General features: G+C 41.4%; 1 pseudogene; it reads right to left on the bottom strand.

The window, feature by feature from the left end:
* Positions 1-39,451: 39,451 nt before the first annotated feature.
* LOC111568095 (uncharacterized) lies at positions 39,452-43,442 on the bottom strand (annotated as a pseudogene).
* Positions 43,443-72,089: the final 28,647 nt, after the last annotated feature.

Raw genomic sequence — 72,089 nt, 5'->3', positions numbered from 1 at the left:
ATTAAAACATTCTAACAATGAGCTTGTATGTACAAAAAAAAAAAAAATCTGTCTTACAGTCAAATAAGATCCAAACTAGCACTTTTGCTCCCCAAAAAAATATTTTTAGGAATGATATTTTATTGTTTTTATTCATTTAGTTTCATTGTCTTTATTCCCTAGATCATCAGAGCCACAGCAACTCATCCAGCCAAAAAAAAGCCCTGATCCATCTGGGTCGAGACACAGGACCTCTGCTGTGTCCTGTGGTGTCTTCCAGTAGGACAATGGTAGAAGATATTTTGGGTCCTGTGGAGGTGGGGCCTCCATGAATCAACCATGTTTCAGCACATCCTGTGGACGTTTAATCATCAGGGATCTGGGTATTTTGGGGCTTGGGTCATTGCTTTGGGCTCTTTGTTGTGTTCTTCAAATTGTTCCTGAGCAATGAGGGGGCAGCAGAAACAAACCCAGGAGTTAGAATACTTTCTGACTCTTGTGCCAACTGGGCAGGTGACATTTATTCTATTTCTCCTTAAGACATCCAAATATTGTTACAGAGCAACAAAATCCAGAGAGGGAGGAGGTTGAGGTGGATGGATGGGTAAACAAAAATACACTACCGTTAAAAAGTTTGGGGTCACCCAGACAATTTCATGTTTTCCATGAAAACTCACACTTTTGTTCATGTGATAACATAATTGCACAAGGGTTTTCTAATCATCACTTAGCCTTTTAACACAATTAGCCAACACAATATAGCATTAGAACACAGGAGTGATGGTTGCTGGAAATGTTCCTCTGTACCCCTATGTAGATATTCCATTAAAAATCAACTGTTTCCAACTACAATAGCCATTTACCACATTGACAATGTCTAGACTGTATTTCTGATTAATTTAATGTAATCTTCATTGAAAAAACTTTTCTTGCAAAAATAAGGATTTTTGTAAATGACATTTAAATGTACACATTTAAACATAACACGGAGGACCGCTGTTTTTTTTCCTGTGTAAATCCACTTAAAACCTTCCCTAAACCAAAACAAGTTGTTTTTGGGCCTTAACATTGTCACATCATGAGAGGCTACTTATTTATTTTTCTGGATGACTCCAGTTCTTGCATACTGACAAATAATCTGATTATGGTTGGTCTTTCAGGTTGGAAGACTTATTGCTATTGCATTCTCATGTATGGACTGCACATATATAATTAGTTCTGAAATAAGAGACAAGAAAATTATCTTTATTATCAAAAATGCATACATTCTGTAGATTTGGTGAAATAAGCTTCAGGTTCTTTATTGCACAATTCCTCTCTGCAATGCAGTAGAGCAGTGGTAAAGTAAAATAAAGTGGGAATACGATACTGTATAAAGCAGAGGTGCCATGAGATTTCCCTAAATGCATACTCATGTAAATATTCTTTCCAACAGTGCAAACTTAAAAAGATAAAAATAAATAGATGAATGCATACATCATAGATAATCATGGTGCATTAAAATGTAGTTATACCAGCGGGGACAAGCTAAATGGGTTTGTCACAACAGGACCTGAACAAACACAAAATGTCAGAGAATCTCAGAATCCATAATCCAGCTCTGTAATGTCTGCTGAAATGGTATGTACATTATGTTTGAATTACCTGCCACTGCAAATATACAGTAACTGTTGCTTAAGGCAAAGCAGCGTCTTTTACAAGCTGTTGGCAGCTGGAGATACAGTATATTCAGCAGCATTAATGGACTGTTAATATGTTGATCTGTTCATATCCACAAGGGATTTCCCTGCCAGAACAAATAGACATCAAATTCTGAGACTGATAGAACCCTCGAATGACAAACGCTCTGACTAAATTTTTAGCTGTAACCATTTATTCTTAAAGCAAAGTAAATGAGAGGGTTTTCATGCTGAAACCCCAAAATGGGATAAAACCAGCATTATGCACAATGCAGTCAAAACCATTTCTCTCCTCCTGTCTGTACCTTGCTCCCTGCTTCATCCGAGCTATCGGGGAATAAAACATTTCACAGTGTCAATGAAGCTTGTCATGAAAATGTAAATTGGATTTGGGAATTTCATTTCCATTTCACAAATTATCTGATGCTTCTAAATAATACTGAATGCCATTGAGAATTAAAGTCAGAAGAATAATAAACTTGGAAACACTGAAGCATGTATCATACAATATGTAGGGTATACAGTGCACATCCGGTTTTGATAGAGTTTCCAACCTATGTAGCTCTTATAATTTAGCCTGTTTCAACACGAGTTGCTGTGGCTCTGACAATCTAGGGAGCAAAGACAATGAAAATTCATCTTAATCTGGAGAATTCCTGCTGGCAGCCTCCCGACTCCCAGCCCCGTGGGGGGGACAATAATTAATCAAGCTAGCATTAAGTAGGTGAGGTGCAGGGGTAATAGATCAATTGACAAGCTGATGATAAGAATTGATGGATGAGATAACCTTGGCTTAGGTGCAGGAAAGAAGGGAGGAGAATATGGGGGGAAAGCAGACAGGGAGTGAAGGGAGGCCAGGATGTGATGATCTGGCCCATGCATATGATTGTCAAGAACAAAATGTGTTAGCTTCACACTTTCTCAAAGATAAAACCACTGCCCCAAAGCAGATATGCTGACCTCACACACACACACACACACACACACACACACACGCACACATGCACACATGCACACACGCACGCTTACTTACTTACTTACTTAAACTCAAATGTGATTCCTTGCTCAGAATTAAATTGCAGAACTGTGGTTTTTGCTTTATTATCAACAGATTGCAGTCATGGGTACAACCCAGACTGCTACAAATTACATTCCTACCCAATGAAATTACATTTACATGCAATGAAATCGCCGGATTATGTTTTGTATGATTGGCTTTTTTTTTTTTTTAATGAATGAAGCTGTCACTGCCAGTAGATTTATTGCTGCAAAATCAGATATTTTAAGGGAAAATAGGTACACAATGAACCTATAAAACAATAGAATTTTAAGTACTTGCAATTCGACAAACACATAAATTGGCATAACTGGGTTCCTTTGAATAAAAATATGCAGTGGCAGTCTACTTGTTTAGAAGCATGCTTTTCCCAGTGACACAACTACTAGGTCAAACAGTAGCATAACATCATGGTTAGCCTTGGATAGCAATGAACCAATGGTGTACACTCCTGCATGTCATTTGGAATCGGACATGTTTGCTCAAAAATTATGGGACTACCTCTTAGAGCTCTGTCTGCAGTATATGAACAGTTAACATGTTGTGGCAAACCAGATCGTCCAAGACCCCTCACATGCTTTCTTCTCAGCATTTTAATGGCTCTCTTCTAGTCGCCGGCTTTGCTGCCCTGCATGCAGGACACAGAGCAGAAGGGCTACCTTTGTAGCCAGGGCGATCCAGCTCCTCAACTCATAAACCATAACACCTCCACCCCAGCACATACGCACACACACACACGCACGCACATACGCACGCACGCACATGCACGTGCACGCACACGGACTTTAATGTGGACCTTCTGTGAACTCTGCCATTTTGCACTCAGCAGTTTATATCTACCTCTATATATGCAATTTGAATCTAACTCATTGCCATATTGCACCTACATTTGTATTTGCGCTAGTATATCTTAGTTGCACGAGTATGTTAGTAAGTTGTGTTTTTTCTTTTTCTTTTTCATTTTAGTTTTACTCTATTTTATTACTTTTTTCTACATTTGTATATATCTATGTATTCCTGTTTGTTTTATTTATGTTACTTTTCTCTAATTTCTTGTTTTTTACTCAATTTCTTACATCCTTGTTGCACTGTCTGCTCTATGTGCCTTTTTAATTGCCCCCTGGGAACAAATAAAGTTTTCTGAATCTGAATGTCGCAGTATAAAAATACAGATCTGTTTGTCCATTTTTGAATAATGTTGATAACAGACATACAAATAAACAGACAAACATACGGCGATTGTCACATAACTCTGTCATGATCCCTGCTCCAGCTCCTGTTTCTCTCCTTCATTCTCCCTCCTGGTCTCTCCTTCTTCCTCCTGTTCTCTCTGTATCTGTCTGTCTCTTTTGATCTGTCTCTCTTCGGCTCCCTCTGTCTGTCTGTCATCTCTCCCTCCTGTCTCTCTCTCCCTGTCACTCGTCCTCTTGCTCTCCCTGCTTCACCTGCTGCACTCAGCTGATTACTGCAGGTGACACGCATTGCAGTAATCAGCTCACCTGCCCACAATATCACCTGCTCACTATTTAAGCCTTGTTCATTCACATACTCTCCGCCGGATCATAAAGACTCACATCCCCACTGAGATTCTGCATCCCCACTTTTGGACTTCGTTTTTCTCCCTGGATTACCCCACATGGAGTCTGATCTTCTCCCTGATTCTCGCCTGCTTTACTTCCGTCTCATCTCCGTCTGCCCCTGGATTCCCTCAGCCTGTTTTCCCCCTCTGTGTTCAGTTTCCTCCATCTTGTGAGTACCCCTCCTGAGCTCGGTTTTGTGGTTCAGTTTAGTTTTGTAGACTTCTGTTTTTTGTATTTGTAGTGTTAGTTTGTGGAGTTTAGAGTAGTTTGGTTTTGTTCTGTCCCCCTAGATCAGTTCTCCATTTATGTATTGCTTTAGTTATCTGGTTAAATAAAACTCTTTCATTTATTCACTTGTCTGCCAGTTTTCTCTGTGTCTGCATTTGGGTTCTCCAGCTCCCCCATAACAAACTCAGCCGAGGCTTTCTTTTCTCTCTATTTTTTTTTTCTTGGAACAATTGGAGTACAGGTTCACTAAATGACAATGGAGCAGTGTTTGAAACAACAGTTTGGCATTTTGGGAAATATACCTGTTTGTTTACTTTCTTCTAATCTACAAGTGTGTGAGTGGAGAGAAGATGTGGCACAGGAACATTTCTAGGCCATGGATTGTCCTGTAAGGGCATCAAGCTGCCACTCAAAGTAACAAAATATGCATAGCTTGAAAACTATTTAAATAGCCGAGTTACATAAAATTAACTCCGTCCAGAACTAAAACAAAACTGCTGTTTTACTGAGAGTATGTTTGGCTCCAACAGTGATTTTTGGTGGTTTTTGCTGGCTGTATGGCCACCCCATAATTATGACAAGGCTCTTGATTTAACAGATAATATTTTATTCAGTGAGTTGAGGGGTTGGTATATTGGCTTTGTTAGTTGCAGAAAGGGCCAGGCTACCGGTTTCCCCTGCTTCCAACCTTTAACCATTTCCTGGCTAGAGCTCCAAATTTAAAGAACATGAGAGTGGTACAGTATTAATGTCATTGCATTTCCCTAAATAATATATTTTTCTCTTTGCTGTTGAAAGACATAATTTCCTCATCATTGCAGGCAAACTGGAAGTGTATTATTTAATGTTGTCAGTAATAAAACGGAGTAGATCATCCATCGACCCATCCATCCATTTTCTATACATTCCTAAATCGTCATTAGGGTTGCTGGGGGGCTGGAGTCTATCCCAGCTGACTTATGGTGAAGGCAGGACACACCCTGGACAAGTCACCAGTATATTGCAGGGACGGAGTAAACCTTTTACTGTAAATCAGTATGACACTTCATTGTGCTGCAATAGCTGAGCTTTGCATCAAGTCATTCTTCTAAAATAAAAAATGTAAGAAGCTGCCATATTCTTGTAGTATTTTTCACAATGTTTATCATCATCTAACTTTGTTTTTCTGACTACATAGCCTGTAAATCCCCTGCTGTCTGCCAACTTTTTTTCTTTTGACTGATTCCAAACCTGCTCACATATACTTGAGTTTGTCTTACTCAGCTCACTCCTGATAGCGACTGAGGGTGGAACTGCAGACAGGTGGGAGTTGGAAGCTGACCTCTACAAAAATAACTTCTGTGATAATGATGTCGAACCCTACCGATCTTCTACTCCTACTGCTGCTGATGTACATCTAATGATCTTCCATCGACAACTATGAAACACGAAGTGCATGGTTAAAATATAAAAAAAACATACTCTGCGTTCAAAGAGTGCTGCTTACCTTGCAGAGCATCAGCGCAGAATGAGGTCAAATGAGGTCTTTGTCTTTTGCTTGTAATTTTCCTGTTCAAAGACAAAGAAAAAAAAAACTTTACAAGCAGTCCATACCTGCTTTTTCATCAGGATTCATTGTTCGCACATTGTGAGAGCCAAATGAAAAGAGAACAATATTAAGATGCAATCCAGTTGGACACTGAAAAATGAAATGTTTAAAGAGAAATACAAGTGAAATGGATATAGACCCAGAGGACAAGGTCTTTTTTTTTTTTTTTTTTTTTTTTTTTTTACATTATTAGGGCCCTGCTGTCTTGCCTGATTTTCAACTGCTGAATTAGAGGTTCTGACCATCCTTGCTAACAGTAAACTGCATATCCTTGGGCAAACTGCATCTTCATCAAATAATTACACTTGTTTTTGGTCTGCACCGACACCAACATTTAAAGTTTGGGGTCACCCAGACAATCTTGTGTTTGCCATGAAAACTCACACTTTTATTTATGTGCTAACATACTTGCATAAGGGTTTTCTAATCATCAATTAGCCTTTCAACACTACTAGCTAATGTTCCATTAAAAATCAGCCATTTCCAGCTAGAATAGTCATTTACCACATTAACAATTTCTAGACTGTATTTCTAATTTAATTCTATCTTTGTGGAAAAAACTGCTTTTCTTTCAAAAATAAGGACATTTCTAAGTGACCTCAAACTTTTGAACAGTAGTGTACATTATTTGTTACAAAAATTGTCTAATATTGTTTTTTTGTGACTGTTGTGCTTTCAACTCCTGATGCCTGTCCTTCACCATCCCACTTTATGCTGTTTGTCAAGTACCATGGAGCTCTAACAGTTAAATCAACATTGCAGCACCAGCAGCAATATAAAAATACCCATTGGTTTATGTACTTGGCTTTTCTAGGTCATTTTGTGCCCGTATTTAGGTATTTCTGCAGATGTCTGAACATCAAAAATGTATCCTTTTAGAAAAACACAAAAGCATTAACGTTAAGGACTTTGGGGCCACTGTAATGTTCCATTACCACGCATCAAGACTTTGAATAATTTCTTTAGAATCAAATGAACAAGAGGAATTTTGTAAAGGAATAGTTGCTTTCATACAGAGGGATACAGCCAGTCTGTTTACAACCAAAATCAAAAAGTTCAGTAGTCAGCACATCATTCACTGGCGAGAAGCAGTGACTTCCTTGTTCTTGCAGTGACTTTGCTAACTCCAACAATCAGACACACATGGCCTGTCCGGTTTTCACCTTTGAACAGAACTAAGCTTGCTGCAGCATTCTGCTGGGAAACCTTGGGTACTGACATTCATGTAGATTATACTTTGACATGTGCCACCCAGCACTGTACTATTGTTCTGACAGAACTCTCAGATAACAGCATCCTCAGCCAGCTGTGCTCCAAAAATGTACTTTGCCACAATGCAGAAACTGCTCAGAAATGACTTGGGGACATGGAAAAGAGTCAAAGGTTCTGAGTCGGTCTCATGCCTATGTCCCAACAGGTCAGAGCTGTTTTGGTGGCATGGGGAGTCCTACACAATATTAGTCAGGTGGTTTTACTGTTGTGGCTTATCGACATATAAAACAATTATTGTCATTGTTGCTCTCTACACCTCTTCACATGCAATCAAGATGTCTTGATGACTAATATAACAGCTGGTGACGGACTGCAGAAAATAAAGGATCAACGTTTCCAACAGAAAAGCAGAATAAACCATAACAATAAGAATACATAAGCACATTAGCCTATTATATATATCATTGCAAAATCAGCATTTGTTGGTTTGCATGGTTTACACATACAATATGAAAAGACGCCTTAGAGGAAGAAAAGTGGGAAATGCTCTTTGATCTGCACAAGGAGGACACTGATGGGTTTTATAAGCTGCATGACAGACTGGATCAATTTTGTGATGACTCCCCCAACTCCTGCAAACATGGCTTTTAAAGTACTATTAAATCAACATAAACACGCCTTCAGGGATGGAATATAGGCATATGGGAATGTGCAGAAGGAGCCAACAAAGAAAGTGTTGCAGGGTGAAAACAGTTCCAACAATGTAATGTACAATAGAATGACATGGTGGAAGAGAATGATGATTGAGGCAGATACATTGGACCTACTCTTTGTTAGATTATACATCTGAACCCAGTGCCCTATCCCAACTTGACTCCAACACACCAGATGTATCTAAGCAGCTGCCCTCCCCTACATCCTGTTCTCTGTTTGCCTATCACGGTTCGCATTGCCTATTTCCACCTGGATGGAACTGATGAGAATCATGTGTTTGACTCCACAGGTGGCTTTAAAATCATCCAGCCCCTCTGGTGTGGGTATCAGATTTTGAACTGTGTAACCTATTCATATTAATCCTGTACACATTTTGATATGCACAGTGCAAGTACGCAATATTGCAATATGAGATATAGTCACAGCACAGTAGAAACCCATAATAACTGCATGTTCTTCAAATGCTCATGACTGAAACTAATGAGCTAATTTAACATCTACTCTAATATCAGAAAACATTAATACCTTACATGTAGTTTATGTCATCTACATATTTTATATTGGACCAACAAATCTTTTCAATACTGGTGATTGAGTCACGATTAAAGTAAAATTTAAAAAAACAAAAAACAAAACATTTTCTGTTCAAGGGGAATATTAAAAGGTCATTTTAAGTGGCAGCAAAGTACATAGTCTTTCCCTGATGTGACCTGATGCTAATTTAATCAAGTGGTATAACCTCATAACGTTATTTATGATTATTTATGAATGATCTTAATTTGATTTCTGTTTGCTGTAGTGTAATGTCAAAACCCATCCTCTCAGCACACTGATAATCGACAATTTACATCTGAAGTGTACTTTTAACTTCCACAGAGACAAACAGACCCCCCTACTATATCTCTATTACAGTGGTATTTTTTGTCAGCCATAGCAAGAATATTTGTCACGTAGATTAGTAGAGAAAATGTTTCCTTGGCCAGCAGTCACTTCATTATAGTAGATCACACTCTGAAAAGTATTTAGACTTTGGAAGTGCTTTGATTTATACAGGCTTTGCACTGACAATACCTAAATCTAGTAGGTAATTCTAAATTCTCCAGAAAACCCGCGCTTTGTTCATCCACTGCGCTCAACACATATTCACTGAGACAGTGCTGCAGCCTAATCTCTAAATTGCTCTATCCTGTAAAAAAAAAAAAGTGGGAAGTCACCACCAGCTTTCCAGAAACATCCACATTCTCATGTGTTTTCCATATTGGCCATGTAGTAACCACACATTGGCCTTAACAAATGACAGCTGTAATGGTTTGACAGTTGAGTGACTCAGTTCCCTTGTTAATGTTGTGTGCTTCATTATTTTGACAATTACTAATGGCATTTAATGAGATAGGTGTCCATGTTTTATGTCAGTCATTTAGTTGTTTTACTCTAAAGCACCTGGAGGCTCACACAAAGCAGCCTAAAAGCAAAGATCCACCCACAAAACAGCAGGTTTCGATTGCCAGGGGGAAACGGAGAGGATTCGTGGCACTGCATGAGCAATATTGCTTGACTTACAGCATCCCAAAATTGGAATTAAATGGAAACACAAAAGCATTAACATCACTAAAATGAGGCAGATGTTCTTCAAACTGAGCCATCCCAAAGACGCACCTGGCTTAGATTCCTCAAGGCAAAAATAATCCTCCATGACCCAAGATGACCTGATGCAGATGTAACCCTTATTATTGTGTAATAACAGGGCACAGGTAAGTAAAGATCTATAATAGCATCAGCGCACTAGTTTTCAGTCCTACCACATGGTCCATGAAGGCAAGAATCAGGGAATCCTGCACACTTTCACAACAAATGGTTCAATCTGGCTCGCCAGGGAATCTCTCAGTTGTGGAATTTGAACCTCATTCAGATCAGCAGGAAGTGCTCCAGCTTCTAGTGGGATATGGCTCCAGTCCTCGTTGACGGTGTCATCAATGAAAAAGGGTAACAAAAAAAAAAAAACGACCTATAAATAAGCCAGATGAGATCCAAATGGCATGTTACATTCATATACTGTTTATATAAATCATGTTCATTTCCTAATTCTCATGAATGAATACCAATTAATAACACTCTATTCTGTATTAATCAGTTCAAATCATGTACTCAAAAGAGGTTTAGTTGTACAACAAAAATATATATCAAGTTCAAGTGTTCAATCTCAGTAGTGAAACTGGAAATACATTCAAAGTGCTGCTTATAAGCAATGTTCAAGTAGTCTGTGGTGTATAGTTATACTAATAACTATTTATCACAATTATATAAATCACTAACAGTAGATCATTTTTAAAAAAATAAAATAAAACATCTTGAAATATCCCTTCAACATAATCAAAATTGCATTAAATGCAGTAAACATGAACAGTAACTTAGAGGCATTAAGGCTCAGCATGCTTAATTATCTTCCTCTGCACCGATAACAGTGAAAGAATGCACTAAAAATTACCTCTTACATTACATAAAACATTTGTATAGCACCTTTAAAACAGTTTTCAGCAGCTAACATATTTTAACATAAATATTGCCCACTTCACAGTCAACCTAATAGGTTTAATAGCATCTCACTCACCGCTGAGTCAACGCGTGAATGGCTCCGCTTCAGTATTTCACCTTGTCTGATTAGCTTCAGTCATTCGGCTGCTCTACAGAGTTTAATTTAACAGCATGGCGGTCAGAAACTGTCTGATAACGCTAAGAATCAATATAACTTTGTTCAGAACATTATTTCCATTTCTTACCAAGAAGATGATAACAGACAAAATTCTCGCAATGCACCGAGACAACACGAGGCAGCATACGCGGCTTTTTATTTTATTTATTTTAATGTTTATTTTTCAGGGACGATACATACAACATTGCCACAGAAAAGGGAAAATGCGATGCATATAAGACGTCTAGCTTCAGCTAATTTTCAGTCTTTTCGTCATCCTGAAGGGATTACAGGAAGAGGACACAGAGTTTGCCGATAGGCTCGCAGAGTTTGAGGATTGTGGGTCATGGGATCTAGCCCTTCACAATAAGACACACAAGGCTTATTTTTTTCTCTTCTTGGCCAAGTGTTTTTCTTTCTATTTCCTTTATCAAAATAGCTTCTACCTTTTAAAGTTTTTTTAATCAAATATATATTTTTACAGGGCTGTACAGTGGCGTAGTGGTTAGCGCTTTCGCCTTGCAGCGAGAAGGTCCCTGGTTCGCGTCCCGGCTTTCCCGGGATCTTTCTGCATGGAGTTTGCATGTTCTCCCTGTGCATGCGTGGGTTTTCTCCGGGTACTCCGGCTTCCTCCCACAGTCCAAAAACATGCTGAGGTTAATTGATTACTCTAAATTGCCCGTAGGTGTGAATGCGAGAGTGATTGTGTGTCCTTGTATGTAGCCCTGCGACAGACTGGCGACCTGTCTAGGGTGTCCCCTGCCTTCGCCCGAGTCAGCTGGGATAGGCTCCAGCCCCCCCCCCCCGCGACCCTAGTGAGGATTAAGCGGTGTATAGATAATGGATGGATGGATGGATATATTTTTACATGTGTCACGAGGGCCCGGCAGATGAGAACCCAGAGGGTAGGCACAGACCAGACAGTCAGGTTAACTTAACCAATAAAAGTTCTTTAATAAAGCAAATGTATCAACATAAAGTGAAACCCAACCAAACTCAATTCACACAAGCCAAGATTAAACTACAAACTAATAATCCGAGTAATAAAACCAATGAATCGGGCCAAAGTAGAACTAAGGGTGATCAGCAATAAAGGGAACAAAACGGCTGACTTACGAACACCTAAATCAAACGTCGGGGTGGGCAGGCACCGGTTCCGGCGGTCTATGAGACACACGCCGGTACTGCCAATCGGGCAGCGTCCAAATCACCCGGCAGGTCGGCCAGGTGAAACAGCGTCGCGGGGGGGAGTCTCTCCCAGGGACGGAGGAGGCGACCGAGTTCCTACTGACGGCTGGGTCGGCAGGACAGAGGCTGTCAGGCAGCACAGCCAACAGAGACTGCAAGCCGAGTAGACAAGGCTCAAACACGACTCACTCAGAGAGCGTACAAAGAAGTGTACCAAAAGAGCAGAGCAACCTGTCCCCGTAGCAGACGCTAGAATCTGGCAGGGAGGTGAAGGGCGAGCCCGGCTTTATCCCTGGCTGATGGCAGATCTTGATCCAGCTGTGCTCTCTCTGCAGCTGGAGCCCATGAGCCCTGATGACTGATGCAGTCAGAGGCACAGCACAGAAGGGGGCGGGGCCAAGAGTGAGAGCAGGAGACAGGAGAGAGAAAGCAAGAGAGAGATGTCAGGAGGGAAGAGAGGAGAAAAGATGAGGAGGTGAGAAGTGAGGAGAAAAGGAGGAGGAGAGAGAGGAGAAGAAAGACAGGGAACCAGGGCGAGACTGTGACATGACTAAATTCAATGTCATTTGCTCCAATTGTTACCTTTTAAATAACATTTAAATTGTTTTTAACACATGTAAATCTACTTAGATGAACTGTTTATTTATTTGAAAATAAGATTCACTGTTTTAGGGATTTTAACAACCTTTCTAACTGATTGTTTTAGGGGATAAATATTACATTAAAGCATAATTTTAGAACCTGGGCTACACAGAGCTGTGAACATGATAGCCAAGATGGATTTAACAAGTGGTGAACGTAACATGCTGCGGTTACAAAGGTAAGAGGTATCTTTAGCATTAGATAGCAGCTGACAGTCCAGTTTAGGGTAACAGTGTCATGATCCATGCTCCAGCCCCTGTTCTTCTCCTTCCTTCTCCCTCCTTGCCTCTCCTTCTTCCACCTTTTCCCTCTGCATCTGTCTGTGTCTGTCTTGATCGATCTATTTCTCTGGCTTCCTCTCTCTGCCTGTCTTCTTCTCTGTCTCTCCTCTCTCTCTCTTTAGCCCTCACTCACCCTCTCTCTCCCATTCCTGTCTGATCTGCTCCACCTGCTGATTGCTGCATTGGAGGCAGCTGCAGTGATCAGCTCACCTGGCCACAATCACACCTCAGGCAATTTAAGCTTGGCTCAGTCATTCACTCTCTGCCAGACCATAGACTGCAGTTCCTCTCATGACTCTGTTCACCTGCCAATCCCTGCTTCGTCTCCAGACTGCAACAGCCACATGGACCCAGCTCTTCCCCCGTATTCCCGCCAGATCCTCACAGTATGTTGTGAAGTGCGGACAGGAGCTCAGCAGCAGCAGCAGGTCTGAAAGGAAACTGAGTGAGCTTTACTCTGGTACCAGCAGGGCAAAGCATTCAGACTTTTCCTGACATAATACACTGCTAAACTGCAAAAACGAGCCGAACAAACGTCTTCGTCCCTCCGAGGTGAAGAACCCGCCAAGGATTCATCGTTTTACACCAGACGGCATTAAGAGGCTCGTCTGCGGGCGTAAAAGTGCTGCTGCCGTGACTAGCGAGAAGTGCTAACTAGCAGCAAGGTGCCTCCCTTTTCCATGAATGATTACTACAAACTTCTCCAAAAGATAACAATACTGGAGATGAAATTGCACCGTTTGGAAGTGAATGTGGAGGTAAATGGACATTATGGGAATGAGACCACTCTACCGATGACTCAAAGCAGTGGACAAGAGAAGGCTAACAGACAGCTGATTAGCACCACCATCAAGGACGAGGAGGCCTGTGGAAACAGCCGTAAATCAACCGGCAGTCCTCCCTGGAACTTGCTCGGAGCAAAGCCAAAGCATACATCAGGTATGAATACAGCTGATATGGAAAGACAGGCTACAGGCAGAATCCAACACGCAGAGATTACTGATGAAACTGGTTGGCCTGCTCTGCCATCCCACAGCAATATCTCGTCAACCCCAATACAGAGAAGAAGAGAGTCCTGGACAGTGGCTACAACCAGGAATAAGAGCAAACAAACCCAAGAAACAGAGGTTCAACTGGAGAACAGGTTTGCTGTACTGCAACAAGACCCTGACACCCCAAAAGAAAGTTCATCCCCTGAAAGAAGACAAAGGTATGACACAGAACGTTGCACTAAAAGGCTGCAGAATGAGCTAACTGCTGAGCCAAAAAGGCTGAGGAAAGAGCTAACTACTGGGCCTCAAACTCTGATAGTGGGTGACAGAGCTGTGAATGATTTAAAGCACTTTTCCAGCAAAAAAACACCAAAGTGTTGTGTTTTAACAATGATATGGTGTCTGACATTTCTAAGAAAATTATGAAGATCGCTGCTGAGCATCCCACAGCTAAATCTCTTGTCATACATACAGGAGCCCTCGATGTTGAGAAGCAGCAGTCAGAAGTGCTCAAACAGGACTTTATGGATCTGCTGAACAGAGTCGGAGGTCTGAAACCTGTTGTTTATGTGAGCGGACCACTACCTACAGTCCGGAGAGGAGATGAGAGATTTAGCAGGCTGATGCTGCTAAACAGATGGCTCAAAGCTACATGTGCTACTCAATCAATAAACTTTATTGACAATTTCAACATTTTTTGGGAATGCAGGCACCTCTTTAAGGCAAATGGAATCTTCCTTAACAGATCAGGATTGCTGCTACTGTGCTCAAACATTTTTTACTCCGTGCGTCAGTCACCAGCCACAGTCGGAGATAAAAGCCTAGAACATCCAGAACAACAACAGATTGCATAGCATGCTGGGGAAGAACTGTTACTGCTGGAGATAAGGACTGACCAAGGACAACAAGGAACCCAGGAAGAGGCTCCAACTACATCATCGCCTCCTGCCCCTCATCCAACAAACCTCTGCCCATCTTCACCCCCACAACAAGAGGACTGGCCTCCACTCCCAACAGGAGGATATTCTCAACCTCAACCAGCAGAAACCCCCCCTAACTCTCCGCCCTCCCCAGCCAGTCTCTCTCCCTCCCCCACTCATCTGGATTTCACAGATGAGATGAAAAGGCGTGTCAATGCTGGAACAAAACTGACACCGCGCCGAAATCCCATATGTTTGCCAACTAGTCTTGTCTGTGCTGAAAATTCAGCTGTCTCTGATGTCTGATATGTACCGGGTCCAGGCTTCAAAGCTAATACTAATGTTTTCAACCAGGAAAAGCCAGGGCCTGATGGAAACCAGGTAGCCAGTATCTCTGTCCTAATAGACAACAGAAAGAGAAAGGTGGCTATGTCAAGACACAGAAAGAAAAAGCTTTCAAATATAGTACATATTGTTTGTGAGCCACAAACAACTCCTGCTCACAAGGCAGGCAAAACTCCCCAAACATTAAAGATGGCTCTATTAAATATTAGATCTTTAGCAGGGAAGACATTTTTAATCAATGATTTTATTATTGAGCACAATCTTGATTTTATGTTTTTAACTGAAACTTGGTTAGACCAAAATAACAGTGCAGCTGTTCTCATCGAGTCGACCCCTCCCAACTTCAGTTTTATCAGTGAGGCCAGGGTGCAAAAGAGAGGGGGCGGTGTTGCAATTTTATTCAATGAATCGTTTCAATATCAGCAATTATCCTCTGACCATTTCTCCTCGTTTGAGTACGTAGCTCTTCAGCTGAAGTCCTTATCTCGAGTTGTGCTACTTAATATTTACAGGCCTCCTAAATACTGTGCAAACTTTTTTGACGATTTTAGTGAACTGCTGTCTATGATCTGCATTGATTTTGACTGTGTAACTATTGCTGGCGACTTTAACATTCATGTTGACAGTCCTCAGGACAAAGAGACTAAAGACCTGTATAACACTCTTGACAACTTTGGGCTGGTTCAGCATGTAACAGAGGCCACACATGACAGAGGGCATACGTTAGACCTACTTATCTCCAAGGGTCTGAGCATTTCCAATGTCACAGTGTCTGATGTTGGCCTTTCTGATCATTCCTGTGTTTTCTTTGAGAGCACCGTCTCAGTGCAATCGACAGTTTTTACAGAGGTAACCAAAAAACGGTGTATTACTGAAAGCACCTCTGAGATATTTAACCAGGCTTTCTCTTCAACATCAGCTCTGTCTTGGGGTTTAGTCGATGAGCTGATAGGTAGCTTTAATGCTAAAATTGTAAATATTATGGATGCCATTGCTCCAACTAAGGTGAAAGTGATTTCTGGTAAGAATAAATCTCCATGAAGAAATTCCACACTGGTCAGAAATAACAAAAGAGAGTGTCGGAAAGCTGAACGCAGATGGCGAAAGTAAAACTTCAGGTTCATTATTACATTTATAAAGAGAAACTGTACACTTACAATTTACAACTGAGGAATGCAAGAGTATCTTATTTCGCAGATATAATCACCAAAAACAGTCACAATACACGAGCCTTATTTGCTACTGTGGACAGGCTAACAAACCCTCGTGTGTCAGTAGCCCCTGAGTTACATTCTACCAGGGCCTGCAACGACTTTGCATCATTCTTTATAGAGAAAATCCAAAACATTAGACAAGCAGTTAGTGCCTCCACAGCAGGTTCAGGACATGTCCTGTGTCAGCGTAAAACCAATTTAAACACCATGACACAATTTAATCCTATCAATCGCAAAAACCTGGAGGACATTATACATCAGCTAAGCTCCTCCTCCTGCTGCCTGGATATTCTGCCTACAAGGTTTCTCAAAAAAGTTTCCCAGGTACTGCTGACAGATCTTTTATGGATTGTGAACTTGTCTGTTACATCAGGCGTCTTTCCTCAGGCTTTAAAAACTGCTGTAATTAAACAACTTCTAAAAAAGAGCAACCTCGACAAGTCACAAATGAACAGCAACAGACCAATCTCTAATCTCCCATTTTAAGTAAGATCATTGAAAAAGCATTTTTTCAACAGCTAAACAATTACCTAACAAAAAGTAACAGTTTCAATGTTTTTCAGTCAGGTTTTCGGCAGCATCACAGCACTGAGACGGCCCTTATTAAGGTGATTAATGACATCCGCTTAAGGACAGACAGCGGCAGGATGACAGTCTTAGTGCTGCTGGATCTAAGTGCTGCGTTTGACACAGTCGACCACAATATACTACTCAACCGACTGGAGAACTGGGTGGGACTGTCCGGCACAGTACTCAACTGGTTCAAATCTTACCTAAAAGACAGGAATTACTTCATGTCTATAGGTAACTTTACGTCTGAGCAGGCAGCAATTACATGTGGAGTTCCCCAAGGTTCCATCCTGGGGCCTCTTCTGTTTAACATCTACATGCTCCCACTGGCCCAGACTATTGAAAACAATAACGTAAGTTACCATAACTATGCAGATGACATGCAGATTTACATTACAATGTCCCCAGGAGACCATGGCCCTATACAGGTGCTGGGAAAGTGTATTGAACATATAAATGAGTGGCTGTGTCAGAACTTTCTTCAGCTAAATAAAGACAAAACTGAGGTAATGGTTTCTGGAGACAAGGATTAAAAGTGAGCTTAGAGCTCCAGTCTCTACAGCTAAAAACCACAGACAAGGCCAGAAATCTGGGTGTGGTGATGGACTCAGAACTCAGCTTTGAAAAACACATCAAAGCAATTACAAAGTCGGCTTACTATCACTTAAAAAATATCTCAAGAATTAAAGGACTGATGTCTCAGCAGGACCTGTAAAAGCTCGTCCATGCGTTCATCTTCAGTCGGCTTGATTACTGTAACAGTATCTTTACAGGTTTACCTAAAAAAACACTCAGACAACTGCAGCTGATTCAAAACTCTGCTGCTCGAGTCCTCACTAAGACCAAGAAAGTAGATCACATCACTCCAGTTCTGAAGTCTTTACACTGGCTTCCTGTCACTCAGAGGGTAGATTTTAAAGTTCTGCTGCTGATCTACAAAGCTTTAAATGGTTTAGGACCAAAATACATCAGAGACCTCCTGACTCAGTATAAGCCAACCAGACCACTCAGGTCATCTGGATCAGGTCTTTTATTAGTTGCCAGAGTGAAAACCAAACATGGAGAAGCTGCATTCAGCTTCTATGCTCCGTATATTTGGAACAAAGTCCCACAAAACTGTAGATCAGCTGAAACTCTCAGCACATTTAAGTCCATTCTGAAGACTTACCTGTTCTCAGCTGCTTTTGACTAAGTTCTTCTAACACTTATTTTAAATCTTATTTTATGACAAACTCTGCAGTGTAACTTTTAAAATGTCCTTGTTTCCTAACTTCTGTTTTTGATTCTTTTACTCTTCTGCATCCTTAAATTTTAATGACCTTTTTAATGATTTTATAAATGTGTTTTCTTTCTTTTTGTAATTGTGTTTTCATCTGCTGTTTTAATGTCCTTGTGAAGCACTTTGAATCGCCTTGTTGTTGAAATGTGCTGTATAAATAAACTAACTTTAACTTTAACATGGACTCAGCTCACCCTCTGGATTCCTGCCGTTCTCTGCATAGTCTTCACCCTGCCATTTCCAAACCTGCCTTGTCTGCCACCAGCTCCGCTTCAGGTCTTGTCTGCTCCCGGATTCCCCAACCCTGCCTGCCCCGTTAGTCTCCCTGTTTTGTGAGTATTCCCCGGTTCCTTAGTGTATCTTTAGTTTATTCAGTTTGGTTCCCTTTAGATTACTACCTATTTGTAATTTATGTATTTAGTAGTCTTAGTAATTTCACCCCTGTTGTATTTAGTTCGGTTAGCCTCAGTTCTGTGTCTTCCCTCACCAGTAACCCCACTTGGGAGCAATTACCATTTAATTTTTCTTCTGTTTCGTTGAAGTTGTATTTGAGGTTAAGATTGTTTGATGATCAGTTTGGTTTAGTTTCCCCCTCAGTTTGGTTTTCCCTTTTCTGTACTGGTTTCAGTTCTTGGTTTGTTTCATAAAACACCTTTTTTCCTTATACTATCTGCCTGCCATTTTCTATGCCTGTGCCTAGGTTCTCCAATTCCCCCTGTAACCTATGTCACATGTCAAAATGGAAATGGCATTGGTTGACATTGTTATCATTGTTAATTCTGTTAGGTCTGTATCTGCTATGAAAAGTATGTATTTTTAATCCTCTTTGGGATGGTCTGCATCAACAGGGCCTTTACAAGTCCAACAAGTGCAAAGCCAAACTTAAGCCTTCATATCTGATAAAATACAAAACAGTTGAAGTCATTTTTTGCAACAGCTATTTTATACAGCCTCATTTCTAATGTCATGCATGAACAAAATGTTTTTAGATTCTTCAACTGTAACCACATTGACATAGACTGACTTTATGTTTCAGGAAATTAGACTATCAGTTAGAATTTGATTATCATCCATCTATACACTGTGTAATCCTCATTAGGGTTGCAGGGCAGCTGGAGTCTATCCCAGCTGACTTGGGATGAAGGCAGAGGACACCCTGGACAGGTCACCAGTCTATCACAGGGCTACACATTGGGACAAATGATGACACTCACATTCACACCTATGGACAACTTAGAGCTACCAATTAACCTCAGCATGTTGGACTGTGGGAGGAAACAGGAGCACCTGGTGGAAACCCACGCATGCACAGGGAGAACATGCAAACTCCACAAAGAAAGATCCGAGGCTGGGATGCTAACTGGGGACCTTCTAGCTGTGTGGGGACAATGCTAACCACAAGCAACTGTGCAGCCTGAATTTGATTAACAGTAAAATATAAAATGTATTGCATTTAAACCTGCATTTATTACTCCGTCAAGGAACATGGTGGAGTTATGTGACACCCAGTGTATGTTTATATGTCTGTGCACAACATTACTCAAAAACCAAATGGATTTGGATGAAATTTTCAGGAAAGGTAAGAAATGACACAAGGCCCAACTGAGTAGATTTTGGCAGTGATGTGGCATATAGTTTAGATCCACGGATTTGTTAAAGATGTGTGTATTGCGAGATGGCATCACTGTAACTATGACAAGTGAACAATACGTCAGCTGCCCGCGGATCACATGATTGCGATCCAACTACAAATCGACCATTGCGGACTTATTGGGACTTATCCATCATAAATGATACAAGGAACAATTGATTAAACTGTGGGGGTGTTTCCAAGTCCCATCAATTCCCGCTGCCCGCTACATATTTAGGTAATGCCATTCGTTATCTGTACATAATGTACACATGCATAACACACACCTGTGCTCAGCGCAAGGTAATCTTTTATTAAAGATATCTTCTGTCAGATATGATACAAAGACTGAGCAGCCTTGGTGGAGTACTGTGCTCTCTGAGCGCTTTTCTTACGGATCATGTCTGCAGTTGGAGCCATAGTAAATAAGTTAAACACACCATGCACATACTACTACATCTTCAGTTGATATAAAGAACCTGGTAGCAAACAGCGACTTACATATCCAACAGATGCAATTCAAGGTTTCCATTCATTTAAAGTGTCCTACAAACACAGGTCATATTTACTGTGTCTTTTAGCTTTATTTTTCTCCACCAGCTTTTGAAGGAAACACCTATGTTCAGTTAATAAATGCTCCACTTTGTACGGCAGCAGGTTGCAAACATGTGCCTATTTTAAGTTTAAATGATAAAAAAGCAGTACATTTGGTGCCCACGATACCAAAGTGATGAGCTAAGTGAGGCTGTTGAGCAAAGGGAACCTGCAGACATAATTATCAGTGCTAATAATCGCCGAGTTCATCTCTATGAATTACACAGTTTACATGCAGTGTTTTGTGTGATCCATTGTTAATACAATAATACTGCTTTGAGCAAATTTAAATGTGCTGAACCAAATCTTCTGAATGCCAAGCAGCTGATTTTCCTCTCAGCCCTCTAACTGCTGCTGTATCACTGTTTGAACCCTTATACTTGTAGTCCGTGACTGTTTGAATGAACTAGTCATTTGTCAGCTGACACTATTTCCAGCTTTTCTTAGTAACCCATACCAAGGTTTCACCTCCTTTCAGTATGGAGTATATTCAGTGAATTTTCTTTTCTTGTCTCTTCAGTGTGTATCTAGGCCACATGCTGCTTGCAAAGGTTTTATATTTCTCAATATGTGCTTGGTATAAACATGTAAATAAAGGAAGCCTGCACTGTGATTCACCTTGGCTGGTGTCACTATTTCAAAGGATTAGCTCACCTTGTATTCTGTTATCCAAATGTTTTATTACAGTAGTATAGCACTTCATTCAATGAGAAACCAGTGTTTGTAGATCAAAGAAACCATTTAACATTTCTATTTAGCTTCAACTACAAGGCCTCGTTCTTTGGGCCCCTGTCTGACTTTCTTTTATCCTGACAATTATTGTGCTGCTAACACTAAACACTCCAAATTAAAGTTTGCCTGGCAAGGAGTGCACATTCATCAACGAAGCTTGCTGAAACGTGCTGCGCTTTCAAGAGTGAATAATGCCAAAGCAATGATGCTCTAAGTGGATTTTCTGCCTGCTCCCCTGCATGGCACTCACATCAGAGAGCCTATTTGAAGTGTTTAGTCTTGGAAACATTAATCCCTGTAATTTCAGGTCTGGTGTGCCTTCTCTGTCAGGTACATTAGGGCTGCATTGGAGAACCAGTAAAACAGTGAGGAAGCCTCTGTGTTGTCTGCCAGTAATTAGAATGCCATGTGTTCTTCCTTACGAGGTGAAATGGCACTTGTTAAATGAAGGCCTGCCACACTTTAATTGTCTCCACTGAGAGAAAAGAGGGAAGAGTGGCAGAGACAAAGAGACAAGGAAGAGAAAGGGAGAGACAGACAAGGGATTTGTGTTATAATGTTAGAAATGTTGTTAATTTAAGTAGTGAGAAGGCTGGGTATCATTCCTGTGATGCCTGAAATGCATCATTCTTTAAGTCCTGAAATGGATCACACCTCTGTTTATTTTGTAATTACCTCAACCTGGGAAGTTGTGTCATTGGTTCAATTTGTTTTTTGTCTGTTTGTTAGTTAGTCAAACAGTACTAAACAGATTGTAATTGAATTGGGTGGAAAGTCTGGCAATGTGCCAGTAAAGGGACAGCTGATTTGTTGTTGGTGTGGACTCATATCCAGCTTTAGTTTTTATAAAACATTTCTTAAAGAACCAGGCAGTAAGATTGCATTAGCCAAAATTAAATATCCACAGTATTCATATCCATGTTGCCATTAGTGCAAAATCACCTCTAACTATGAATCTTCATGTTTTCGCTTGAAAGAGGCCTTAATATTTGAACAGATAGCAGGTCCTTTTTACAGAATCCCCAATACTGCACCTCCATGTTTCCATAGTAGCCCAGAGTGGATAAACCATGCATTAGCTCTTGCGTTTTTACATTGAAATAACTTGAAGTGACGAAAGATCAATTGAATTCACAAGATCCAACTATATCCTACACACTGGACCTTGAATGTTGTGAAGTTCCTTTGAGCTACCCCAGGATAAAGTTCCCTGATTACCATGTGTATTTTGTTTAACAGCCAGATTCATATATTTCTAATCATTTCCTAACCTGGATCTCAGGGACTGCACATATAAACGCATGCAGTTTTGTAAAAGGCAGTCTTTTACTATGGCATCTAGTTTCATAGCGGTATGGGCTGGTAGTAGAAACTGTGCAAATGCTGATCTGTGTGGGTTGTATCCATGGACATATTAAGGAGAACCTGATACAGGATTACAAGTTGCAAAGTGATTCCTCAGGGGTGCTTATCCCAAAAACAAGTTTCCATGCTTTTACCATGAAGTGCCTAGATGCTCTGCATGCTTCTACAATTTTGGCTCATGTTCATATCTCTCCTGTGTTGACTAATCTTGCATATTTTAAATAGCTTCCCTGCATGGCTACAACCTGCGATTTCTCAGCTCACACCGCATGAATTCGGGTATCATAAAGATTTTACAGTAGGCTACTATTCAATCAGGGAGTTTCTTTTTCCTCAAGTTTTTGACAATGAAAAATTAAGAGCATTTTAAAAATGTCCCCTCTTTGACTCTTCACCTTGAAGTAAAATAAAATGAGTGCAGATTTTTTGATGTGCAAGATTAGTGATTTTACGCAAGAAAAGACTTTTGAGTATTTCTCCAACATTCAGTCTGAGAAAGGCTAAAAGTATACCTGCACCCCCGGAGTTCCTCTACTACTCTGAATACTCTGAAATACAAACTGTGAATTTCTTTATACAGCTCAGTGATGCTGCTTAATACACACTGAATTTATGATCACTAAACAGCTAGCAGTTTAATGGTTATTTTTAAGTTCTTAACCAATCTTCATATCACTTTGATCATTTAGCAGGGTTACATAACAGATCTGGGCAACAGGAGATGAACTTTGAGCTAGGCAGTCAGAAGCTGCATTTCTCTGCCTGTATGTGATTTGGTTTTTGCTGTTTTGACAGATTGATTATGTTTCTGCTATTACATGCAAAAGACACATCACACTTGTGGCAACGAGCACTGTCGACTCTAGTAAAGTGTAACCACACTTTTGAAGATATTGTTCTTTCTGCTTTTGTCAGTAAGAACAGAGAGAGAGAGAGAGAGAGAGAGAGAGAGAGAGAGAGAGAGAGAGAGTGTGTGTGTGTGTGTGTGTGTGTGTGTGTGTGTGTGTGTGTGTGTGTGTGTGTGTGTGTTACACTCTGCTCAGAGAGAGAGAACTCTCCCTGAGGAAATAGCAAAAATGAATCAATGACGAATTACAAATGTAGTGTACTGTGTAAGATAAGCTTACATACCAGAAATAAATAGAAAATGTTTCCTTAATTTTTCAGGCAATAAATGCAAAACCAACAAGAAAGGCACTTAAAGTATAGTAAAGTGCAATACTCCACCAAGCCTGCTCAGTCGTATGATTTCCGATGGCTGAAATCTTAAAAAAAAATTTTGGCAGAAATCGTGGCACCATAGAATGTGGCCCTTTAATGTAGATGTACCCACAAACAAAATGACCTTACGCTGAGCACAGGCATGTGTTATGCATGTGTTTGTTATGTACGGATACGGAATTGCGTGACTTAAATGTGTAGCAGGAAGTGGGAATTGATGGGACTCAGAAACACCCCCACAATTTAATCAATTTTTCCTTGTGTCATTTCCGATGGAGAAGTCCCAATAAGTCCACAACGATCGAATTGTAGTAATCATGTGATCGTCAGCAGGCAGCTGACATAGTCTTCACTTGTCATAGTTAATGACGCCGTGCCGCCATCTCGCAATGATACAGAATCTTTAACAAATCCATGGATCCAGACTATAAGCCGCATCACTGCCAAAATCTAAACACTTGGTCTTTGTGTCATTTCTTATCTTCCCTGAAAATTTCATCCAAATCCATTAATCAGTTTTTGAGTATTGTTGCTTACAGACAGACAAACAGATGGACAGACAGACGGACAAACATACACTGATTGTCACATAACTCCACCGCATTCCTTGGCGGAGTAATAATGTCTGAGCTCATTGATGCTCTGGTATTTAATAATTTAACCCCTGGGGCGATTTAATACCAGGTTTCGGTACCTATCCTCAACAGGCCACCATATTAACCATACACTAGAGCACCAATATTCTGTCTGGTGGAAAGTCCAATCTAGTTTCTTCAAACAAGATGATTGTGTCTGCAGACTTGACAAAAAGAAAGAAAGGCAGCGTATGTGTTGTGCAGTTCTAGGTCTAAAATAGCACTGTTGGATTTAACAGTAAAACTAATTATGAATATGTTGCACTTATCTTAATTGACATTTTGTATTTGAATTATTTTGTGGTCAGTTAGAACTCAGGAAGCCTCTTTGATGAGAGGTGAAACGCCTTTATTAACCAAAAAGAGAAGTCGAGTAGCCTTCTCATTAAGCCCTTAGGATTGCCATGATCTGGATGACTGAGAATCGGAAATCTATTAGAATAATAAGGAGGGTTAGTCATCTGTCACTACAAACTGTCTCCTTAGTCTTTATTATAAGGTGACTTATTTGTCTCTTTCATATTGTAATATACTGCAGTTTGGGCAAATACTTGTTCTACTATTTGTCATTTGATTTTGGTTCTATGTTTTGTTAGACACATATCTCATCTGATCCTCTCTAAATACCCAATTTTTGACTTTCTAATTTCTCAGATAAGTGTTTTTATGTACACTACTGATCAAAAGTTTGGGGTCATCCAGACAATTTCATGTTTTCCATGAAAACTCACACTTTTATTCGTGTGCCAACATAATTGCACAAAGGTTTTCTAGTCATCACTTAGCCTTTCAACACCATTAGCTAACACAATGTAACATTAGAACACAGGAGTGATGGTTGCTGGAAATGTGCCTCTGTACCTCTATGTAGATATTCCATTAAAAATGAACCGTTTCCAGCAAGAATAGTCATTTACCACATTAACAATGATTAGACTGTATTTCTTATTAATTTAATGTTATCTTCATTGAAAAAACTGCCTTTCTTTCAAAAATAATAACATTTCTAAGTGACCCCAAACTTTTCAACAGTAGTGTATAAGGTGCATTCAAGTAAGGTGAATCTTCTTGAGCAGCTCAAGACTTACTTTTAGCAGCTTTTTAGGTCCATTCGGGCTTGTCAATCGCTTACTGTTTTCTTTTTTTGCAGGTTTCTCCATGTACACTGTCCATGTGTCTCTGCTTTACGTAGTTTACTCATAGTGACATGTATTATTACCACTGCTAGTCCCTCCATGAATTTGCAATGTTGCAATCACACCAATTCATGCGAATTCAACCAATCTCCACGAATTCTGCATGACCTTGCAATTTTGTCCAATCACTGCAACGTTTCTGCATTTTTGGCCAGCCTCTCATGAGTTCCACCAATCATAGCAGTCCTCTGTGCAAACATAATCCACATACATCACTGAATTCACATCCTTGTTTATGCTTTGAAGATCCAGGGTCTGTTTCACAAAGCAGGTTTAGTGAAAACTCTGAGTTTGTTAACCCTGAAATGAGGGAAACTCAGAGTTTTCCGTTTCACAAAGGGAGGTAACTCAAACCAGAGACAGAGGGGTAACTCTAGCCTGTTTCACAAAGACAGGTAACTTAAGCTCTCGGTCAGTTACCGTAGTAACAGACTCTATGACTCTAACCTGGTCGGGACCAGGTTTTTCTCAGTAAACCTCGAGTTTCTCTCTGTCTCCGCCCTCTTTCAGCCACACATGCTATTTGATGTCCTCATTCATTCATTCATTCAGCAGGCGAGTTTTGGCGAAGCCTAGTTCTGCCGTGTGTCAAAATGACGTCCTTTTATTAATGATCCAGTGGATGAAGGAGCAGCATTACTGCACAGAGAATTAAATATTTGTTGGGAGATTGTTATCAAACTGCGCATAGATGTTCTCGCATTTCTGGACAATTATCTTTTTGAGCGGTACCGTTTCACGTCACAGTCCATAATCTACATACAGCCTAATCCATTCTTACATTTGCAACATTACCAACCACAGTCATGCTCTCACATCCCAGCAGATATTACGTGTTGCGCTGCAGTTCTTTGCAAATGGAAATTTTTTATATAATGTTGGAGATGCAGAGCACTTCAGTGAGGCAACTGTATGCAGGACGGTCAGAAAAGTGTGCCTGGTCCTGAAATGACTTTTACCCATCTTTGTGGTTTTCCCTGGACATAAACCTGTCAGAGCCATCAAGGAGGAGTTCCACAGGATTGCAGGTGAATGATGTAGAGATCTGTTAAATTAATTTTAAATCATATTCTGTTAATGACATTGTGCTGCAACGTCAGACTGGGATTAATAATTTTAATGTCTTTTTAGGTGTGATTGTCTGCATAGATGGCACACACATCCCCATCACAGCTCCCTCACATAATGAAGCTGATTATGTGAATAGGAAGTCCATTCACAGCATAAGTGTGGAGGTAGGCTACAGGTAGATTGACTACTGTTTCAAAATGTTAAAGACTGCATCTGTCACGGCGTGAGGGGTGAACCCGAGCTGAGAGCGCACAAGCGAGGAAGCGGGGCTGAAGTAAAAGGTGGATTTATTGTACTGAAGGAGTGAGGTAGAGAACTAATAAGTGAAGAGTGAGCTAACGTAACTAACACAACAGGAAGTGACAGGGAGGGGGGCGACGGTACTGGGAGCCAGCGGTCCTGGACGACGTCCTGAGCGGTGTGGGCAGGCGTCGGAGAGCGATCAGGAGAATCCAGTTCCCGGAGGGGGGAGGACGGTCAGAGCAGGCAGGGGATCCGGAAGATGCAGGTGGTGCAGCAGGACTGGGAAAACCAGGCAGCCGGGTTGGCGATCTGGATAGGAGAAACAGGATTAGTTCACGAAGTATTACTAGTAACAAGATGTGCAAAAAGGCAAGAGCGAACGAACTGCGTCAGCAGAGTTTACGATCTGGCAGGGAGTGGACTGTGCTTTTATTGTGGGGATGATAATCAGGTGTGCCTCACCGCAGCTGCCCGGAGTTCTGTGGATGACAATGATTATGAACGGGCAGCAGCTGTGAAGGGCAGCTCCACCCGGCGAGAGAGAGGGAGAGAGAGGAGGAGGAGAGGGAGAGAGAGAAGGAGGAGCGGGAGAGAGGGAAAGGAGGTCAGGTGGGGGCGGAGGAGGGGGCCCTGACAGCATCATAGTTCAACATCTGTCATTCTCTGCACTGTCAAGATCATATGTGATGCTACATACATCATTTCCAATGTGGAGGCCAAGTGGCCTGGGTTTGTTCATGACTCGAGGGTTTATCATGAGTCTAATGTGAGCAACAGACTGCAACATGGTAAGCAGCATAAAGATTTTCACAATATAATTCACTTGTCTCCCTCCTTTAATATACTCCAATGTATCCACTATACATTACAGGAGAGTTTGATGGCCTTCTGCTGGGTGACAGGGGTTACCATGCCAACCCAGGCTGATGACCCCATACCCTGACCCTGAACCAGGCTCCCAACAGAACTTCAACCGGGCTCACTGCAAGACGAGAGCCGGGGTAGAGATGACCGTAGGCCTGCTGAAAGCCCGTTTCCAGTTCCTACGTCACCTCAGGGTGACCCCTGTGAGGGCCTGTGATATTACTGTGGCATGTGTTGGTCTTCATAATATTACCACTATTAGAGGAGGGCAACACTCTGCCCTACAAACTGAAGACCCAGATGATGACCCCATCCACCTGCCAGCTATTCAGGACAGCAGAGCAGTCAGAGACACCATAATTACTTTAGAGTTTCAGTCACCATGATCACCACCACAGCAAATAAAGACATGATATACATTTCATTTGGTCTTCTTTGTTTCCTACAAATAAAACAGCTACTTTAGTTAATGTTCCAATAGTTAACATAATTCAGCTGTGGCCATGCACCCACCTCTAACTTGTGCCCCAGTATTTCAATTTCCAGATCTGCCCTCCTAGGCTGGCGGTCCAAGTATTGCATTTCTTTTTCAGTGCATTTTGTAAATCTGTTTTACTGATAACTTCCCCACTGTCGTGGTGACTCGTCGAATCGGCGCTCCATTGATACTGGCTTTTCAGAGTTGTGGTGCACATGCTTAACTCTGGGTGAAACTACTCCGAGTTGATTAAACCAACTCAAATCAGCTGTTCTGGAACCGAAAACTCAGAGTTTCTTATCTCAGAGTAGATCAACTCAGAGTTCAGGGTTACACTCAGAGTTTGCTGAACCTACTTTGTGAAACGGAACCCCAGACACGTGCGATTCTAATGCCTCTTATTTACCAACAAAAATTACTGCTGAAGATCGTGCAAAACAATTCCGTGATGTTCTTCATGAAAGCGGAGGTAAACTGTTTTGTACCCATGCAATATTGTGGTGGAATACAAAAAAATAAAAATCATCGATTGACAAACACTTCTCCACCACGAAACATATTAGGAGAATAACTGAAACAAGCGGACCACAGACCAAACAAATCACCGTGATGGAAGCTGTTGCATCGAGATCTGTTGTGAGTACTGAAAGAATGAAGGTTAGTTAGATTCATTACTCCGCCCAGGAACGTGGCAGAGTTATGTGACGATTGGTATACGTGAATCATTCCTCTATTAGCAACATTACTCAAAAACTAACAGATTTGGATGAAATTTTCAGGGAAGGTCAGAAATAACACAAGAACCAACTGATTACATTTTGGCAGTGATGCAGTTTATAGTCTGGATCCATGGATTTGTTAAAAATTTCCCATTGAGGTAGCGGCACGGCGTCTGATAGTGACACGGTAACCATGACAAGTAGTGAACACTACCTCATCTGCTTGCTGACAATCACATGATTGCAATCCTGCTACAAATCCACCGCTGTAGATTTATCGGAAATGATACAAGGAACAACTTATTAAATTGTGGGGGTGTCTTTCCAAGTCCCATTAATTCCTGCCACCCGCTAAATATTTAGGTCACACAATTTGGTATCCGTACATAACGTACATTTGCAGAACACACACCTGTGTTAGCGCAAGGTCAGGGAATGAACCGTCTTGGTGGAGTACTGCGCTCTCTGACTGCTTTTCTTGTTAATTGACGTGACAAGCTGTGAGTGCATGTGTGTGTGTGTGTGTGTGTGTGTGTGTGTGTGTGTGTGTGTGTGTGTGTGTGTGTGTGTGTGTGTGTGAGAGAGAATTTGTGTGTGCCCGGATGTGAAATTAACTTTTTAACCCACTGACAGATATGTCTAAATGTAAATTATCAGTTTGTGCCTTAAAGCTACTAACCACTTCATGTTGAACCAGTATCTGGCTGGTGCTAATTTACCACCTTGGTATGCCAGCATGTGTAAATGAGTTGGAACGTGTTAAAGAATTAGTTTTGGAATAAATATTGTCAATTAAAATGTTGAAACATGCTGAAAAAATGCAACTTTTTAGCAATTGTCACTGTCATCGCAATTTCATCGCAACAAACACGCTTAAAACATTCCAACTCTCATTGCAATTTTTTCAAAAAGCTGCCGCAAATTCAAGCATTTTAAGCCGCAACAATCTCGAAAAACGCCTGCGAAATCCTGGAGGGACTACATTGCTGAGTAGTCAATACGTGTGTAAACTGATATCTCCTTCACAGACACATCTACACACCCACATATGTACATGGAAGCACACAAATAAGCCCACTGGGATTTCTGCATCTCCCTGCATGGTACTTTTTTAAAAAAAACTTTGTTGTATCTATGTATTTTTTTAAACTATAAAATATAGTAATAAATAGCTGAACAGATGAATGTTTAATCTGTCAAAAACATCTTTAGGGATTTTAAGGCGATACTACCAGTTAAATTCAGACACAGCCAGTCTAGCGGTTTGCCCTTAAGTAAGCTAACCATCTGACTGTAGTTTCATATTTACCAACATGAGTGGTATCGATCTTTTTATTTCTGTTACAGGTTTGATAGCATAACACCCTCAAAATATGACTCCTTTTCGTTGCCTGTTATCGTATTCTTACCTTTCGCATTAAGGTGCTTGGTTACAGAATTTTTTTTTAACGTTATTCTGTGATTACTGGTAGAAGTTTGACAAACAAAATGGAGCCATAAATTCTAAGTAGTATGTAACCCATGACTAATCTGAATATTGCTATTTTTGAGTGCCATTTTGTACAGTTGCATACAGTTGCTCTCTGTGGGATCTATTTACTGTGGATTTATTCCAAGGTTTGTTTCAAAGTGGATTAATTACTCTTAAACTAATGATGTGAGCGCTGCTAGAAAACAAAACTCTGTTTCCGGGCCTAACCGAGGAATCTTTCTGTGGTCCACAGAAGAGAATCTGAGTGTTAATAAAGAGACAGTTAAGGTCTACAGAGTGAAGGATTGTAATGGAGATGCTTGACAGCGTGAATGTCTTCATTTTCCCAATATTGAAGTTTAAAAAATGGAACCCATCCTTGCCACCTGGTGTACCTTGAGCTGTCTAAAAAGAAGCGATTACCTGCTCAGAGTATGCCGAGGAGGCCTTGGGGGATTTGGTCATCAATTAATCACAAAATCCCAAAAGGGTACTATTCATCAAAACCGAATGGTTCTTTTGCCTATGAATAATTTCACTGAAGAAAATAACTAATGCATCCCAAGAATCAGTTCCAGCATTGTACTCCTGAGTGAGCACCTGAGTTAAAGTTGCCACAATGGAGAGTTGGCACAATAACTGCTAAAAAAAAAAGCATCAATCTTGATTCGTGTGCAATAATATCATCTGGTTGAAAAAAAAAGTTGATGAAGTTGTTCTAACTGATGCATTGTTGTGTCAAGGTCTCTACCACTGGTACAACATGTACAATGATGTCAGTAATATTGTAATCTTATGTAATTTGCCATGCTTGTTGTCACTAACCAAAGGATGTTCCAGGTGTTTCAATAATGTAAGAAGCACAATTAGGGCTTTGGTATTTGGATAAACTGGTGAGTCAGTTGTTTGATCTAAAGTTGATGTACTGCACTGTCATGTGGACCCAACAGGGCCTCACACATACAACAAAAGGTTACTTGTCAGGGTCCTCAAAATGTCTTACAAAGAAAACAAAAACTTTATACTGATTTCTTATATTTGTAGTAAAAGCTATACCAGGTAAATTTAGAAAGAGCAAAGTAAAAGAAAGAAACAAAACACAAAAACCAGCATTTGAAAATATATCCTTTTGCAGCATCTCCTACCAGACGACCAAGCAATTCAACCTGCAAAGATAATCATGCTAAAAGTCGACATTAATTCGTGCCTTCACCCAGGGTTCAAACCCACAGAATGTATAGAAAAGACAGATATAGCTAAATTTGAAAAAAATGAATTCAATTCAGAAGGGCCTTAAATCTGTGCCTTCTCTGGTGGCAAGAACAAGTCTGACGGTATTGAAGTTCATGAGAAAATGAGCCAACTTCTCCCATGATCTATTACCCCAGTAAACATTTTCCTAATGAGTTTATGGTTTCAATCACTAAATCTAAAACTTTTCAAACATACGTTAATCATTATTTTGTAAATTGTTGTCCCATTTAGACTACATAGATGACAAAGCAGGGTATGTCATAGGGCAATTGATGGTCAGTACCATACTGCTGCATATGTCCTGGAGTTTTTATTCAGATTAGCCCCTCCTTTTAATTTTAGGTTTAAATTTCAATAGAACAACATTGCAATGGCCAAAGGCCAAGCTCAGGGCTTTACAAGGTAGTCCACAAACCCATGGGTACATCCAACCTTTATCCATCCATCCATTATCTGTACGCCACTTAATCCTTATTAAGGTCGTGGAGTTCAACCTTTATATGTTATGTTTATTTGTATGTCTTTGTTCAGTCAAAGTCAAAGTTCACTTTATTTGTCTCCCATGGGAGAAATTTGTCTTAGACAAGGCAAGACATCGAACTGCACTGCAACACAATAAAACAGAACACATGATATTAAAAAATACATCATAAATACATGACATATAATAAATAAGTTTAAAAAATAAAAATAAATAAATAAAAAAATAAAATAAAATAAATAAGCAGACTAAAATACACACATTCCCCATACATACATGTCGCTCCTCCCCACTTACCTCCCTTTGCTACCTGTACCTAGCTGCTCATTAATGAGCCTGACTGAGACGGGGATAAAAGAGTTTTTAAAACGGTTGAGCCTGCACAGCGGGACTCTGTACCTCCTGCCTGAATTCAACAACTTGTATTCTGTGAACAGGATATGGGATGGATCAGCGAGAATATTGTTTGCTTGCCTGATGGTGGCCTGTATAAATAAATCCTGTGGCATTAGTGGAACGGGGGTACCCATGATTTTATTCGCCATCTTTACCATGTTATGAATCTGTGTTTTCAACTTGATTGTGAGAGCCCCAAACCAGCAGGTGATCCCGTACCTAAGTATGGATTCAATGGTTGCACAATAGAAGATCATCATGATTTCTCTGCAGACACCAAAAAGCCTGAGTCGTCTGAGGAAATGGAGGCACTGATGGATTCTGGCACAAACACTTGTCACCTGTGTGTTCCAGCTGAGGTCGCTGTCAATATGCACACCAGGGGACTTAAAAGAGGTGACCTGTTTAATGTTGTTGGCATGTATGGACACCAGACTATGGTCACCTACTGATTTGGGGTCGATCAGCATCTCAACAGTTTTTTCCGTGTTAATCTGCAGTTTGTTGTTGTTACACCAGTGAACAAATTTATCCACAGCAGTTTTATGACTGTCTGGATTGTGGGTAAGCAAACTGAGTCAGACCCCTGACTCCTGACGGAGAGTCCTTTAAATAACTCTTTGCACTACTACTTCTTATTATCATCAATGACTTTGTTGCTTTTTATTCTACCTCATATGAATGGCGAAAAGCAAGCACGTGCCGTGAGCCCTGGGGTTGGGTAGGCAGGCAGTCGCAAATTGCGACAGACACACCAATGACAATTTATATATGTAGGCACGTAAGTGCCCTGCTAAATCTAACAAAATCAAGATCGTAAGACACCAGCAAATAACTTAAACACTGATTCAATAGCAGTCTCCAGACTCTCCCAATTAACTTTATATCTCATGACAACACAGCACATTCCTTGTTTGTGTTTGAGATGCAAAAGACGAAGAAAATGACAACTCGGACATGGAGCTGTCTGCCAAGCTGAAACGTCTCTCTCTCTCTCTACCGTCCACATCCCAGATACACATTTAATGAAAGAATACCTGAAGGTAACAACCAAAAACAACAAACAGACTTAAGCTCAATGCTCTACTGCACGTACGTGCAGCTCCTCTTCCCTCTTTATTCATGCCATTCACATGTTTATCCGGTAGACAGCAGCTATTAAGAACAAGCATTTCAAATCCATAAAACAAAAACAGGATGTTTGACCAAAATCACCATATAGCATACACAATGCACAATGAACACCGCCATCACGAGAGAGAGGGAGAGAGAGAGTGTAGACTTACTTTATTTGAAGATGAAGCCCATGTGCCAAGTGGGAGGCAAGATTTGCATCCTTGCTGGCTAGCAGGTGCAGCAGTTCAATGTAATTTCCCTGGTTTGATGAACTTTCAATTTCATTGTTTCCATACAAAGCCAGCTCTTGTTTACTGAAGAAACACACAACATCTCTGAGACTCTTAAGGATTTCTCTGTTCTTCTTTACCTTCTCATTGTGTATGCTAATGCCCAGCTGCCTTTGCTCGTCCAAAGCCAGGTCAATTCTGCTGTGGCCAAATGTTTTCAAAGCAATGAATGTGGACCACTGATTTTTTATGTTTGGCTATGGCACAGAGCAAGTTGTTCAAATCACAATAACCAGCATTAGTCCAGACCTTGTCAGTGGTGCCACCAAACAGCAAACATGGAAACCAGAACAGGCAGTTCAGTGTAGCACATCCACAGAGCCAACCCTTCCTTTTGTATCATTCACTTTGAAAAGTACAAACAATTTTCTGTTCCTTCCATTGCTGAAGCTCTGGTAGCTCAGGTGTTGGTCTCCCATTACTCTAAAGTTGATGTTTCTCCTCAAAAGAAAGACGAGAAAGTTGCTTAAACTTCTGTTGCGGTGTCATCCTGTCGGTGAGCCAACCAGCTAGCTTGAGCGCAAAGTATCAATTCACTAATTCTACATGAACATGCGTAGAGCATAGCACAGTAATGTAACAAAGCAGCATAGCGATCTGCCTTTTTACATAAATGATTTTGTATGGGGAAACTGATAGCACATGCGTGAACACGCATTGTTGCGATGATATGACAGGTAAAGGCAGAGCAGCTCTGTGCCTTCAGGAGAGGGTGTGGCCTTCACCATAATACAGTGCAAGGGTTAGTTACTGAAAAGCTAAATGCCATCACTTTCAAACTGATAGGTACTATAGGCTATTGGAAATTATAATTTGAAAAATTATGTAAAAGAATAATTATAAAAGAAATTTTTTTAAAAAATTATAAAAAATAATTCCTTAAATGGAATGATGTCATTTATTCCTTTCAGCCTTGGGGAGGCAATTTCTACCCTTCCTACCCTGACTGCATGTCACTGGCGAAAAGTCTGATTGGCTGAAATCTTCTGTCGACTGCAAGATTTTCTAAAGCCTGAAAACAGAACCATTGTGGGTGCAGAAGTCTAGTTTCCTTTCAAATCACCCGAATTACAATATGCTGAGATGTCATTCTAGAAGTTTTTTTTTCCCAGTGAAGCCAAAAAATACTGTCTTCTCAGCTATACAGTTCAATCAAGTTTAGGCAAGTTGAAGTTAAGTGACTGATTATGGTCATCCTCAGAAAACACTGTCACTGTTAAAATAAACCAAGTAAGCACATATGGTTATTTCCTGGCAGTATCAATAGAGATGTTTTAGATCAGCTTAGCCGGGGCCAGATGTGGGTGAGAGTTTTTCAGGTTTCAGTGAATGGTTTTTCTATCACAGGTGGTCACTTTACCTACTCCCTGGAAAAGAAAAAGAAGAGAGTATGTGGAGATGGACAGAGGTTTATGTTGCCATAATCAGTACTCTAGTGTAATAATCAGGTTTATCAGTGACCTGTATGCAGATTGGAGTCTCTGCTAACAGTGACAACCCCATGAGCATGCATCCAACTAATGCTGAGTAAACCTCTAATATACGCACACATCCTGTATGAAAAGGGGTTAATGACTTTTCTGACTGCGAGATGTTGCATGGAAAGGGAAAATTTTGAAAATTTTCAACAAACAAAAAATGCTGCTGATTTAAGAACAGTGTCTGTACGACTTTACCTGCAGGTAAAGAAAACCACCCTGGGTCAGTTTTCTTTTCACTGAAAAGCATGGAAACAAACTTTAACAGCCTGTCCATCTGGTATGACCACCACTGTATCCTGATCTCCAGTCAATTTTCTGAAGTGTGGTCAAACTGGCAGCTAACTAAAAATGGGTATAAAAAAGGCAAAAAAAAAAAAAATACTTTAACAAAATTAAATTTCATGCACTTGGAGCTTTCATAAAGTTATTCAAGATTATAACTAATGTATGTTTAATGAATCTTGGTGATAAATCCCTAACTGCACTGAGTGCTGTTGTAGCAGGAAACAAAAAAAAGTGTGGTATTAAAAGACTCTGAAGTGAGCACTAATGTAAGTATTAAAGACCTTGACGTTAACTCCCGTGATGTGTACCTCATCATTAACGCAATATAATTCAAAAATTGTTAACTGTACCATCCACCACCTGAGTTAACTGTTGCTATACAGTGACGCACACACACATTTAAAATCCTCCTGCTCGATGGGTCAGCTTTGGTCTGTGCTTCTTTTCTTACCTATATGAATAAAAATCGATCATTATTTCACAGCAGGATGCAACCCATAGTTGCAGGGTTATAAGCTTCACATTTATTTTAAGCAAGATACAGTGCACATTTCATGCTTTTGAAACTCGGCACAGCTTTCCTAAAGCAACCTGTCAACTCAGCAACTGCCTTTTATAAAGCTGCACTCTGTAGTAGTAAAGTAAAAGCTTGTTTTCAGATGATATTTGCATAGTCACTTTCAATTTTATTCAGCTAATGTGGCCCAGTAAAACCTTTGAGTTAAGTGTGGAGCAGAGGGGGAGCAGGGAGAGCTCCACAGAGGGAAACTGGAGGCCCAGCGGATCAGTGTTTCCCTGTGCAAATTCTGTAGACCTGGAGGGAACCCCACTGCTGGAGATTAGCTAATCAAGCCCCTGGCAGAAAGAGCTGATGTGGGAGGAAAAGTCTTTTTTGATTAGGAGGCTTCCTGACTGAGAGAACTCACCTGGAAGAATCTCAGTGGCAGTCATGACAAGAGCTGGTGAAACACATGAAAAAAAGGAAGGGCCTCAATGTTTCTTTTTCTGTCTCCTGCAGCTGAGCAAAAATTTGACTATTCCTTTATTGCCTTGGACTGTGACTGTCTTTTCCTAACCCTATAAATTCTCCTTTACCTCTCTGCTTTCATGTGTTCCAACAAGGTGAAAGAATACAGTTTATTTTTAAAAAATACAGTGCCTGTTCAAAAAAAAAGTCACACACTCTAATATTTCATTGGACTGCCTTTAGCGCTGAGAATGACACATTCACTGTGGCATCAATTTGATAAGCTTCTGCAATGTCACAGCATTTATTTCTGTCCCGAGATCCACTAATTTTCTACCAAACTAACATTGATGATGGGAGAGTAAGACCATTGCTCAAAGTCTTCTCCAACACATCCCAAAGATTCTCAACAGGGCTGAGGTCTGGACTCTGTGGAGGCCAATCCATGTGTGAAAATGAAGTCTCATGCTCCCTGAACCACTCATTCTCAATGTGAGCCCCATGAATCCTGGCATCGCCATCTTGGAACATGTCCATGCCATCAGGAAAGAAAGACTCCAGTGTTGGAAAGACCTGGTCATCCAGTATATTCAGGTAGTCAGCTGATCTCATTCTTTGGGAACAAAATGTTGCTGAATCTGTCTAACCCCAGATCATAACCCTAACCCCTACAGGCTTGTAGCCACTATGCATGATGAGTGCATCACTTCATCTGCCTCTCTACTCAACCTGATGTGCCATCACTTTGGAACAGGGTAAATCTGGACTCATCAGATCACATGACCTTATTCCATTGCTCCAGAGTCCAATCTTTATGCTACCTAGCAAGCTGAAACCTTTTTTTTTTGTTAGCCTTGCTGATCAGTGGTTTCCTTAGAGCTACACAGCTGTTTAGTCCCAATCCTTTCAGTTCCCTTTGCATTGTGTGTGTGGAAATGCTCTTATTTTCAATATTAAACATAGCCGTGAATTTACTTCTTGTTTTCCTACAATTATCTGAGTTTGTTCTGACCACATTTCTTCCTCAAAGATGATGGTTCCCCACTATCCTACCAGGTTTTAATGATGCGTTGGATGGTTCTTAGTCCGATTTTAGTAGTTTCAGACATCTCCTTAGATTTAGAGACCCTTCTGAGACAGATTAACATCTTTTCCACAACCACAGGATATATCTTTCAACATGGTTGTTTAAGAAATGAGAAACTCTTCACTGCATCAGCTAGGGTTAAATAAGTTGTTGCCTGCTGAAACATATTAACCATTGCAGTAATTATCCAATGGAAGGCTCTTACCTATTTGCTTAGTTAAATCCATGTGGCAACCTTTTTTTGGACAGGCAGTGTATATGTAGTGTTAAAAATTATTTGACTAAAAAAAAAAATTATTTGACTATTCTCCAGGAAAAAAATAGAATAGAGGCCCAGCTGAGCACCACCTCTGCAGCCCATTGACTTCACGCACACTCTTCAATTATGTTTTAATGTTATTTTTGACCACACTGCTGTCCCTGAATGTGCCTCTACTATAAAGCATTTAGCATTTTGAAAGACCAGATTATTTTATACATGTATTATTTACAGTATATATTGAGAAAAAGCAACTTTTTCTCCCTAAATGTCTTATTGAGGTCAGGATTCTTCCTTTCCCCTGTAATGATTTGTGCAAACTTGGCTAGAACCTGGAGCCTATCCCAGCTGACTTAGGGTGAAGAAAGGAGACACCCTGGATAGGTCACCAGACGATCACAGCGTTACGCATCGAGACAAACACTCACATTCACATCTATGGACAATTTAGAGTTATCAGTCAACTTCAGCATGTTTTTGGACTGTGGGAGGAAGTCGGAGTACCTGAAGAAAAACCACGCATGCACCAGGGACAATATGTAAACTCCATGCAGAAAGGTCCCGGAAAAGCCTGGATGCGATCCGCGGGCCTTCTAGCTGAAAGGCAAATTTGTTAACCACCAAGCCACTGTGCATTCCCAAAATCCAGTTTTTCACTTTTATTTGAAATTTTATTCAATTAGTATTTACATGACCACAATGTGTCTGGACACTCACAAAACACCACTCCTCATTTGTTTTTCTCCACAGATCAGGAAATGTGTCTCTGAACAAGTCATTCAGGAGACATCACAAGTAATATTTCATGCAGCATGCATGTAATTGAGACATACTCTGTCATCATAATATTGCACTTCTTGAACTTTGATTGTTACAGTAGGTAGTGCAAAATGGCATGTCATCTGTGTGCTCTCAGCTTGTTCAGGTCACTGTGACGTAACTGTCCAGAGGATTGTGGATCAGAATGACCAGAACAAACAAGTTATTTTTTCTGGCATACTATATAATACAAAACTGGTTTACATGTATTTTACCTAATCTGGAGAGGGGCTATGATGACCCATCAGTCAGTTAAAATAGCAAGAACATATTTCTTTTGTACCTTAATTTTATACAATTATACTAACCTCAGACTATTATTCAAGGTAGTAGACTGTATCGTAAATGTTTCCACTCAAAGGAGTTTTGAATACTTATGCAGAATTACTACATAATCAAACTGGTATTTGACCAGCGAAGTATTTAGATCAAATTGCTATAATAATACAACATATAACCACCTCCTGTTGAGCTGTAAAGAAGAGCTTCACGAATGATCGGAGAAATTATTTAAGTTGAAGGTTATTTATAAAAGCTTGGTAGCTAGAATCTATATTCATAGAATACATCTCTTGGACGCTCCTGAAAACATCATCAGTGATGTATCCTGGGGTCCTCGGGGGTTTCGGGTCTTTCAACATCAGACACCCTTGCCCCGGCGACCCAGCCATGATTGATCAGACCCGGCCTGTGTTCAGGTGGCATTTGCTACCCCCCATGGATGTCCTCTCCTAATTCAGAGCCATCTTGAGGCTTTCTCTTCTTCCTCCATGATGTTCCTGATGGCTCTGCTCCTGTCCACTCCAGTGATGCCCAGTGCACTCAAGGTTTTGTAGAGTGGTTGCCCCAGAAATCCTCTGCAGCCAACCTCGATGGGCATACGCTTAGCCATCCAGCCCTGCTTGCGGCAGTCGATGACCGGCTCTTCATATTTGGTCCTCTTTCTCTCGTGCGCCCCCTCCAGCTGGTCCTCCCACGGCACTGTCACCTCCATTAGGACGATGTTCTTTGTCTCCTCTGAAACCAGGAGAATGTCTGGCCTCAGGGTAGTTGCAACAAAGTGCAGGGGGAACTTAACCCTTTAAGCGCCAAAGTCGCAATATTGCGACAAGCAACATTGCTGAGCATAACAAGCCATAGATGCAAATATGGTGCCTCATGTAGTTACTACTTTACACCAGGAGATGGTGGACATCTGGAACTTCAATCCGAGCATCATTTATGGGCATGTTTTCATTCAAAGTTTTGGAGTTTATAGAGTTTGAAAACCGCCTCCCGGTCGAGGAGACGAGGGTCACAGTCGGAGCGCAGCAGAGCGCACGACAGCGCGAGAAAACTCACCATTCTGAGAGGTTTGTTCACTGTTGACAAAGTACTTTGTCAAGTAATGGCTGACTCAGATTCTGAAGAGGAATATTCCCCCTCTGATGAAGATGTTCAGTCATCCAGTGAGACAGAAAGTGACGCTGCGCCCGTGCGCCATGACAGTCCACAAGCAGCACATACTGGAGCCGATGCTTTGCTTCACCATGTCCAGGGTGGCAGGAGGGGACGTGGTGGGTGTAGCAGGGGCGGTCAAAACACCGCTAATAGTGAGGTGGGTAGCGGGGATGCAAAAAAACGCGGAAATAGCGGCAGACGCGGGAGAAAATGCACTGATAATAGCGCCGGAGGCCGCAGTGGCGTTCACGGCCCCGCCGTAAATGATGATCATGATGGCTGGGTTTGCTTGAGAGATGAGGAACAGTATCACAAGTGGATCAGACATTTAGATGAGCCTGTTGGGTATCGTGGAGACAGGGATCTGACAAATTCTGAGCCAAGCAATGCCATCTTGATCGATAAACATCTGTAAAAGTTATGTAATCCATATGTCTGCCGCCTGGTGACGTCATAATATGCAAATTAGATGAGTGAATTTACTCCCATCACAAACTTTGGATCATAGTGATGATTTTACTCATTTACAGTTTGCCTTTATCTCTAATCATTTTCAAGTTACAACCTTTTGAAAAAGTGATATCAAAACTGAATATTTCATTGAAAAAACTGTGGCGCCTAAAGGGTTAAGCTGTTTCTCCAGGTCAACAGACAGCTGCCAGTCCTGCACAGTTGCCAGGAGTCCTGGCAGGTTCCTGGCTCCTGCGGTACTATGCAGCTGTTCTCCAGCCTTCACGAAGGTGATCGCCTGGGTGGTGGAATGGGACCATCTGCTGCTGCTGCTGATTCCCACGCTGATAGCTTCCGCGATGGGTTTCAGAACCTGATTGTGGCGCCAGGTGTACCGACCCTGCTCAAGAGCTACTGGACAGCAGCTCAGGATGTGCTCCAATGTACCCCTGCCTGGGCATTGTGGGTAATTAGGAGACTGTTTTGCCCCAGATGGAGAGGTTTGATGGGCTGGGCAGAATGCCGTACACTGCCTGGACAAGGAACTTTATGCGCTGTGGTTCTGCCCGCCAGAGATCAGTCCATGTGACTTTTCGGTCGATGGCCTGTTCCCACCTCGTCCAGGCATCCTGCTGCCTCAGGCCGACAGCTGTACTGGTCCTCTGCTTCTCCACCTCTGCCCTCACTTCCTCCTGGACCAGTCTGTGTCTCTCCTTCCCCTTGGCCTTCTCATACTGAGGCGTTAGAAAGGTCCCCAGACCAGCTCTACTTTGGGTCACTGCTCCAACCAGGACCCTGTGGCATAACCATGACTCTGCTTGTGATACAGCTTCATTGGCTCTCCATTTCCTCCCGGTTTTTACCTTGACCCCTACCTAGGCCAACTTGGGGTCACTGGAGTCCCTATACATCATCACCTCTCTTGCCTTTGTCACCTTAAACTCCTCCTCAAGTGACTTCAGGGGCAGCTGGAGCTTGGTGTTACATCCATAGAGGGTGATGCTGCTGAGGCTCCTAGGCAGTCCCAGCCACCCCCTGAGGAAGCTGCTAACTTTCCTCTCCAAGCCCTCTACAATGGAGATGGGAACCTCGTATATGAGCAAAGGCCAAAGTATCCTAGGCAGGATACCGTGTTGGTAAATCCAACCCTTGAACTTTCCGGGAAGCCCTGACCAGTCCACTGCTCTCAACCAGCTCTCTAGTTCCTGGCAGGTTTCCTAAACAGATGCTGAATCCTTCAGGCTGCTGTTAAACACCTTGCCAAGGCTCTTCACTGGCTCTTCAGAGATAGTTGGGATTGGTGTCCCTCCGATGCTGAAGCGGAACCTATCCACGACTTTGCCCTTCTTCAGCACCATTGACCTTGATTTTGCAGGCTTGAACCTCATTCTTGCCCATCCAATCAGTTCCTCCAGACCTTGCAGAATCCACCTTTTCCCTGGTACTGACTCGGTGGTAACAGTCAGGTCATCCATAAAGGCCCTGATTGGTGGTTGGCGCACTCCTGATCTGGTCTTTGGACCCAGACACTGAGTTTCAGCAGATCATATTCATTCCCAAGGCAAAAAGGATCACAGAGATGGCCCAGTCTGTGATGATATCTACCTCAACTCTGTACCACTCTGATGTTATTGACCCTGATGAGACTCTCATGTTGAACTGGTTGTAACAGTCCATGATGAGTTCCACCACTTGGCCCGGCACATGATGTTTCTCTAGGGTTGTTTGGACCAGACTGTGTGGGATTGAGCCATAGGTATTAGTCAGGTCAAGCCAGAGCCCTGCCAGTTCTCCCTTGTTTTCCCGGGCTTCTCCAATGAGCTGAGTTACCACTCCTGTATGCTCCAGGGAACCCGGCACTCCAGATATGCCTCCCTTTTGCACCGAGGTGTCAATGTAGCCATTGCAGCAGAGATTGCTACTATGCTGAAGAAAATCTTCCCTTCGACCCTCAGCAAGGAGATAATCCTGAACTGGTTGATGTTCTTGGAATCTTCTTCCTTTGGGATCCAGACGCTTTCAGCAAATCACTACTGTTGCGCCACTCTCCCTCTCTTTCAGATGAGCTTCAGGATCTTCCACAACCGCACCAGTAATGGGACAGTTGTTATAGACCTTGTAAGGCACTCCGCTCGGGCCAGGAGCTGAACTGGATCATGCCCTCCTAACAACATCCTGTACCTCTCAGGAGTGACTCCCTGCTGTCAAACTCCTTGGTGGGTGTAGGTGGTTTTATCAGGGTGTTGCAATGGCCCAGCTCCTGCTGCCTGTCAGGGTTGCTGTAAGTGGTCTGGATGTACAGATCCATCTCTTCCTTGGAACAAGCCAACCTCCCACAGCGCTTCTGTCCCAGGAGTTGCTTGGTGAAGCCAAAGGGGTTGGATATGAAGGAAGCTCGCTTGCCAGTCAGCTCTGCGGAGAGACAGCAGCCTTTTCCTTAGGATGGCATGTAGTTCTGCCAGTGAGGGGCGTTGCTACTCACTGGCCTCTTTGAACTTCGTCTTGAGGGACTTTAGCTCCTGCCAGATCTGATGGATTTTTGTTGCTCTCTGGTTCATGGTGAGGGGAGTTCTTTCAGTCCTATTCTCCATTGTCCCAAATCTTTCCACAGCTAGACTGACGATGATTGTCATCATCGTGTTCAACCTGTGGTCCACGTCTCACTTCGCTGTTTCTTCTAGCACCCAGTTGGCATCCTCGTCAAACTGTTGCCAGGCTGTCGTCTTGCAGGCCTGTGGCCATTTGACTTGAACCCTCTCTGGAGGTCTGTTCTAAGGGGTTGGTTGAAGCACTATGGGGTATCTCCAGGCTTGGCTCCTCCTCCATCTCACCAGGTTGTGTACCTGTGCGTTGTAGCACTCGCGCTCCCTCTAAACACTTCATCCGGGTCTGGTGAATGACCTGGATGAGGGGTAGAAGTTAATGACTGAAATGTGAACCACAAAACAGTGGAGGCATTGAACTTATAGTTAAGTACATTTATTAAATTACCAACATATATTAAACTAACAACATGATAACAATTATATAACAATAATAACATACACTAAGACAAACAGCAACACAAAATCTGCATTTTGTTCAATGTGGTGAATATGAGTGAATGAAAAGGGAAGGAAGAGAACACATTGTTAAACACAATGATGGGTCAATATTACAGTGAAATATGGTGCTCTGAGAGGAAACGATTAATAGACCACACCTGAAAGCAGCTGCTAATTTGATGGTAGGCTAATTTGGAACTTGCAAGAATTTGTCTTTGCAATAAAAGAGAATTTAGAAGTTTGCACCAAGTGTCAGTGATTGGAAGTTACTTGCTTGTACATCATGATGCTGCGGTGGCGCTTCTGCTGGTGGATGGTCCGGTCTGCCTGTTGATGTGGGTCAGAACAGCTGTGGACAGAGTGGAGCCTCCAAGTCGGTCACAGTGAACTTACATGATTCAAAATGGAGCTGCTGGTACTCAAGGATAACTTACGATGGATGGTAAGTAGAACTCTGGGACTAAAAGACTCGTAGAAAGGAGGGCTTAAAGTGGTGCTTTCAGGTATGACCTTTTAAAGGGGACTTCTGCATGCCATTAGCTCAGGAGGGGGTCTGGCACAACCTCCATCAAGGAGGGCTGATGTCCAAATGTCCCTCACAGAGTAACACAGTTTTTTTTTGTTTTTTTTGTTTTTTTTAGCAGTTGGCACTAGGTATTCAGCATCTTGCATGAGCTAACTGGTAGCATCATCACTGGTCACGACCTGGAGCATCTCCTAAATGGGCCTGGTTCAGTTGAATGTGGCAGTGCTGTTTGGATTGTGTAGCATTAGCAATGAGCAGTTAGCTTGCACTAGCTAACTGGTAGCATCAGCACAAGTTGCTACCTGGAGCATCTCCTATACTGGCCTGGGTCAGTTGAACGTGGCAGTGCTGTTTGCATTGTGTAGGAGCAGTGTGAACTGGCACTGGGGGGGTGAATCTAGGATGCCAGAGTTCGCCGCCTAGCCTCCTGGAGGTGTTGTGGGACTAATTAGGCGAAACACCATTGAAGGGAGGTATCCACCTGATGACCCCCAGGGATGTGTTAGGAATCACTGCTCACTGGTGTGTATAGTGATGGGTCAGGGATCCTAGGTTCTTCATTGAGTGTGCATCCTCTTTGTTTGGAGCACAAGTGTCTTATGTTTAAACTGTCACATCATTTTTTATTAGTTTTCTAGTTTCAGAGGATCAAAACAAAACTAAACACTTATATAGCATTAGATATGTTAACCTTCAAGATGATCATGTAAATAAGTATAATAAAAGATTTAACAGGGAGCATGGTAAAAACTAATCATAATGAGGTTATCAAAATGTTTAGCAATTCCATTAAATAAGTATACATAAAGAATGGTTAAGTCCAAAATAGGGGAATACATGTCTTTCTTTGTCTTAAGGTGAGTCTGGTGTTCCTTGTGGCATTGTCAGTGACGTTAAATCCTTTTGATGCTGTTATCATATTGTGAGCTTCACTTCCTGCAGGGTCAGAACTTGGTCAGTGTTTCTGGCAGCCAATTTGTCCTTTGTAGGCCTAATAGTGACTGGGGATTTGAGCCAGTCTCTTGGCTAAACTGGGCCCAAAATGCATCTTGATGTCTGGAGGTTTGTGTTGAGAAATCCTCTGAAGGTCTGCTTCCTCATGGCCTCATCCTGATGGACACAAATTTCACACTATCCTGACAGATCTGTAAGGTGGTTTGATTTAATGTTGAATATCTGGCAGAATGCCTTGCTGTCTGCTCCATTGATCACAGCGGACCTTGTCTCCAGTCTGTGATTGTAAATGGATGAAACTTGCTCTTTCTCTGTCTCAAAGTTGATCATGGCTTGTTGATCCTACAACTCGGCCGCCCCACCCCACCTCACTCCACCCACCCCCCACCCAAAATCTGAAATCCTTCCATGCATGAAACTAGACACATTTGGCCTTGATGTCATCCCAACAAAACTTCCTGAAGAGGTTATTGACGCACTTAAAAAAAAAAAAATGCAAATGGCATTTTTCTATCTGTTTGGACATGCTGTAGTTCAAACTGTTTGAAAGAAACCCAACCTATATCCCTCTGTTCTTAACTGGTAAACCAATTTATAAACTTACCTTTCAATGAAAAGTACTGGAAAAGTGGTGTCAGCCTAACTTTTGTGTGTCACAATGATCTCTTTGAGAAAGTTCAATCAAGTTTTAGATTTGAACAGCACTGAAACTGCCCTACTCAAGTATCTAATGATCTAATTTTAACAGCCAACAGAGGAGAGAGAGCACTATTTTAATTCTTTTAGACCTAAGTGCAGCTTTTGACACAGTAGACCATGCAATTTTATTTCACCATTTGGAATCCTGGATTGGCATCAAGGGTACTGCGCTAACAGTGTTGTTAAAAAGTATTGGCCCCTCTAAAGAAATCTTCTATTATTGCATGTTTGTTACATAGTTTTAACAAGATGGCACCGCAGATGGCAGCCTCGGCACTGCGCTGCCTAGTCTCCCTACTCACACCGGACATAAACTGTTCCCCCCCCCCCCCCCCCTCTGGCAGGCATATAGAACCCTGTACACAAAAGCCACTAGACACAAAAACAGCTTCTTCCCCACTGCCATCACCTTGATAAACAGCCGAGACATTCCTACACACTTGTACAATAGTCAGTATTCCAATGGACATGTACAGTATTTTGTTGCACCATGAACAGCATTTTCTGCTTTTTGCACTGCCATCCATCCATCCATCCATCCATCTTCTACCGCTGGTCCGGGTCGGGTTGCGGGGGCAGCAGCCCTAGGAGGGAAGCCCAGACCTCCCTCTCCCCAGCCACATCATCTAGCTCCTCCCGGGGGACCCCAAGGCGTTCCCAGGCCAGCTGAGGGACATAGTCTCTGCAGCGTGTCCTGGGTCTTCCCCGGGGTCTCCTCCCGGTGGGACGTGCCCTAAACTCCTCACCGGGGAGGCGTCCGGGGGGCATCCTAATTAGATGCCCGAGCCACCTCATCTGGCTCCTCTCTACGCGGAGGAGCAGCGGCTCTACTCTGAGATCCTCCCGGATGGCCGGGCTTCTCCCCCTATCTCTAAGGGAGAGCCCAGCCACCCTGCGGAGGAAACTCATTTCAGCCGCTTGTACCCGCGATCCTGTTCTTTCGGTCACTACCCAAAGCTCGTGACCATAGGTGAAGGTAGGAACGTAGATCGACTGGTAAATTGAGAGCTTTGCCTTTCGGCTCAGCTCCCTCTTTACCACGATGGACCTGTACAGCGTCCGCATTACTGCGGATGCCGCAGCAATCCGCCGGTTGATCTCTCGCTCCATCCTTCCCTCACTCGTGAACAAGACCCCGAGGTACTTGAACTCCTCCACTTGGGGCAGAACCTCATCCCTGACCCGGAGAGTGCACTCCACCTTTTTCCGGCTGAGGACCATGGACTCGGATTTGGAGGTGCTGATCCTCATCCCAACCGCTTCACACTCGGCTGCGAACCAATCCAGTGAGAGTTGGAGGTCCTGGCATGATGAAGCCAACAGGACCACATCATCCGCAAAAAGCAGTGACGGAATCCTGAGGTCACCAAACCGGACTCCCTCAACACCCTGGCTGCGCCTAGATATTCTGTCCATAAAAATTATGAACAGAATTGGTGACAAAGGGCAGCCCTGGCGGAGTCCAACTCTCACTGGAAACGAGTTCGACTTATTGCCGGAGATGCGGACCAAGCTCTGGCACCGGTCATACAGGGAACGGAAAGCCTGTATTAGGTGGTCCGTTACCCCGTACTCCCAGAGCACTCCCCAGAGGATTCCCCAAGGGACACGGTCGAAAGCCTTCTCCAGATCCACAAAACACATGTGGACTGGTTGGGCAAACTCCCATGCACCCTCAAGGAGCCTACTGAGGGTGTAGAGCTGGTCCACAGTTCCACGGCCGGGACGAAAACCACATTGCTCCTCCTGAATCCGAGGTTCGACTATCCAGCGGACCCTCCTCTCCAGTACCCCTGAATAGACCTTCACGGGGAGGCTGAGGAGTGTGATCCCCCTATAGTTGGAACACACCCTCTGGTCCCCCTTTTTGAAAAGAGGGACCACCACCCCGGTCTGCGAATCCAGAGGCACTGCCCCCGATGTCCACGCGATGTTGCAGAGACGTGTCAACCAGGACAGTCCCACAACATCCAGGGCCTTAAGGAACTCCGGGCGGATCTCATCCACCCCCGGGGCCCTGCCACCGAGGAGCTTTTTAACTACCTCAGCGACTTCAACCCCAGAGATGGGAGAATCTACGCCCGAGACCCCAGGCCCCGCTTCTGAATCAGAAGACGTGTCGGTGGGATTGAGGAGGTCTTCGAAGTATTCCTTCCACCGATTCACAATGTCCCGAGTTGAGGTCAGCAGTGCACCATCCCCACTATACACAGTGTTGACAGTGCACCGCTTTCCCCCCCTGAGACGCCGGATGGTGGACCAGAATCTCTTCGAAGCCATCCGGAAGTCGTTTTCCATGGCTTCGCCAAACTCCTCCCATACCCGAGTTTTTGCCTCGGCGACAGCCGCAGCCGCAGCCCGCTTGGCCAGCCGATACCTGTCAGCTGCCTCCGGAGTCCCACCGACCAAAAAGGCCCGGTAGGACTCCTTCTTCAGCTTGACGGCATCCCTTACCGCCGGTGTCCACCAACGGGTTCGGGGATTGCCGCCGCGACAGGCACCGACCACCTTACAGCCACAGCATGCAATTATCATTTGAACTACTGTGTTTATAGCAATTATCATTTTTGCACTACTGTGTTTATATATTCCATTCTAGCTGTAAATTTCTGTATATGTTGTGTTATATTTAATTTTATTACTACAATTTTTTCCTGCCTGCTCCTCTTTCTATAGTTTCTTTAGTTTTTATTATTCTCTTCCATATTCCTAGGGTGACACTCTTGTGGTTTCTCTGATGTCCGTGATGTACAGGTGGAGAAGAAACGCCCGTTGACACTGACTTTCTTAATAAGATCTTTATTAAAAGAAAGAACAGTATCGCACAGACAGGAGTTGTCTGGAAGGATGTCGCCCAATTATCCTTCTCGAACAAAGACCAACGGTCAGTTTTTATACCTTCTGGTAACAGATAGAGTTACAACATCTGGTTCAAACCCCTACTCAAGAACAGTACCCCCTCAGACGAAGACTCTGCATATCCCTAAGGGTCACAAATCAGCTCTAACCCAAGAAAACACAAAATGCAGTTTTAAAATCACGATTTCATTTATTGAAGAAAAAAAGCTGTCCTGTCCCACATCGCTTTATGAAAAAGTAATTGCCCCTTTAGCTATCAATCTACTAAATTACCAAATTCACTTGGCAATGGGATTCAATTTTACCAGCCACACTCATATATGATTACTGCCAGGCATGTTGAATGCTGAGGCTCTGGGCCTCCAGAGAACCAGAGTGAGGGACATTATCCACAAATGGAGAAACAAGGAACAGTAGTGAACATTCCTAGGAGTGGCCGACTGACCAACATTTCACCAAGAGTGCACTGATTCAGATTCAGATTCAGATTCACTTTATTGTCATTGCAACAAGTGCAACGAAAGGTAAGGTGCAGGCCATACAGTGCAATATACAAAATATATATAAAAGCTTTGTAATAATAAAAACAAAAACACAAAATGACAAGATGGATTTAAATTAAACAAGATGGATTTAAATTAAAGCTCTATAGCCGAGTCTGGGATAGATGAATGTAACCAAGTTTCGGTGATGAGTAAGACACAGGAGTCTCTGGTGAAGTAATCAGAGGCCGCCTGGAGCCTCAGCTCATCCATTTTGTTGGTGAGGGATCTTACATTTGTGAGGGAGAGGCTGGGAAGTGGTGGTTTGTGGGGCCGCTTCCGTAGCCTAGCCAGCCCGCCAGCTCTGCATCCCCGCTTCTGCTTGCGCTCCCTACGCCGCCTCCGCTTCCTCCTCATTGGGATCGCAATCCACGAAGAGCGTCCCTTATTATGAACTCTGGGATGTTATATGAACGAGAGGACTCCGCTGTTATACTCACCTCGCACGAAACTCCGATAGCACTGAAGGTGGGAGCACAAAGCCGCTGCGTCTGCATGCATCTTGAAACTGATATCAAATATTGGAGGTCACAAAAAAACCCAGACGAATATCAAAAGATCTACAGACCTCACTGACCTCAGTTAAGGTCAGTGGACATGATTCCACAATAAGGAAAAAAATGGGCAAAAATGGCATCCATGGGAGAGTTGCAAGGCACAAACCACTGCTGACCAAAAAGAACATAAAAGGTTCAGCATGTACACAAACATATCTGGATGAGCCCCCAGACTTTTGGGATAACATCCTGTGAACTGCCTGCGGAGATAAGGTTGGCTGAATCAGTGTCTTCTTGGAACCTGTTTTTATAGACTTGTTTTTATGTGATGCTGTGTATTTTTTTTTTTATTTTATCTGTTCATTTTCTTCTCTTATGGGTCAGAAGGTAGAAGTAGAAGGGTAGAAGTAGAGGACATTTGGGCTTCACAATTTTGGAAAATAAACATTCTCTTTTACAATTTTCTGCTATGTATTCATCAACAATAGGTAATAAACTATCAAAGGCTTGGTTTCCTTAGCTTAAACATCAATGGTACTATTTTTATTACATGTTTTATTTGTTGTCTGCTAACCCTACTGTAATCACAGTAACAGGATTGCTAATCCGTGCTAATGTTAGCTTTTTCTCAGGAGTAGAAGCTAGATATTTAGCTCACTGTTACTGCTGACTAAGAGGACAAACTTGCTGATGTTAAAAAAAAAGCAAAGAAAAAAGTAAAAGTAATTTGTCTTATCCTGATAATATGCATAACAGGGTTGCATGAGGTAGAGTGAGACATGCAGTCAAGGCTGACAATGTTATGAAAATATGAAAAATAGAAGAGAGGACATCTCCTTGCTGTACCCATTCTTTTGGAAAACAGTTTGATGATGTTAATTCCGGCCTTTCATGTGATTTGGTGTTTTCTACTTCCTCTACCAGCTAAAAAGGTTATGCTAACAGGGTTTGGGTGCATGTTGTGGGACAGATGTTCCATGCATAATAATTATTATTGAAAATATTATGTTGATTAAAAAAAAACTTTTTCCACAATTACAAGAGACAACAATGAAACAAATAATACCAAAAAGGAGGTTTAGGTTTCATTTTATTCATTTTAACAGTTTTATTTGAGATTCAATTTGGTTTTCAGGGGGGTGGGACAAGAGAAAAATGGCATTTTAGAGGAGACTCCAGACTTATTTTGTATTTTAAAAATTTTTTTCAAAGATTCTTTTCTCCTAGTTTTTCTAGATTGGGTGTCAGGACAAGTACATTTACACAACTGCATGTTTTAGCATTTTGTACATGGATTATTTGAAATGTGATGAGTGGGATGGAAAATGTCCCTATATATGTGTGTGTGTGGGTGTATATATGTATGTGTATATATGTATGTGTGTATATATATATATATATACACACGGACAAAATTGTTGGTACCCCTCGGTTAATGAAAGAAAAACCCACAATAGTCACAGAAATAATCTGAATCTGAATCTGACAAAAGTAATAATAAATAAAAATTCTATGAAAACTAACCAATGAAAATCAGACATTGCTTTTGAACCGTGGTTGAACAGAATTATTTAGAGAATAACTCATGAAACAGGCCTGGACAAAAATGATGGTACCCTTAACTTAATATTTTGTTGCACAACCTTTTGAGGCAATAACTGCAATCAAACCATTTCTGTAACTGTCAGTGAGACTTCTGCACCTCTCAGCAGGTATTCTGGTCCACTCCTCATGAGCAGACTGCTCCAGTTGTCTCAGGTTTGAAGGGTGCCTTCTCCAGACGGCATGTTTCAGCTCCTTCCACAGATGTTCAATAGGATTTAGATCAGGGCTCATGGAAGGCCACTTCAGAATAGTCCAATGTTTTCCTCTTAGCCATTCTTGGCTGTTTTTAGCTGTGTGTTTTGGCTCATTATCCTGTTGCAAGACCCATGACCTGTGACTGAGACCAAGCTTTCTGACACTGGGCAGCACATTTCTCTCTAGAATACCTTGATAGTCATGAGATTTGATTGTACCCTGCACAGATTCAAGACACCCTGTGCCAGATGCAGCAAAGCAGCCCCAGAACATAACAGAGCCTCCTCCATGTTCCACAGTAGGGACAGTGTTCTTTTCTTGATATGCTTCATTTTTGCGTCTGTGAACATAGAGCTGATGTGCCTTGTCAAAAAGTTCCAGTTTTGTCTCGTCTGTCCATAGGACATTCTCCCAGAAGTTTTGTGGCTTGTCAACATGCAGTTTGGCAAATTCCAGTCTGGCTTTTTTATGATTTGTTTTAAACAATGGTGTCCTCCTTGGTCGTCTCCCATGAAGTCCACTTTGGCTCAAACAACAACGGATGGTGCGATCTGACACTGATGTACCTTGACCTTGGAGTTCACCTTTAATGTCTTTAGAGGTTGTTCTGGGCTCTTTTGTTACCATTCCTATTATCAGTCTCTTCCATTTGTCATCAATTTTCCTCCTGCAGCCATGTCCAGGAAGGTTGGCTACAGTCCCATGGATCTTAAATTTCTGAATAATATGTGCAACTGTAGTCACAGGAACATCAAGCTGCTTGGAGATGGTCTTATAGCCTTTACCTTTAACATGCTTGTCTATAATTTTCTTTCTAATCTCCTGAGACAACTCTCTCCTTGGCTTCCTCTGGTCCATGTTTAGTGTGGTACACACCATGTCACCAAACAGCACAGTGGCTACTTGTAACCCTATAAATAGGTTGACTGACTGATTACAAGTTTGTAGACACCTGTGATGCTAATTAGAGGACACACCTTGATTGAACATGTCCCTATGGTCACATTATTTTCAGTCTATTCTAGGGGTACCATCATTTTTGTCCAGGCCTGTTTCATGAGTTTATTTTTTGAAATAATTCTGTTGATCCATGGTTCAAAAGCAATGTCTGATTTTCATTGGATAATTTTCATAGAATTTTGATTTATTACTTTTGTCAGATTCAAGTTATTTCTGTGACCATTGTGGGTTTTTCTTTTATTAACCGAGGGGTACCAACAATTTTGTCCACGTGTGTAGATATGTGTGTGTGTGTGTGTGTGTGTGTTATTTTTACCCAAGTTTAACTTTATTTCTCCAGTTTTGCTTCTCTGCTCTGTAAAACAATTTGCAAACTGTTTGAAAATGTATTATATAAATACAGTTATTATTATTATTTATTTATTTATTTATTTATTTTTTATTATTATTATTATTATTATTATTATTATTATTATTGTCATTGTTGTTGTTGCTATTGTATGGAAATTGGAGCCCATACATAGAAAAGGAGTGTGAAAAGTGAAACTTCAATAGCATTCAAAGCTGTAGACAATGAAAAAAAGAAATAAATCCAGCAATATTATAGACACGATAGAGTGAACAATCTGTTCTGTATCTTGACTTGAAATTTAAATACACTTTCTGGGGACAGGTGAGATTTACATGAACTTGTTAAAAAGCGGCATAATCAGAGGTGGGTAGAGCAGCCAAAAATAACATTTGGCTAACGTTACTTCAAAATAATATCACTCAAGTAGAAGTAAAAAGTAGTCATCCAAAAAATTACTTATTAGAGAAAAAAGTATTTGGTGAAAAGACTACTCAAGTATTGTACTGTTTGATTGTAATGTCCAATTTATTTTTTAGAAATGATGATCAGACAGACAAAAATTTAAAATAATGTGCAAATTCATTCTGGTATTTCCAAATACTAAAATTTTAAAAAATAGCAAAAATAAATAACATCTTCACAAAATGACAAGTTAAGGCACAAGACACACAAATTTCCAAATCTCTTTTTTTCACAACATAAAGCTTTTGAAACAAGTGTAGTGAAGGTAACGTTTGTATGTTTGAACAGCGCAAACTACTACCCTCCAAATGGCACAGGCTCAGTAGATAGAAAATAACAATACAACCAGGGCTGGACCGAATATCCAAGTATTCGGTCGTTGTGGTGTTATCCGAACATTAATTTAGAGATCTGAATATTCGGACCCCCCCCCCCCCCCGCCCCCCGCTGTATCACGTGGACCTACCAGGCTTGACGTCATGCTTCACTTCGCCTGTGTTAGTGAACAGAAGACAAAAGACGGAGATATCCATGCTAATGCTATGTTAATGTTGTTGGACTCTGAAGCAAGAACAAATTTCTCTAAAACGTCCCAGTTTTTTCATTCCCCGTCTGCTACGTGTAGACTTTGTGCTGCTATGCTGCCACAGTTCGTATGTGGTCATGTGACCGCAGGGTGACGTCTGGTGAAACAGAGTCTGGTGATTATTGTTGCTTCATCTGATTGGTGAAACACAGTCATGTAGTAGATCCACTGGGGGCATCTCTCTGGCAAAATAAAGCAGATCTAATGTGGTAAATAAAAAAGTAACGAGTCGAGTGTAGCCCAGTGTAACAGAGTAAGAGTAGCGTTTCTTCTTCACAGATCTACTCAAGTAAAAGTAAAAAGTATGGCAGACAAAAACTACTCTCAAAAGTACATTTTTTTCAAAAAGTTACTCAAGTAAATGTAATGGAGTAAATGTAACTCGTTACTACCTACCTCTGGGCATAATATGGCACCTTTAGCAAAACTGATAGAAATAGAAAAACTCTACTAAACAAGACTTATTCTTCTCTAGTACTATGATTAATATTCAGTACACATCTACCTTAGACATGCTTTTTTTGTTTAAGGTGGGTTTTATTCAATAACACTAACACATTCAAGACCATTCAGTAATGTGTGAGTCCACAGGTGGGCAAGAAAATTAAATCATTAGACTCCAATTTTGTCTATTCTCCTCTTCCCGTCCATTATTATTGGAGAATCAGTGGCAACTGCTGGAGAAATAATGTGAGTAAAATACTGTGAGGTGATGTGTTTGACAAGTTTGAACACACAGCAGAAACACCATGTATGGTATTAGTGGAGAAAAAAGAAATTTTGCCAACTTAAAATGGGCTGAACGTCAGGAGATTTATATCAGAGCATATGTACAACCTCTCAATCAGTTGGCATAAAAAGTTGTCCAAGGACAAAACTGTCCTTTCAGGGCTCACACTTCTAAGTATTCATACTGTGCTTTATAAGGAAATGAAAAACATTCAATTAAATGGTGCAGTTATTCTCACGAGTTCACTAAGAAATGTTGCTGAGGACAGTGCAAGGAAAATGTGTAGGTGGTTTTTATATGCTTCTGTTCTCGAAAATATCTGTATGCTGAACTTAAGTTATAGTAGAGTATACTTTATGACGATTTAATTTTAAAAAAAGATGCTGTTGGCAATGGAGACTCAGGAGTTCTTTGCTTAAAGTGCCTCTGCTGTTGAATTTATAGCACTTGACAGATGTGAATGCAAACCGCTGGTCAAAAGTCAGAATCTTCTCCAATAACATTATCCATCAATACCGAGAACCAGTTTTAAACTGATATGATGAAGAAAATAGCACACCTTTTGGCATTAGTGTCACGTGTCACCCCCTTCATTCCATTTCCCACGGTTATCCACAATTCTTTTGTCTTTGTTATTTGTTACTGTCTATCAGCTCCCCCCCACCTTTTGTTGTTACACCTTTTCCATTTGCAACTGTTTGCCAGATGCTTTGATTGAACTGCTCTTTGTTCTTTTTGTCTTACCCTCTGTTACTAATAACCAACTATACACAAATTAACCACTATTCACCCTTGTGTTTACATACAGCCCCCTCCTCTGATCCATCCTCTGACATCCCTATAAAAAAGGTACTCTCAAAATGCTCTGGGTCGGCTTTCCTTCACAGACTCATGCTCTGTGTTGGTAAGCCCACCGTATACTGGAATACCAATAAACACCCCACCACAGTGGTCGGTCTGACCTCAAGAGGTGACGAGACAGCCTACAGAGAGGAGGTCCAGAAACTCACAACCTGGTGTTCAGTAAACAACCTGACACTAAACACCTCAAAGACAAAGGAGATCATCATAGACTTCAGGAGGAACAGAACTGACCCGCCCCCCCTCTACATCAACAGCGAGTGTGTGGAGAGAGTCCACACATTCAGGTTCCTGGGAGTCCAGATCTCCGATGACCTCTCCTGGACAGACAACATCACGGCTGTCAAAAAGAAGGCTCAGCAGCGGCTACACTTCCTGAGAGTCCTCAGAAAAAACAACCTGGACAGGAAGCTGCTGCTGGCCTTCTACAGCTCATCCATAGAGAGCCTGCTGACGTACTGTGTTTCCACCTGGTACAGAATCTGCACTGAGGCAGACAGAGTGAGGCTTCAGAGGACAGTCAAAGCAGCACAGAGGATTGTTGGCTGTCCTCTCCCCTCCAACATAGACATTTACTCCACCCGGTGCCTCAGCAGAGCTCAGAACATCATCAAGGACAGTTCACGCCCCGGTTCTCAGCTTTTTGACCTGTTGCCCTCTGGAAGGCACTACAGAAGCATTAAAGCGAAGACAAACAGACGTAAAAACAGTTTCTTTCCGAGAGCCATCACCACCCTGAACTCTCATGTCTCACACAAAGCCAACAACATAGTGCATCTGTGCAATATACACCACTGTCTCATTCACTGCTATTTATATTCACTCCGTTATTTATCTCCGTTATTTATACTGTATATATGTAAATAGACTGTTTTTGCACTATCTTTAAGATTTCCTTGCACTGAAAAGGAGAAGCTCTGCAATCTCGTTATACGTTTTATAATGACAATAAAGAATATTCTATTCTATTCTATTCTATTCCACAGCAAACTTCGAAAGACTAAGAGTGAAATTTATTCAACATGTACAACTAGTGTATAGACACAGAGCATTTCCCTTCTTTACAAATGCCTTCATTGCCTCAAAGTGCTTTGAAAAGACCAGTGTCAAAGCATTCATTGCAAAATCTCTTTCATAGCTGAGAAATGCTGCTAATTGGCTCTAAACCTAATGTGCACCTTCTTTGTAGCAAAGTTTGCAGTTATGATTATGGTAGTTAATCTTTGAATTCCCAGTTTATAAGCTCTGCATGATTATTGTGTCTACAATACAAAATATTGTGTATATGCCTGTATAGAAAGAGGCTTCAGAAGTGTTCGAAGTACCTCATTGATAGTGAAGGTGGAGGATCAGTCATTAAAGATGTCTTCCTACTTCAGCAGTCAGAAAGATATGGCATTAACGAGCTTACACACTTTAATAGCTGGGAAAGTGTGTTCATTTGAAATAACTGAAGGCCAGAGCTTTCAAGGCTCCGTTTTATGTCTATTATAGTTTATTTTCAACATGGATATTGTTTTATTTTATTTTTTTTTACATGATCCAGTTCATTTTATTTGCAAATGATTCAAAGCTGAGAGAATCAGAAAGAACTCTTCTATGTTGAATTTAAGCAACACAAAATGTATTTTCTTTGATAAGTGGGGAGCACATTCACAAAGCAAACCATTGATAAGTGATGTTGAAATTTAACTTAATGTTCATGTTTATAGTCATATGCATTTGAAAGATACAGCTGTACATTCAAATGCAATGCAATGCAGAAAACAATATATAATCAGGAATAAAAACAGCAATCACAAATATGAAATTCCACAACGGATAAGCATATAACTGTGATTAATGTACAATGTTATAAGTTCAAAATGTGACTTTCTGAAATCATATTTATGTCAAATAACTGGACTTGCCTACTCACTGAGGGACCCCACTTTTTTTTTTTTTTTTTTACTCTGCCAAGGAATGGCGGAGTTATGTGATGATCAGCATACGTTTGTCTGCCTGTTTGTCCATCTGTTTGTCTGTCTGTTAGCAACATTACTCAAAAATGGACAAATGGATTTGGATGAAATTTTCAGGGAAGGTCAGAAATGGCACAAAGACCAAGTGATTAGATTTTGGCAGTGATGCGGCTTATAGTCCGGATCCACGGATTTGTTAAAGATTTCTGTATCATTGCGAGATAGCAGCATGGCATCACTGTAACTATGACTACAAATGAACACTATGTCAGCTGCCTGCTGACAATCGACTGCAAAATCAACTGCTGCAAACTTACCTGTCGAAAATGATACAAGGAACAACTGATAAAATTGTGGGGGTGTTTCCAACTCCCATCAATTCCTGCCACCCACTACATATTTAAGTCACGCGATTCAGTATCCGTACATAACGTACACATGCATAACACACTCCTGTGCTCAGCGCAAGGTAATTTTGTTTGTGGGTACATCTATATTAAATGGCCATATTCTATAGTGCGGTGATTTCTGCCACACATCTTTTCAAGATTAAACCCGTCAGAAATGATACAACAACTGAGCAGCATTGGTGGAGTACTGTGCTTTCCGTGTTGAGTATTTTTACAGTGTAGAGCACAGCTGAAGATGTCAAAACTGTAAAAAAAAAAAAAAAAGCAAAAAAAAACAAGACAAAAGAACATAAAGAAAATAAATACATAGCCACTGTTTATCTTTATGACAGCTTTGCACACTGCTGTTACAGTTTGACCAGTCTCATGAAATCATAAACTGCAATGGTTTTCCTGTCACAGATGTGACTTGTCAAGTTAACTGCTGGGATTTCTTGGCTTCTTAATGTGCTTGAGACCATCAGAGTGTTGTGTGTGATATGCAGCAAAAAGTCCTATTTAACTACTGCACTCATCTATACTGTGCAAAGAACCACTGAGCTAAAGAAAGAGAAGCAACAGGTCTGTCAGTCCATATGGAAAGTTTCAAGAATTTTAACTTTCTCTCAGTGTAAAACCCATCAAATGCTGTGATCAAGCTGGACTGAACCAGTAAAAGAGAGTTTCTTCTGCTGCAGAGGAGAAGTTCCTTCGAGTTACCAGCCTCGGAAATCACCGATCAACACATCAATGCTTCCTGGAGTTCAAGTAGCAGACAGACCTAAACATCAACTATTGGTAGAGTCTGTGTAAATCAAGACTTAGCGGTTGAATTGCTGCAAAGAAACCATTACTGAAGGAGACCATGGATAAAAAGGTAATTGATTGGATCAAGAAATGCAACAAAAGAACATTAGACCAAATGAAATGCAGAATTCGATCCAAATTGGAGTGTTGTGAATGGATGGTACCTGCATGTGTTCCTTCCATGATGTTTTGAGGCTTTTGTTAAGGATGCCTGCCCGGTACTCAGAGCTAAATTTGCAAACCAGAAGGTGCCAGAGTGTGAAGTGAATATTGGAGAAGAGGTGTGATGAGGTAGGTGCAGGTCCTGGAGTGCCTATAGAACTAGGTACTGAAAACAACATGCTATGTGTGGAAATGCCTGCTTACTAAGATGTGGGACCTACATGCCTCAATTTCAAATGATTTGCATAGTATAAATGTTATGGTAATACTGTAATTATTTTAGGCTACTCTGTGAACCCACACAAATGCCCAGCTCAACTTTACCACAAGCTTAGCTGTGGGGCTTACAGCACTTGCAGTCAGTAATTCCTCAACAGGTTTAACATAGTCACAACAATACCTCACAGTTCACAATAAATAGTCACAAAGTTTTCTATAGCAATGCTACTGACAGCAAGAAATGGCTCACTGAATCTATCAGGAATGTCTTTATTCATCAGAGTCTCTGTAGTCTTTGTAGGCCTGAATAACTGCTTATAGCCTGTCAGCGTCAAAGTGTTGACGCAGTGACTCGTCTGTCCATACATTACAGCTGGACCAGTACTGTGCACAAAGCACCTTTCGCTCCTCAATAAAATTGATACATTCGGTTTTCTCCAAGGGCTGCACATTGGCTCAATGGTTAGCACTGTTGCCTTGCAGCTACAAGATCCCCGGTTTGTGTCCTAGCCTGAGCCTGGGATCTTTCTGCATGGAGTATAGATGTTCTCCCTGTGCATGTGTGCGTTTTCTCCTGGTACTCTGGCTTCCTTCCACAGTCCAAAGACAGGCTGAGGTAAATTGGTGATTCTAAACTGTTTGTATGCGTGAATGTTAGTGTGCTTCTGTGTCTCTATGTGTAGTCCCGTGATAGACAGGTGACCTCTCCAGGGTGTCCCCTGCCTTCATCCTAAATCAGTTGGGATAGACTCCCTGTGACCCTAATGAGGATTAAGCGGTGTATAGATAATGGATGGATGGATGGGTTTCTCCAGCAACTGTGACCCTTAAGATAACATATTGCCCTCCAAATTCTTAGCCTCACTTAAAGAAAAAAAAAAAAAAAAAATCGCCCCTGGTTAAGTGCTTTGTTGCTGGACTTTCCTCTGTTTAGTGTGATGTCCTCTTACCCTGTTCCAGCTCGCCACTGGTTGACTTCATTGTATTGTAGTGCCAATGCTGCTCCAATATGGCCCAGAATACCCTAAATTTTCCTGCAAATTGTGTGTGAAAATGACGGTGATTTCTGTTTTTTGAGGTTCGAGCACCAGTTGGGATAGTTCTTGCAGAGCATCACACATGACGTTTAGGTTGTTTACAATTGCCTTGGAAGATATGCACAGCCAGACCACTGTGTGTTTTCTTCATAATGCCTTTGCAGCAGGAATCCTCTGTTCCTGCTTTAAAATGCTTGCAAAGTAATATGTAGTTATTCCACAGGGCCTCAACTGTTCACCCACCTACTGTGTCATCTCTGGCTGCTTTGGCATAGCTGGACATCTAAGCTCTCTGCAGATTCTCTCAGCTTTGTTTTTTGTTAGAAGTGCTATAAATTGCATATACTGTATTTTGTCAATCAATATTTTAAAGTCATTAAAATTGCTCATCTTGTCAATGCATCATCCGCCGTGTGAAGCTAATCCTATGGGCCAAGCAGTGGCATAAAATACAGTGACACGAGTGCCATCTCATGGTATGAAACTCCTGATTCAAATGTAGACCATTCAGAGCAGACAACTGGTAGTAGAATAATTCTCAAGCAGTTAGATCCTCTAGCTCTATGAGTTCTGTAAAAATGTTTGTAGTGTTTTCCAATATCAGGCAACAAAACCTGAAGGTCAAGATCAAGGAGCTCTTTTGTTTAAACTGGTAGACTCTTTGATACACTCTTGGGTGTACACTGTACTATTCTTTCAAACACTTCTTATTTCTGTTAAATATATTTCTGTATATTTGCACATGCAGCAGTAGCATGTTGAAATCTATCCACAACTGTGTTTAACTCTTGGCAATCAGTCTCATATTCAAAGCCATTTGAGGGCCTGTGGAGTTCATCCTCATTGTACGCCATGTAAAATACTTGCCTGCGCTAAGGTGTCTCCTTAAGATTTATCAACAGTGCCTGCTGCAACTAAATACGTTTTGGTGCTCGTTTGTAATATCCGAAGTGGATGAGGTTATTGTACACAAGAACTGTTCCTTTGCTAGTTTCATTCCTTGGTCTCAAATGGTCCCAATGACCACCCTACTTTAGATACTGCGCAGAATTTCACATTACTAGTCAGGTTGCAGGCCTGCTTGACCTTCAACTGAGCTGCTCTCTAATAAATTGTGCATCCCATCACGGATCTGTTGTTAGAGGTCCCAAAAACTTCTTTGCTGAAAGCACTCTATGTGCCTCCCTCTGTCAGTAAACCTAGTTAACTGATGAGCTGTTGCCATGGTAGCCTCAAGAATCTGCTTCTGCTGGGCGGCATCATCACTGCATACGTCCCCTTGTGTAATCATTGCTGTCCTGACTCATTCAGATCATCACACAACTCTCCTTTTAAAATGAGACATCAAATTTAACACTCTTTTTTGACACTGTAGTTGCACACGTGATTTTATCTGCTTCAAATTTTGTCTTGTTTTTTGTCTGTGTACGTAGATTTATACCTAACACTTTTAGCTTGCTTCTTCAGCTTTCTAGGAATAAATCTAAACTAGCAGAGAATGTAAAATTACTTGAAATTTGGCCAGAAAATTAAAACATTTTTAGTTTATGTTTTTTTTGTTTTTGTTTGTTTTGATACCATGCAAATGGGTGGTGGACTACAGACAAATTAAGACCTACCAGTATTCATTTGCCTTCCTGGCAAAGCAAATGGCAAAAATCTGTTGCATTACTGTATAAATCAAGCTTCATTATATACTTTGTATTCACTTACAGATTACAATTGTAGAAGTATGAGGATATATATATATATATATATATATATATATATATATATATATATATATATATATATATATATATATATATATATATATAATATATATATATAATATATATAAAAATTAGTGGTGGACGCGATTAAATAATTAATCTAATTAATTACAGGCTCTGTAATTAATTAATCACAATAATTGCAGTTTTGTCAAATAGCAATATTTGACACAGTAAGGTTTTTAATTCAAATAAAATTGTGGTTGACAATTGAATCAATGAATAGACATATACGTGTTTATAATTTAAAATTTATTAAAAAAAAAGAAAATGGGACATATAGAAAAAAGTGATTTTGATGACTTAAAGCCTGAATTTAGTTGTTTTTTTCCACTGTATGGCACATAAAATCAGCATAAGTAGTTCATGGAGCTTCAGAAAGTTGAAAATCCAGAGATTCGTTCTGTTTTCATCTTTTCTGGGTCTGATAAATGGTGTAATTTTGATGGTTCTTTTTATAGGAATATCAATTTTTATTTACGTATTTTTTTATAAACAAAAATTTTATAATTAAGTTATTAAAAGAGATATTTTTGTTGTTTAGGTTATTCCTCCTCCAAGGAGGCAGAGCCTCGACGGAGTAAAAACTTAAACCACAAAAATGTTTCATTTCTATTTATCTGCATTTTTCATCTGTCTGCTACATTCACAGGTTACTGCAAATCTAAGTGCAATTATAGCAATTTTATTCAACATTTTGAGACTTTCTGTAAAGTCAAGCACTGTCTAGAAAAGTGGTCTGTTATGGGATGGCTACATCGTTAGCCGTTAGCATGACTCGTAGCTAACGTTAGCTCTGGTGCTAACAGCAACATGTTTTACATTGAGGTGGTACCGTCGGCTTGAAGTGCTGCAGTGATCAGAAAACTCTTTGTTGTACAATTTGCACACAACCAGGCTTTTATCCAAGCTGCCATCGGGAAGATTTTTAAAAGAAAACTTCCTGCTCAGTCCCGTCTTCCTTCACTGTTCACCAGTGCCTGACTTCACTCAGTGCTTCCTGTGCTTCTTCTTCATGGCTACAAACAGACTTTAGGTTCATTACCGCCACCTACTGGGCTGGAGTGTTCATCAGAGTTACCAGTGTGCCAGAAATGAGGGAACTGAGGAGGGTGCAACGAATTGTGTTATTATTCTTAACGCGTTATTTTCCGCTGTAATTAATTAATCGAAATTAACGCGTCAAGGTCCCAGCCCTAATACACACACACACACACACACACACACACACACACACACACACACACACACACACACACACACACACACACATATATATATATATATATATATATATATATCAAAAAAGAGAAATGCTGGAATTATAAACAAGACAATTAACTCGTGTATTAAATTGGGACTCTAAAATTCAGATACTTGGGTTAACAACAAATAGTCTGAAGTAATGAGCTAACTAAATATCTGATCCAAATGTTGTTACCAATAGTATTGTAGGATGAGTGTGTTATGACTCCGCCAAGCAACGTGGCGGAGTTATGTTACGATCGGTGTTGGTTTGTCTGTTTGTCTGTCTGTTCGCCACATTACTTAAAAATAGACCAACATATTTGGATGCAATTTTCAGGGAAGGTCAGAAATGACACAAGGACCAAGTGATTAGATTTTGGCAGTGATGTGGCTTATAGTCTGGGTCCACGGATTTGTTAAAGATTTCTGTATCATTGTGAGGTAGAGGTACAACATCACTGTAACTATGACAATAAGTGAACACTATGTCAGCTGCCTGCTGACGATCACATGATTGTAATCCTACTACAAATCGACCGCTGCAGACCACTCATTTTTTGAAGATTTTGGCCTTCGGAAATCATACAACAACTGAGCAGCCTTGGCAGAGTACTTTGCTCTCTGAGTGCTTTTCTTGTTTAGTATCCTTTTCTATTCTTTAATCTACATGCTCTAATATTTGTCTTGTTATTTATAGACCAAAACACATTTCAAAAACCACTGTACGTCTGTCAGACATTCAGGTGTACTGGACATTGAAAGTTTCTTCTCTCCACTGAGACTTGAGATGTCCTTTTCCACTGCTAAATCCATTTTCATGAAGTGTGCAGTGGGAATGGGTATTGTGATGCAACAGCAGGCTGGAGAAAACAATGCAGCCAATTGTCCTCCTCCTGCTCGTCCCTTGTGAGCATATTCATTCTTCAGCCCAGACTTATCACAGCTCTCTTTTGCCGGTGGCCCCTTGAGCCACTGGAGCTTATAGGCCCGCAGCCTTAGTGCACCTGATTCCTCTTCATGCCCCTAAAGACAAGAGTCCTCCATTTGTCATTGGTAAACATGCAGAAGAGCTGGTGTGTGCTTCACATGACAAAAAGGGAGGATGAGAAACAAAGAGGACACAAATATCAGCATATTTCTCTGAGTTTGTACAAAAGCAGGCACACTTGTGCCAAGCAACAAAATACAAGGTGTAATTCCTGGAGAGTTTGATATTGGAAGGAGTGGCACATTTTATTGGAAGCCATCCTATGTGAAACAGTTTAGTGCCTTCTGTTGGACTGACCTGGCTAAAAGAAGAACCTATCATGTAGGTGGAGAGGCAGCGTGATATTTTTGACATGACTTTACATAAAGCCATTATAAATCCATTGACCACCATTGGGTTACGTACCCCTCGTGGAATCCTAGCAAGTGCATTTTGAAAACAATTTTAAATATCTATGCTGAACGGGAATGTTGATGAATGGCCTGTGTCATGCTTTGGGAAGGTGACTGCGAGAGGGGAGAAGAGGAGGAGGAGGAGGTGAGGAAGCTAGGTGTGGGAGAGCGAGAGAGAGATCTTGATAAAATTACAAGATGGATTGATTGATCTCGGTGGACGCATGTTGCAATGGAGGGATGCAGTTAAATCTGATGCATCTAGATTAGTGTCAGAGGAGCTGCTGAAGGACAATGAAAGCCATCGCCTGGAGACGTGACCTTCTGAGCATATGAGGCCCACAGCGTATCAGACCATGCCTCATGGCAGTAAACCAAGAGCTGGAGGAAATTTTGTCCCTGCCAGGAGTGAAAAAAAAGAACGAAAGAAAAGAGAAAAGGACAATATGAGGCAAGAATGAAATTGCAGATGCTTCAATTCGTATTCATTAGCATGGCTTTCCATTATGGAGGGGAAAAGAATGGTTTTAAGACAACTGGTAACAATGAGAGGAAGTCGCATGGTGTGATACCGGCTGTGCGTGCGCGTGCGCGCGCGCACACACACACACACACACACACACACACACACACACACACACACACACACACACACACACACACAGCTGGGTGAAACATTCTCATGCTTTCCAGGAGGCATTACATTTACAGTCATGTTTCAGTTTATGTCTGCAGGAACAGTGGATGTTTCGAGTTTTAGGCCAGCGGGTGTCTGTGAAAACTGAGATCCCCCAGGAGGAAAAAAAAAGGAGGAAGAATAATACTTTAATAATACTTTAGGTTGCTTACTAAATAATGTAATAATAGTAAAGCACTCAAACAATGCGTTACTCAGTATCTGCAGTACATTTGAAACAACAGACCCTCTTTCATGGGGAAAGCCTCGGCTGCTCAGGGAACGATATCCTCCGTACTTTCAAAATCAGGAGCATTGCCGAAACATAAGACATCTGCACAAACTGCCAGATACCAAAGTGCAAAACTTCAAAATAGTGACCACTTATCACTACATGTGATGTCAAAACAATAAAAAGGGTGGGAAGCAGGGAGATATTTCTCTGTTTCATCTCACTATAGTTGAAGGCTTTTGGTTTCCTGACATTTAACATGATCAAGTTACCATTCCATTTTGGAAATAACCAAATGTGTGGTATTATGTTTGCCTTAAGAATGCAAATTGTATATTGCAGATTCACATTTATGCAAAAAAAAAAAAAAAAAAGTGTGCACTTGTAGGACTGTCTAAGTGTAGTATATCCCCAGATACTGAAATGATAATTTGATGAGAAAGGTTATACTTGCACAGGCATTCGTTGATCTGGAGAGAAACACAAAACCGTAGCATAAATGTTCTCAAATAACACTGCACCACAAATTTTAAAGCTACCATGCTGCTGCTGGGCATGGATTTTCATAATTCTGTGGCTGATAGCTGTTTTCTTCTAACACATTTGCAGGTGCTTCACTGTTCCCTGTTTTGTGCATTTTGCACTCCATAAAAGCAAATATGCCTGGCAATGAAACTGACTCAGCAATAAGCTGAGCATCACATTAAAATGATACTGCCTTTGGTGTGTGTGCTACAAGGAGATATTCCTGAAAAAATTGGGCAGTCTTGTACACATGTCTTGTACAGAAATTTTCCTTAGAATAAATATTACCGTATTTTCGCGACCATAAGGCGCACTTAAAAGTTTTAAATTTTCTCCAAAATGGACGGAGCGCCTTATAATACGGTGCGCTTTATGTGTGCACCGAGTTCCAAAATCTGTAAATGTTGTTGTGTGGCTTTGATGAGCTCTCTGCTTGACTGACTGACAGCATTTCCTGCCGACACGCTGCTTATATAGAGAAAAGGAGGCGTGACAGAGGACAGCATGAGAACGTTAAAGGGGGAAGTGTGGGCGTGAAAGAAGACGCTAAAGACACGCCCCCAGTTGGTATATAGTGCCGGTATGTGCATTATGCAAAACAACATGGGTTTGGCGTCACCGTCCCTGTTGATCTGTGACTCCATGCGCGTCCATCTCACAGCCGCTGTGAAAAACCAAGTGCAGCAAATGAACTCGGAGCTTGCTATCATTCCGGGAGGCTTGACAAAGGAACTCCAACCACTGGACATCGGTGTAAACAGGGCGTTCAAAGTGAAGTTGCGAACGGCGTGGGAGCGATGGATGACAGATGGCGAACACAGTTTTACTAAGACTGGGAGGCAGCGCCGGGCGAGTTACACAATTTGTGAATGGATTGCGGATGCTTGGGCTAACGTGTCTGCTTGCACTGTTGTTCGAGCTCTCGCAAAAGCCGGCATCATTTATGAGGAGCCGCACGGCAACGAGACTGACTCTGACAATGACGAGCGGGAACCTGGCGTGTTCCATGGAGAACTAGTCCAGCTGTTCATTTTAGATACAGAAGATGAGTACTTTGATGGATTTGTGAATGAGGATTGATCAAAAAACAACGTGAAAACATTGCTAAATACTTCAATAAAGTACAACTGAACTCAGTTTTGCTTCCGCTGCCTTTTTAAAAGCACTAGCGTGTGCATGTTTTAAGCTAGTACAGGTATGTTTTACCTGCCCGCGCTCTATAATCCGGTGCGCCTTATGTATGTGTTAAATACAGAAATAGCACCCGGAACTGAGACTGTGCCTTTTAATACGGTGCGCCTCATGGTCGCGAAAATATGGTAGTACATGATTGGTCAATGCTGACTAAAAGAGGAAAAACATCCAGCTTCTACTGTGCATATGCAGAACAGAATTTAATAACAATGAAGACATACAAAGCTGCACAGTAGCTTGGTGGTTAGCACTTTAGTCTTGACTTACAGAAGATCCCTGGTTCACGTCCCAGCCTTCTCGGGATCTTTCTGCATGTTTGCATGTTCTCGCTGTGCATGTGTGGGTTTTCTATGGGTACTTCGGCTTCCTCCCACAGTCCAAAAACATCCTCAAGGGTAATTGGTGTTTCTGAATTGTCCATAGGTGTGAATGTGAGTGTGATTGTTTGTCTCTATGCAGCCCTGTGATACACTGGTGACCCGTCCAGAATGTCCCCTGTCTTCACCCTAAGTCAGCTGGGATAGACTCCAGCCCCTCTGTGGCCCTAATGACGATTAAGCGGTGTATAGATAATGGATGGATGGATGATGACATACATTGGGAACACATTCAAAACAAACATATACTTAGCTCACCCTATAGTTTTACATTTGGTTTCTCTATAATATATGACTTTGACAGTATGTGTCAGACCTTTGCTAACCATTGTAACTTATTTTCATATTTTTAAAATACAGTAATGCCAATAATATATCACAGTAATTATCTGGGATTGAGAAAACATCTTTGATAAACTGGAGGAATTCAGACAATCAACCAAAGGCCTTGTAATTCAACTAATATATAAGCTATAGTAGTCGTTTACAGGATATTCGTCATAGAATGCAGTCTGACATTGACTTTTATTGCTAGGATCAATTAAATTATCACACAACTCACACAAGATGTGGGACACCTGAGGGTTGTGTTTATGGAGCCTGTTTTGGATGTTACTTTGATGATTCACAAGCCTCATCACACCACAACCGAGGACAGATTTCCTCGATATCACATCACACACATCCCTGTGCAGCAGCCAGGGCAACCCCTGGTAGCTTTGAAAATGTAATATTCATTAATGCATTCGTTTGACTGCTGTGAAATGCTTTCAAGCCATGTGGTTCTGTATGCTTAGGAGAGAGTAGTGATTAGTGAGACTGGAGACAATGTGCTGATTCAGTGCTTTGTAAAAGGCATTTCATCGCCTCTTAGTAAAAACCGTGGCCACTCCTCTTCACTTCACTGTACCCCTGCTGCCAGTGGCCATAGACAGTAGGAACATCCAATTAGTTTCAGTGGAAGTGGTTGATAAAAGCCACAAATACAGCATGACTAATTATGAGTTGTGGTATTATTTTACACTTGTGTATGTATCACACTGATATATAATCGTGCTTGAAAATTTGTTAAGGATCCCTTTTGGTGAGTATTAGTCGTTATCCAATTTTAAATTCATGTGAGCAAGAGAATAATATCAAAAATCTCTTAGAAGTACATTTCATTTGAATATCCTCCTTGTGGTCCTTTGATCCACCGTATCTCATCAGCTCTAAAAATAAAATAAAAAAATACAAGCCACTGGACAAATCTTAGCTTACAATCAAAGAAGTCCATCTAAGAAAAGCCATATGACAAAAGATAAGGACCTGTGGACTACCCAGCCTTCCTTTAATTCTCACAGCTTACCTACCTGCTCTGTTTGAAGCACAGTATTTGACGTACACCTGATAATCCCTCATTCAACATTAGTCGGTGTTTTTTTAAGAGTGCTCTCTCCACCCTCCTCTTGCTTCCCTTGAACATTTCTTTGCTCATTTTCGCTGAGATCTCAGGGCTGATGCCTGCCACTGATAAAGCCTGATCTGTGGTAATTACACAGGGTAAGGGAATTGGATCTGTCTCTGGCTCTAAACTGTGAGTTCTACTTGCACTCGTCCCCCATGCTGCGCCTTTTCTGGTGATGAGACTCATTACAATGCCTGATGCACATCCCCTTTGTCCTAAGAAGCACTGTAATCACCCAGAACACTCTTACAATTCAACTTCTATCCATGTGTTGGGGGCGGCACTTCAGCTGTGCTAAGTAGTCAGAAACTTAAGCTGAGATGGGACAGCTGAGATGAGTGCAAAAAAAACACAAATGAACTCTGTTCCCTAAAAACAACCAAAAATTACCATTTTAGTTCAGCATGATAGCACGCAAACAGTTGGAAATGTACACTAAACAAACATAAGTATCAGACTGTAAACAGTATTACCTGGTGCAAAAAAGAAATGTAAAACTTCCACCATCAGTAATGCAGTAATGTGAGCGTGAGCAACTGGGAGGATTCAGTTGGTCTACACAGAACTAATTAGTTGAACTATTGTCTTAACGTCAGCCTTTTTTTCGCAACACACAACAATACTCAAACTGCGCTGGCCGTTTCTTCATACCAAGTACGTAATTTTGTACTTGGCAAGTACGGCCTCCCAAGAACGCGAGAATGCATCTTTAACAAGCTTGATTCCAGACTTGTTTTTGCAACATTTAAAGAGTTTATGTTACAGACAGGTGATAAATTAGGAACAAATCTGTACCTTTGACCCCTGCAGCGAGGGGTTCTGTTCTGCTGTGGGGGGCATTTTGCATGCCTGGTTTGGATCCACTTGTCCCCGTAGAATCAAGGTCACAGCAAACCAATACACACTTGTTCTGAGTGATGATCTTTATCCGCTGAAGAAAGAAACATTTCTGCTATCGAACATCATGACAGTGCTCCCATCCATACAACTTGAGGGGTCACTCAATAGTTTTATGAAAATTATGTGAATCAAATGCTACTGTATGGTCATCCTAGTCTCAGAATCCAACTGAACACCTATTACAGATGCAGAACTGACATCTTGGACATCATTAAAAATGCCAAATTAAGGAATATGTCTTGGAAGAATGGTATACATCACTCCACCAGAGCTCCCGAGACTTGGAGAAACAAGGTGCAGAGAAGCTATTCTGGTGGCAAATGGTGGCTAAGCACCACTCAAAATTGTATGCCTGCTTTTAAATGTGTCGTCGCTCTTTATATTTATGTGGGGCCCAGGAGTAGCTACTGTTACAGTACGGTAGTTAAGGGTATCTGTCTAAACCAACAAAGTTGACAGTACAAACTATGACTGCATCCTATTAAATAGATTGGTTCTGGTTCTTTACCAGAATATTTAGTATAGTATAATGTGAGTTATAGTGTGTCTTTCTTTATCAATGCCATTAGTCAAATCAAAAATTGACACTGAACTAATCCGGATTTACTTTCTGGAGACGAGGACAGCATAAATGAAATTTTATGACAACCTTTCCAACTGTTGTTGAAAAACTTCAGTCGGTACCAAAGTAGTGGACCAACCACTGAATAATGTCAGTGTTTTATTTGCAACTACTGTACACATATTTTAGGTAAACCAAATGTCAGTTGATTGTAATTTCTGTATGAACATAAAATGTGGAAAAACAAAAATCTGTTGCAAATCTGGAAGGGAGGGTTGCCTTTGACAGGGAGACGACTGATGAATGGTACTGCACAGGAGAAAAATGTTCATGTTAAGGAGATGGGGACTGGCAGAGAAGGAAGACAGATCTTAGTCTGATGGTGTAACAGCTACACACACAACATTCTTTGCAAACTTTTTCATTTCCGTGCCTAAAATCTGGAGTCTGGAAATATATTTTTTAAGAAAAATGCTGGCTATTGGAAAAAAAAAAGAAGAAATAAAACATATTTTATTGTTATAACTGTAACCACAAAAACAACAACAACAAAGTTGTGGAATGTCCCAAAACAAGCCTTATTTACACCAGCAATGAGTCTCTGGAGAAGAGAGGAACCACTGAGATATCATCTGACATCCACTACAGTGCTGGATCCAAAGTCATTATAATTGGAAAGGAAGGAGAAAGTTTGTCAGAAAGCGCACTGACGAGGGAGGTTCTCCGTACCCATTGTGTCAATCTTTTACCTTGGTGACGCTGGTACAAATTTGTCTTTGCACTGAAAGGTTTATTTGTACATGAATTATACATTAATACCCCCTTTTCCTAAGTCACACAACGATTGACAGTAGGCAGCAGCAAGTGACAAGTCAAGCTGTAATTGGTATCTATTCCATTGTTTATACAGTTTATCCATGTGGTAGATGTGAAATTGAGTGTCAGACTCATACTGTTTGGACAGACATTTACCTCTTTCCTCTATAATTTCATGCAGCCATAAAGACAGCTGGCAATAGAAAGCCGTGTACAATCCATTATAGCTAATCAGAGACTTATGTGAAAACATGACGTTTACAGGAGAAAAGCTACAATTTCCATATCAGAACAGCTTCATGGTCCGAGAGACTGTCTTAAGAGTGCATTGAAAGACCAATCCACTTGACGTGGATAGCTTTGTTTCTCCTTTAATGGCAGACCTATTAGACCCTACTGCTTCGTATGCGATGTTAGCCTTGAACGTGTGAGTGCGAAAGACATCCAGCAAGAGCAAGAGAGAAGGGAATGAAAGGAAAACATTGACTTAATCTGCTCAGCTGAGCTGCTGTGGTTTGGGTGTTGATTAAACTTCTGCCAGGTGACCTGAGGTTTTTGTTGGGTGACCGGCGCAGCGCTGCAGCTGTTGCTTTTATGCTAAACCCCTCCATAGAGACGCTGTTGATTGTGGGATTAGCACACAGGTCTCCTACTTTGTTCATTGCTCTCACCTCAGCCGTGTTTCATGACAATCTAGACAGCTCCAGACCTCAGATCTCTCCTTTAGACATCATTAGGGAGCAGTCAATGCAACAACCTAATTGCTAGTAATGTGTGCAATGAAGTGGCAGTGCATAGGGACGTTTCTTTGT

This window comes from Amphiprion ocellaris, chromosome 1, assembly GCF_022539595.1.
Source record: "Amphiprion ocellaris isolate individual 3 ecotype Okinawa chromosome 1, ASM2253959v1, whole genome shotgun sequence".
Taxonomy (NCBI): domain Eukaryota; kingdom Metazoa; phylum Chordata; class Actinopteri; family Pomacentridae; genus Amphiprion; species Amphiprion ocellaris.
This window is presented reverse-complemented; position numbering and strand designations above follow the sequence as displayed.